This window comes from Rutilus rutilus, assembly GCF_951802725.1.
Source record: "Rutilus rutilus genome assembly, chromosome: 10".
Classification (NCBI taxonomy): Eukaryota; Metazoa; Chordata; class Actinopteri; order Cypriniformes; family Leuciscidae; genus Rutilus; species Rutilus rutilus.
This window is the reverse complement of record NC_140215.1, coordinates 6,746,841-6,807,788: the sequence shown is the minus strand read 5'-3', so window position 1 is coordinate 6,807,788 and position 60,948 is coordinate 6,746,841. Positions and strand designations below refer to the sequence as shown.

At 36.7% G+C, this 60,948-nt stretch overlaps 6 protein-coding genes across 8 annotated transcripts in view; 1 reads left to right on the top strand and 5 right to left on the bottom strand.

Annotated features, from left to right (window-relative positions):
* Window positions 1–285: 285 nt before the first annotated feature.
* On the bottom strand, window positions 286–15,492 carry dnajc10 (DnaJ (Hsp40) homolog, subfamily C, member 10). Its single transcript, XM_084420224.1, has 23 exons — window positions 15,362–15,492; window positions 14,337–14,627; window positions 14,087–14,252; window positions 13,903–13,953; window positions 13,179–13,261; window positions 12,938–13,069; window positions 12,764–12,857; window positions 10,404–10,481; window positions 10,267–10,310; window positions 10,039–10,170; window positions 9,384–9,473; window positions 9,003–9,113; window positions 8,374–8,488; window positions 7,154–7,281; window positions 6,794–6,910; window positions 5,878–5,979; window positions 5,619–5,774; window positions 3,886–4,019; window positions 3,749–3,802; window positions 2,751–2,898; window positions 1,943–2,065; window positions 1,732–1,842; window positions 286–979 (listed from the first exon to the last, which is right to left on the bottom strand). Exons 2-23 carry the CDS (start codon window positions 14,532–14,534, stop codon window positions 968–970), a joined length of 2,379 nt encoding a protein of 792 aa, XP_084276350.1. The 5' UTR covers window positions 14,535–14,627; window positions 15,362–15,492; the 3' UTR covers window positions 286–967.
* Window positions 15,493–16,908: 1,416 nt separating this feature from the next.
* LOC311299023 (spermine oxidase-like) lies at window positions 16,909–20,602 on the bottom strand. 2 transcript variants are annotated; one of them, XM_084422405.1, is made up of 4 exons: window positions 19,925–20,602; window positions 18,358–19,556; window positions 18,075–18,258; window positions 16,909–17,468 (listed from the first exon to the last, which is right to left on the bottom strand). In XM_084422405.1, the coding sequence occupies exons 2-4, from the start codon at window positions 19,536–19,538 to the stop codon at window positions 17,349–17,351; spliced, it is 1,485 nt and encodes a 494-aa protein (XP_084278531.1). In that variant the 5' UTR covers window positions 19,539–19,556; window positions 19,925–20,602; the 3' UTR covers window positions 16,909–17,348. The 2 variants fall into 2 exon arrangements, with proteins under 2 accessions (XP_084278531.1, XP_084278530.1); XM_084422404.1 differs by having other exon boundaries at window positions 18,358–20,602.
* A 3,814-nt stretch (window positions 20,603–24,416) lies between these two features.
* LOC311299022 (inactive all-trans-retinol 13,14-reductase-like) lies at window positions 24,417–28,237 on the top strand. Its single transcript, XM_084422403.1, has 11 exons — window positions 24,417–24,701; window positions 24,797–24,979; window positions 25,075–25,316; window positions 25,401–25,596; window positions 26,010–26,207; window positions 26,364–26,483; window positions 26,566–26,704; window positions 26,784–26,893; window positions 26,981–27,147; window positions 27,237–27,393; window positions 27,517–28,237. The coding sequence occupies exons 1-11, from the start codon at window positions 24,542–24,544 to the stop codon at window positions 27,660–27,662; spliced, it is 1,818 nt and encodes a 605-aa protein (XP_084278529.1). The 5' UTR covers window positions 24,417–24,541; the 3' UTR covers window positions 27,663–28,237.
* Window positions 28,238–28,561: 324 nt separating this feature from the next.
* On the bottom strand, window positions 28,562–32,333 carry LOC311299024 (spermine oxidase). Its single transcript, XM_084422406.1, has 4 exons — window positions 32,279–32,333; window positions 29,708–30,906; window positions 29,425–29,608; window positions 28,562–29,104 (listed from the first exon to the last, which is right to left on the bottom strand). The coding sequence occupies exons 2-4, from the start codon at window positions 30,886–30,888 to the stop codon at window positions 28,985–28,987; spliced, it is 1,485 nt and encodes a 494-aa protein (XP_084278532.1). The 5' UTR covers window positions 30,889–30,906; window positions 32,279–32,333; the 3' UTR covers window positions 28,562–28,984.
* Window positions 32,334–34,374: 2,041 nt separating this feature from the next.
* On the bottom strand, window positions 34,375–51,353 carry vil1 (villin 1). Of its 2 annotated transcripts, none has more exons than XM_084421388.1 (20): window positions 51,268–51,353; window positions 45,362–45,471; window positions 45,174–45,248; window positions 44,895–45,091; window positions 43,175–43,283; window positions 41,469–41,579; window positions 41,163–41,365; window positions 40,991–41,069; window positions 40,345–40,443; window positions 39,792–39,945; window positions 39,034–39,134; window positions 38,818–38,955; window positions 38,481–38,639; window positions 37,506–37,685; window positions 37,236–37,381; window positions 36,593–36,737; window positions 36,317–36,505; window positions 36,150–36,218; window positions 35,794–35,952; window positions 34,375–35,108 (listed from the first exon to the last, which is right to left on the bottom strand). In XM_084421388.1, the coding sequence occupies exons 2-20, from the start codon at window positions 45,440–45,442 to the stop codon at window positions 34,995–34,997; spliced, it is 2,508 nt and encodes an 835-aa protein (XP_084277514.1). In that variant the 5' UTR covers window positions 45,443–45,471; window positions 51,268–51,353; the 3' UTR covers window positions 34,375–34,994. The 2 variants fall into 2 exon arrangements, with proteins under 2 accessions (XP_084277514.1, XP_084277513.1); XM_084421387.1 differs by lacking the exon at window positions 51,268–51,353 and adding an exon at window positions 48,943–49,084.
* A 2,629-nt stretch (window positions 51,354–53,982) lies between these two features.
* Window positions 53,983–60,948, bottom strand: part of itgb2 (integrin, beta 2) — a 13,076-nt gene continuing 6,110 nt past the window's right edge. The window contains exons 7-16 of the mRNA XM_084422402.1: window positions 60,570–60,725; window positions 60,029–60,124; window positions 59,639–59,728; window positions 59,383–59,517; window positions 59,032–59,219; window positions 56,915–57,147; window positions 56,613–56,829; window positions 56,058–56,263; window positions 55,070–55,233; window positions 53,983–54,938 (exon numbers count right to left, since the gene is read on the bottom strand). Of these exons, the coding sequence (XP_084278528.1) occupies window positions 54,870–54,938; window positions 55,070–55,233; window positions 56,058–56,263; window positions 56,613–56,829; window positions 56,915–57,147; window positions 59,032–59,219; window positions 59,383–59,517; window positions 59,639–59,728; window positions 60,029–60,124; window positions 60,570–60,725 (1,554 nt within the window). The 3' untranslated portion in view covers window positions 53,983–54,869. The remainder of the gene's footprint in view (window positions 54,939–55,069; window positions 55,234–56,057; window positions 56,264–56,612; window positions 56,830–56,914; window positions 57,148–59,031; window positions 59,220–59,382; window positions 59,518–59,638; window positions 59,729–60,028; window positions 60,125–60,569; window positions 60,726–60,948) is intronic.

Sequence of the window (60,948 nt, the reverse complement as noted above, 5' to 3'; positions counted from 1 at the left end):
GGGACAATATTTAGCCATTTCTCAGCAAATATTAGAAATATAGTTAATATGTGCTATACAGAATTTGTTTAATTAAACCCCTATATTGAAAAACAACATTGTAACTCAGTCAAAACAGCCAGTAACAAAATATCAGAAAGAATTATTTAACATAAACAGGGCATTGTGTCATGTTTATATAAGCTGTTGTTTCTACAAAACAATAGTGAATATCCCTCAATTCAATTCAATTTAACAGGCCTTTGAGAACTTGATGTTAAATCACTGCCTCCTAGTGGCCACCTGGAGAACATTCACACACCTTTAATGGAGAAATATCAGTCAACAAAGTAAAAAAAGGGGAGGTGTATTCTACAAAGAATCTCTTCAAACAAATATAGCTGCTAGAAACTAAAATGGTTAAAAGAAGACAGAAAGAATAAAACAGAACATATCTATCGCCAGTGTAGTGTTATGCTTTCTACAACAATTTGGTTTAACAACAAACTCCATGATAGTTCTAGAAGCACATTAAAATAAAGGTCTTCAAAAAAACACATCAGAAATACCAAGTAAAATCCAACTCTCTTAAAATTCTTTACATTTTACAAGACCGTTTAATCACAGAAATCCAACTGAAAATGGAGAAACTGAGAAAATACATCTATTGATACAGACTCTGTAAGGAAATGAAGACACTTTTTGACAGTACATTCATAGATTACAGAGGATCATAAATAATTGCACTGTGGTGACCTGTCCTTGAATCAGTAACACATTTAGAGGTGCATTTTGAATTCTGATTCCCTCCTCAAACCCTTCTTCTGAAGCAGTCGAGGTGAGGCCGCTCCTTTCTACAGTCCATTTGGCAGTCAAAAACCTCAAACAAATCTCTCGCGCTCATCAAAGTGAGTTCATGAGTGTGCGTTTTCTTCCATCACTCTCACCACGCCACATTCAACAGCTTCTGTGGATCGCAAGATGTGTCCTATAGTTCATCCTGTAGGGAAGGAAATGAAAAAGATGCTATGAATAAAAACGTTGACTTTTTTTTTTTTTTTTTTTAAGGGCTGCGCGATTAATTGTACGTTCTTTTGAAATATGATTCTGGCTTTCAACGATTATGAAAACAGGATAATCGAGATAAAATTAGCTACATTTCTGTTGGGAAAAATCAGCTTATTCATTGGATATTGGGCTTTTAATCACTTTACTTCCTGCCTAGAGGCTTGCTTCTCTGAATGGCGATTGGTCGAGCTCTCAATTGGGCGGGATTTTGTAACAAATGGCCAGATTGAAGGTGTAATACATATATCATAGTCAGTCAGTAGAAATGTGTTGTGATTTGGCATTTTAGTTGAACTCAATCAATATATTAATTTATTTGATCTCACCTTTTAAATTTTTTTTTTAATTGTTTGTCAGTATAATCATATTTAAACTTTAAAAAATATTTAAAGGAAATTCACTGTTAAAGTTTCTTTAAAAATCTTTCTCAATGCTGACTAAAATAATCGTGATTATAATTTGCCATAATTCAGCAGCCTTATTTTTATTAATAATAATAATAATAATAATAAACTGGATTGTCACAGCACAATTTTTTAGATTCAACAAGAGATTCATTTTCATTTAAGTTTCATTTTAACCTTGCGTTTTTTGTTTTTCCATGTCAAATTATTCAGTTCGGATCATAGCAAAATTATTCCTAAACCAAAAGTAGTGAGAGCCAATAGGCAGCGAGTATCTTACTTTAAGTTTGGAGGACTTTCCCTGTAACGCTAGTTGCTTGAGTCTCTGTCGGAGAACGTCTGCGATGACGGTGGCATCTTTGCTGTTAATATGCTCTCCTCCATGATCTCGCTACAAGAGTTTGGGACACAAAGATAGAGAGGTTTGAGTAGGTACAGAAATAACCCAGAGAGCACCTGAAACAATACGATGGCCAGCGCTTGTGCCGTACCCGTGTGGTGCCCAGGTGGGGGTAGAATCGGACAGTGGGGTAAGCCTTGATCCCAGCGCTCTGGCAGGTCTGGTAGTGTGCCTGGCAGTCCACTTTACCAGCTCGCACAGTTCCCTTCATCATCTGCAGACGGGGGGAATAGATGACTGATGCTTTGAATTATTCACGATCAGAGCACCTGCACTGATTGAAGCTAGTCAAGAGCCAGTGAAAATGTTCCTGTGCTGCATTTTTTAATTTTCTATTTGAGTGAAAAGTCTAAACTGAATCGGCCTTTTGCTTTAATGACTGCAGCACTGGAGCTGACATGAACAAAACCTGATGATCACGTTCTCCAGCATGATTTGAGAACAACCCAAAGACAATCTTGAGATTACACAGATACACAAAACTACAAACTAAGCAATTGCAAACTTGGTTCAGGAAGTATCTTCCCCATAGGGATTTTAAAAAAAAGAGCCATAAACCCAGCCAGCCATGTGGTGAATTACAATATTACAAACTTTGTCCATTTTTCAAATACTTTTTGCTTCAAATCAAAGACAAAGGTACAAGACGTGTACTTCAATCACATGAAGCGCTGCAAATGACAGTTTCTATATATATATATATATATATATATATATATATATATATATCATAAACTTAGTCAAACTTTAATCTTTCTTTAAAAACACAAGTATGAAGTTTGTATGTTAAGTTTTTAGAGTTTAATTGTGAAAAGAAAAGCAATCTATTTTAAATATAATTCTCACTTTGAGAGGAGGGTAAATGTTCTATATCAGATGTCTTCACAAATTAGTCTTACCCTGGCAAGAACTTCAAACTCAGGGGCAAATTGCTGGCATGGGCCACACCATGGGGCATAGAAATCCAACACCCAGTGATCCTTCCCTCCCAAAACCTTTCTCTTAAAGTCCTCAGGTGACAGATCCACTGAGGCAATAGGCAGTGAGCTACGGACAGAAGACACCATGGGTTAGAGGTTATGTAACATAGCTCTGGCTACATAGACAGCTTTCTAATAGAAATGGAACCAAAAGTGACTGGTTTGTAACTCTGTAGTTAGGCAGCAACTTTAATTCAGTAGAGTTTTACGTTAGCATGTTGCTAAGGTAATGACACAATGCACTGCGTATAACAATAGCTGAGCTAATTAAAGGTGCTCTAAGCAATGTCACACGTTTTTAGGCAGATTTTTTTTTTGTCACATACAGCAAATATCTCCTCACTATCCGCTAGCTGCCTGTCCCCTGAACACACTGTATAAAAACACGGTCTCTGTAGACAGCCCAGGCTCCTCAAACGGCAACAAAAACAAACTGGCCCAGCCTGGACCACAAAACATAACAAACAGTGTTCCAGCCAATAACCGACAAGAATGATTTGGGGGTGGGGGGGGTTAGTGCACGTACACATGAGGGGGGGTGTGGGGAGTGGAGGAGAGAGAAGCATGAAGAGGGAAGTTAGTTAGAGGAGAGATGTCCTAGACAACGACTAACGTTAGAATTATATTCTCTTGAATTTTGATACGGCCGACACACGACCAAAGAGACGACAATACAATACTTGACAAAACTTTTGAACGTCAACAAGAAGTGACGTCACCCAACATCGCTTAGAGCACCTTTAAAAAAATTGATGTTGCAAAAAACATGCTGTTATAAAAGCTACAAGCTAAAGTTGTACTGAAATTAATTTAATCAAGTATCTCGCATGCTTACCGAAAACTATTAATCAAATAGTATAAGCTGATTAAAACGCTGGCGATTTTATGGATATTTTGTGAGAATTTATTCAGCTCACCTCAAGGCCCAAGACTTGAGTGAAAAGGCATCCCGGTGCCATCCATTGTAGCTCCTGTTAACAATGGGAGAGAAACGCAGAACCTGTTGAACTGAGGTGTAATTGTAAATGAGGTAGGGAATGTAAAGTACACTCACTGGTACTGGTCTCTGCGGTTGCTGTTCTGAGGGAACAGGCGGATCTCTGGGTAAGCTCGGACACTCTCGCTCTGGCAGAACGCGTGGTCTCTCTGGCAGTCGACTGTTCCCACGTTTACAATCCCACTCAGCATCTAGAACAGACACAGCAATAGGGTAGTTATGATCATGACATTTTTGCAAGCAATTACTTGTCAAATGACTGCAATAAATTGTCTTTTTTTATTCACGTGTAAGTGTAAGCTTAAAATGGATACACCTTAAGAAAAAGTCACACGGAACTTGGAAATATTAAAAATGACTACCTTTGAGGCTTTGCAAAAACAAATATTGCACAGGTTAAAATGATATGAGTAATATTTCAAATACTAAATATTATATACAATTAAATATAAATGCTTAAAGGATAATTCCGGTATTTAGCACTTTGAGTCTCTTTTCTGGTTTGTTTTGGATGAACTAGAGTGGTGGACGCAGAAATTTTGACGATGGGTCCTGTCTCGACTTTTTGACTCGTTTAGAATCGCCTTTGACCGCTTCAGAGTGGCTGGCTACGGGCATGCACGAACATGTCCTTAAAACAACCCTTAACGTTCATTTTCAAAACTGTGCAATTCACCTGTTCTTCTTTCAAACATCTGGTCCTTGGGTCCTAATCTGTTAACCCCTAACAAGTTAAAGGTATGGCGGAGGATTTTCTTTTTCCGGGTGGGTAGTGTAAACTATTGGTCCACCTAAGTGTCAATCATTCTGGTGATATGTTTACGTAAGGCCGTCGTACGTGCTCGTCCCTTAGTTTTCGCTTTCTGCGCATGCGCACTTTCAGGTGTTTATGTGTGGTGAGCTAGAGCTCAGCCATTCATTGAAGCTCGCCGTTTCACCGGGTCCTTTGAAAATGTCTGAGGGTCGCAAGAGAAAAAGTTTGTACGAACTGTATGAGAAGAAGAGAAAGGCCTCAGAAGAGAGAAACAAGATCAGAGTGTTTTTGGGAGATTGTTTCACACGATGGCGAGCGCTGAAAACACAGGTTGGGTTTCCCACTGATGCCTCAGTCGCGAAGTTTCTACTCGACAGGTAAAGTTTGGCATGCTATTTGGAGAAAAAGTGCAAATCTTCTTTTGGAAAGTAATCTTGTATGAGCGATGCCGACAGCAACTTGTAAACAGAGCGTGCACGAGGAGAACCTCGCACACGTTTAATAGGCGTTCCCTCTCGGGAGCAGGTAGAGTGTTGCGCATGTGCATTTTTTCAAAAAGTGGAGAGGGCGGTTCTTATCTAAAATTCGGAAAGATCCTCCGCTATACCTTTAATAATAGTAAACTAGATCTCATATGAACATTCAGGATCTTAAAACTGCTTTTAAACTTAAGATGAAGGAAGACCTTTTAGTTTTTGTTTGTATTTTGAAAAAAAAAATGTTATTACCTTTTGGACAAAATCTCTGCGTCCTTTACACAGATCGTTACACAAATGAGTGAAAGTGCACCCAAAATGCTTGATTACTTTCAATGCATTTCTAGTAGTTGCATGAAATTTTGTGAAAATGTCAAAAATAAATGGCAAGTGCACAATGATTGTGGTTATCACAAATCACGATTAAATCATGGACAGTTACATTTGTGGACAAGTGCTTTAAAAGGGCTTTCACATCGAGATCATATACAACTGCAAAAAACGGTAATAAAAAGTAAAAAAATTGTAACTGCCAGTGTTATATATATGAGGACAGATACCCGTGCCATTCTCCTCCACTCAGGCAGCAGGGCCTGGCAAGGGCCACACCACGGCGCGTAGAAATCCACCATCCATGTCTCTGAGGACTTGCGTCTCTTCACCAGCTCTTGGAATGACTCTGGGGTCAAAGTCACCACTACAGGGTTCACAAGGTCCTGCAATAGACACAATCTATTTCATCTAAACATATGCGTGTATGAATTATGAATGAGAGTATGAAGAAGTGTAACCGTAATCTGTGCCTCAGCTCTTTCTCACCTCTATGAACTCCAGGATGCCGTCTGCAGAGTGGTGGCCCTCGTACTCATGAATGCTGGACTTGTTGAAGATTACAGTTGTTGGATATGCATGAATGTTGTACTGAAGAAGGGAAAGACGCAAGAGATGAGAACCGGCTGTCACCTTCATACTCAGGTAAAATAAACTTAATTATATACAATGAAAAGGTCTAAAATAATCAAATGAAATATAAACAAAGTCAAAGGCAATGCGAGGCAGGAAATCTCAGGAAGTGCAGGAAGATAGGGAGTGTTTGAAACTGGTTAAAAAAATATAACAAGAACATCAATTATAATAAAATTTAAACAAGTTATTATTACTAATTATAATTGATTATAATATATATAATTACTATTACTAATATAATCAATAACAATAATGATAATAATATTAAATTATTATAAGTTAAATATTTATGCAATTTTGTAACTTTACCGTATTAGAAACATTATTAATTTTTATAAAATGTTTAGCGATTTAGCTGCTAGTGGCACAGAAATGACAACCTTCACTTTTAAGCAGTTTGAAGAGAAAGTAACTCATAAGTCAAATGCTGTGGTTTCCTGTGGCAACGATTCAGCGGGTTTTTACGATAATTCTATAAATAGATCTGTTAACTAAGACAGGAAGCCAATGAGAATCTCTAATAGGTGTTTGGTGTTTTTAGCCAACGGCGCCTTCCAGGCAGCGAGGGGATGGGTAGGGTTAAGGTTGAGGTTAGGGTTAGCTGCCTGGAAGGAGCCATTGGGGGCTAGAAACACCATTGAACTCTCTAATAAGTGCATGCTCTGCAGGAAACCACATTATTATGCTAGAAATACTGAGCACATAAGCCATCATGCCCAATCAACTGTCAAATTCTGCAATATTTGAGCGAAGGCGAGTATCTCAGTACCATGTTGCAGAGCCCCTCGTGCACGGTACAGTCTAGAGTCCCAAACTTCAGCTGTCCAAAGAGCTGGACGGAGGCTTTTCTCAACTCGGGGAGAAGAGCTCGACATGGCGGACACCACTGTAGGACAGAATAATTACGTATAATAAAGAAGCTACATTTCAAACACAGATCCAAATGATGCTTTTAATGTATGAATTTCACACTGTGTCAGTAATGTTCACTGTGCTCGCCTCCGCAAAACCATTTCTCACCCTACTGAGTTTGATGTATCAAGGAAGTTACCATGGCAATGCAAGTATGTGCTTAGCAGAAAATCATTAGTGTTCAAATGGAGGCTTCAGCAGAGATGTAATAACTCACAGGAGCGAAGAAATCAACCAGCCAGGGCTCCTTCTCATGGCTGGGGAAGTTCTCAGGCCTGAGGGTGGTGACGTGGGCATTCACGCTCTCTTTTGCAAAGGCCACAACGTTGTAAAGGGCATCCTTACCTGGAGATTTAACACAAAGTAGAAAATATTTTAGACCAATACCAAACTAAATTTTACCAGTTTGGATGAATGTTTACAGGTTTTAATGTCTTTTTAACCCTCGGATACAGGAAATCTTTAAAAGACAGTTTTAGCCATTCAGGGAGTGTAGTTACATCCAAACCACCTTTGACCTTTACTAATAACTACATTACCGTTCACGTTTGGGGGTTCGAATTTTTTTAAAGAAATTAATACATTTATTCGGCAAGGATCAAAACTGACAGTAAAGAAATGTATGTTACAAAAAAATATATTTCAAATAAATGCTGATCTTTTGAACTTCATCAAAGAATCCTAAAAAATGTATCACCGTTTCCACAAAAATATTAAGAATCACATCGGTTTTCAACACTAATGATTTGCTGCTTAAGAAACATTTATCATCATAGTCGAATGATTTCTGAAGGATCATTTGACACTGAAGACTGGAGTAATGATGCCGAAAATTCAGCTTTGCATGGAAAAAATTACATTTTAAAATGTATATTAATCTAGAAAAAAGTTATTTTAAATTGGAATAATATTTCACAATATTAGTGAACATATAGAGATGTCTTTCAAAAATATTCAAAAAAATCTTATCCCAAAATTTTGAAAGGAAGTGTCTATAATCGTCCTCTTCATGCGCCATTGTATATTTATGACAACAAATTCAACATGACTGCTCTCTTTCTCAATATGTGTGTGTGTGTGTGTAACTCTCAAAATACAAATAAAGAGATTTGGAGTGATTATATTTTTGTTTTAATGTATAAGCAAGCATTGAAATATTTGGTAACACTTTATTTTAAGGTGTTCTTGATGTACTTACTATAGTAAATTATGCATAATTACAAGTAACTAAACCAAACCCTAACCGTAACTCTATGGTAAGTGCATGTAGTTAAGTAATATTACTTAGTACTTATTTGAGTAAGTGCAATGTAACTACAGTATGTCACCTTAAAATAAAGCGTAACCCAATATTTACTTGAATTAATGGATCAGAGGGCTAAAACACACTTGTTTTTGTTATTTAGAACCAGAATATTAAGTCTTACTAAAACTCACCATGGTAAATCTCAAAATCATGAATTCCAACCCCTTTAAAAACAGCCACACAGGGCTTCTGTATATACAGAGAAGCACACAGCTCTAAATCTGAGACGCAGTCCACCTTCCCCACCTGTGCAAACAGATGAACGCAATGAATCCAACACAACAGCACCATATACCAGAACTCATGTGACCTATGTACTGCATAAAACAACAGTAAAAACAGCAAATGTTCCTGTCACCATTTACTCGCTCATGTTGTTCTAAACCTGTACGATTTTCTGCCTCAAAAAATGAGTGAAAGCACCATGAAAGTACTATATAGTAGTCCATACGACTTACCTAAAGTTGTTCAAAGCCATACAATAGCTTTATGTGAGAAACAGACTGAATCTTAGCTTCAAAACACTAGGATTATATTGCGCATAACTCATAGAAACGACTTTTATGGTGCTTTTGGGGTCCTTTTTGCAGCTTGATATGGTAACAAGCAGCATGACCACTCTTCAAAATTACTACTTTTGTGTTTCATGGACAAAGGTCAGTCATACGGGTTTGGAACAACATTCAAGAAATCATTTCATTTTTTAAGTTAACTCTAAATAAAATCAGGAAAGTCAAGAAGAAAAAAAGAAATCAAGAACCTGTATGTTAGAGTCCTTAAGAAGAGCTTTTAGTTTTTTGTACTCATGTGTTGCCAAATTGTTGTGTCCAAAGGAGAAACTGATGAGCCATCGATGATGAGCCAATTTATGCTGAAATTACAAAATCAGGAAAAAAAAAAAAAACCCTGATCATTAGTAGGGTATCTCCCTTCTTTCATGACATTTCCAAACAGATGCACATAATTATGCCACGCAATCATATTTCATCCAGCGCGTCAGTTACTGTGTAAACAGTGATGCTGCCTGCAGGTAGTTCAGGGTGCGGTACAGGACTACGTTCAGTTCAGTGCAAACAACTCTTCTTATACAGCTTTTTTTTGTTCTTATGATCTTCATTAAAAGTCACTTGCACTCTCTTACCTCGAAGCTGCTCTTTGTAAGAACCTCCAGGTCAGGCAGATGCTCCAACACTTGTGCATATATATCTCGAGTATCCAAACTCTGGATAAACTGCAAAGTTAATAAAATCAAAATGAAACCCAGCCCATCAGATTGGCTCAATTAAGAACTACTACAACTGGACAGGATGCAATATTTAGGGTATGTTTACACAACAACAATGCAGTAAAAACAGAAATATGTTTGAAAAGGTTAGCATAGACGACCACGTTGTCAAAATGATCTCCGTTCACACGGATCCACAAAAACGACCAAAACGCTGTATTGTGCATGCCAGGTCAGTAGTTGGCGATATACTACACACCTGCGCACAGATGCATTCTTCTACTGAATACAAACAGTAAAACTACACTTTGCTGGAGAAGCGTTAATAAACCTCACTGAACACGTAATACACATGCGCGCATGATGTGACCGTTTTCACAAATTTGCGTTTTTGTAGTTTTAAACGGAGACAATAATGGTATTGTTTTCAAAAACGTGCACTTTGGAACCCGTTTTCATTTTCAGATCCCCAAAACTGTTGTCGTGTTAATGAATGGCCAAAAAGCATTAGTTTTTTTGTTTTTAGTTGAAAAGTGTCATGTAAACACCCCCTTAGAAAGAAGTTCCCTACCAATACGCTGCCTTTCTTAGCAAGGGAACTGCCAGGGGGAAAGAGGGCCGTTGTGCTAGTGGTGATCTCAAAGCTCTCACACAAATCTGCCTGTTTGGAGCAATCCATCCATCCTACATTGACCAGACCGTCCTGCAGAGAGAAACATGTTCATTCATGCTCACGAGACAACTGTTGATTGATACTTGAATTTAATCTGGTTAAACTTGATCAACGCTCAACGCTTACCAACATTCCAGCTAGCTTCCGTCTTGTCTGAGGTTCCAAACAATCTATGAAAATTTGTTTGTTTTTTTCATTTTAGTGATATTTTAAGAAAACAAGGTTTTTGCATTTTTAACCTTAAGGTTTAGTAGCTGTCTCACCCCCAGTGTCTGCACAGAAACTTATCAACCAGCCGATTCTTTCAGCAAATGCCTGATCAATCTCATTGGAAATGTTCCCTGAAAATGAAGATGAAAATTTTCAGCATAAATCAGTACAGGCAGTACAACATAATACTTAATATAAATTAATACTTTATATAAATACTTTACAACAATATATTTCACATTACTTTAATGAATATAAGAGTTTTTTTTTACATTACTGTAACAGGAATTGGGAGGAAAATAAAAATAAATTGCACAATGGAAAAAAAAAACATTTTCTTTATACATAATATAATTTCTTATTTTTTTCGTTTGAATTTGCACAAATTGCACAAAAAGGAAAAGTATTAAAGGGGTCACGACATGGATTTTTAATAAATTATTTTAATGTGTTTCATGAGGTTCACTTATAATGTTACGTTTTTTTGCACAAAAAAAACAAATATTTAAAAGTGGGAAAACTATTATTTTCAACCCTCATGATCCGTTTTTTTAAAGGAATAGTTCACCCAAAAATGAAAATTATCCCATAATTTACTCACCCTCAAGCCATCCCATCTGACTTTCTTCTTTCAGCCGAATACAATCAGAATTATATTAAATAATATCCTGACTCTTCCCAGCTTTGTACTGGCATTTAATAGCGCACAAGTTTTTGAAGCTCCAAAAAGCTCATCCATCCATCATAAAAGTAATCCATACCACTCCAGTGGGGAGCAAATGCCTTCTGAAGCAAAGCGATGGGTTATTGTAAGAAAAATATACATATTTAAAACTTGGTTTTCACAGGAGGCATCTATTCTCACCTAAGCTTAAAGGAGAAGTTCACTTTCAAAAAAACTTTTGCTGATAATTTACTCACCCCCATGTCATCCAAGATGTCCATGTCTTTCTTTCTTCAGTCGCAAAGAAATTAAGGTTTTTGATGAAAACATTCCAGGATTTCCCCCCATGTAATGGATTCTATTGGGACCCAAACGGTAGAAGGTCCAAATGACAGTTTAAGTGCAGCTTCAAAGGGCTTTAAACGATACCAGACGATGAATAAGGGTCTTATCTAGCGAAACGATCGGTCATTTCCAAAATAAATAAAAAAGTTTAAGTTTTATAAGCACAAACGCTCGCCTTGCTCTGTTCTGTGATGCGCGTTCGTGACGTCACGTAATACGCAATTACGTTGAAAAGGTCACGCTTGACGTGTTTACAAATGTGCAGGAGGAGGACCATATACACATTTTCAAATGTATTTGTGTCAGTTTATCGTTTAAAATGCCCATTTCGTGTGCGTATCCTGGGTGTTTTAATATTAAAAAGCCAAAAAGAACATTTTCTTCAGGACAGAAATTTTTCAAGCGTGACCTTTTCAACGTAATTGCGTATTACGTGACGTCACGAACGCGCATCACAGAACAGAGCAAGGCGAACATTTGTGCTTATAAAACTTAAACTTTTTTATTTATTTTGGAAATGACCGATCGTTTCGCTAGATAAGACCCTTATTCATCATCTGGTATCGTTTAAAGCCCTTTGAAGCTGCACTTAAACTGTCATTTGGACCTTCTACCGTTTGGGTCCCAATAGAATCCATTACATGGGGGGAAATCCTGGAATGTTTTCATCAAAAACCTTAATTTCTTTGCGACTGAAGAAAGAAAGACATGGACATCTTGGATGACATGGGGGTGAGTAAATTATCAGCAAAAGTTTTTTTGAAAGTGAACTTCTCCTTTAAGCTATGCCTACGTCATACGTCGGGTCAAAGGTCACCCTTCCGTCGGGATTCGACTTTCTACTGAATGCGCGTACGGCCGTTGCCAGAAGCCAGTGATTATAGTTTATAAAGTTTCAAATATGGATATTTTTCTCACAAAAACACATCGCTTCACTTCAGGAGGCCTTTATTAACCCACTGAAGAATTACTTTTTTTGCATTACTGTAACAGGAATTGGAAGGAAACATGCTTACATTTTCGTAAAAATAATAATTTTCCACATAATTGGATTCAGTGTATCCAGTGTCATTGATTATAATGGGTTCTATTTACTTTTAACACATCCAGTGTAGGCAAATGTCAGTGGCTGAATGCTATGGTGCGATGATGTATAACTATTCGTCGATGTCTTGCTCTGGAGGCAGGCATATGCAAATGTCTTTCCACAATATCTAAATGAGTCATTTTTGGAGACTGATTAAATAAATGCTTTGTTTATAATGAGGAGGATGCTTTAAAATTGCAGGATGTTTTAATGGAACAAAGACCTCTTATTTGTCAAAAGATCAAGGCAAATTTGATTTCTCATGTCATGACCCCTTCAACATACATTTATAATAATAAAAAATAAAAATAAAAGACCTTGCCATAGTTCCGTCACTTTGCTCTCCACAAACTGCATTGCAAATTTGGTGAGGCTTGATTTTGTTCTGTCGCCATAGTATTTCTCTGGATTCTGTTGGCATGATTACATTTATATTTTAGATTATACACATCTTATGTATCACATACTGATAAGAGACAGAATGTCCTCACCATTCCCGTTCTGAACACATAGAGGCTGGGGTAGCTGCTGATGCCTTTGCTACGACACAACATGCCATTATCACCGCAGTTCACGGCAGCGATCCGAATCACACCGTCCATTTCCTTAGCAAACTCCCGCCACTGTGGGGTGCGTCCACTTGTCAGTCAAATAAACCACAGTACCTAGAACAATTCTGAATTGTGTGCTCTGAGGAGGAAGTGACTAAGAGGAGAAAATAAAGTTACGCACCGTGGGGGCAAGCTCGTGACAGTGCGAGCAGCGTGGGAAATAGAAATTCACAAACCAGACCTCTCCAGAATTTACAGCTGCATCTGTGGAAAAAGACAAAACCGGTGTCACAACCCTCTGCCGTTTGCAAAAACAGGTTAGGCCTCTATTTGAATATCACAAGATCAGCTGAAGAGTTAAAAGATAAAAAAAAAAAACCTAACAAGAAATTCCCAGGTCATATCTCTCCCCAAATTCAAAATAAAAAACAAGTTTTGTATAAAGAAAATTGTCTATTTTTAGCCTTTTATTTTTATTTTAAACCAAATACCTTTCCAATTCTTCAAGTAATAAAAAAAACTCATTAATACAATGTGAAATATAAATTTTAACAGCATTTAATCTGTGCTAAATTAAATACTTTTTCTGCAATACAGTAAAAGATTATTAGTGATCTCTAGAGACTAATGACAGTCACCATTCACAATAATGAAAACTGCACAAATGAAAATATAAAGTAAATGTCTGGATGCATAATTTGAAAAACTAGGAAATGTCATGGAAATATTGTCACACTGCAGAGATTCTTAATTTTCTTTAAAAGTATAATACATTTTTTATCTTTTGATTTTGGGGTGAAATATGGATAACCTGGACATTTTTTTCATGAGATTCAGTCCAGCACACAGACGCCTTTTAATACAATATAACCGCATAATCAGCGTGATTTAAGATGATCACTTACCAAAGTCCCCTCTGTCTAATGTAGTAATTTCTGGATCATCATCATAAATTCCTGAAAAACACAACTTTTGTGGTTTTTCTCCAATGTAGAGACAAGTACGGCATATCTTCCAACACATTTACTTTTGTATTATAACACTATGAAATAACATCCACACAGAACATAACGTAGAGAACTAAATTACCAAAATCATATCTGTAATAGTTCCAGCTTTCATATCTTCCTCCTTGCTGTTCATCTTGCAGGCCCTTCTCTCCATACTTGTCGTATTTCTTCCTCAGGTCCTCGTCCTTCAACACCTCATAGGCACGATTGATCTTCAAGAAATTGTCGTGGGCCGTTTCATCATTCTAAAAAGACAATAGCAGCGTTCTCAGAGTGTCACAAGAAAGGAGGACACAGTCTGGTTGGCATGCCATAATAAAGCTACTCACAGGGTTTTTATCTGGATGCATTGTGAGAGCGAGCTTTTTGAAAGCCTGCCGAATCTCACGCGTACTGGCCTCTCTCGAGATACCTAACAGCTTGTAGTAATCTTCATCGGAGGAAATGGAAACGAAAAGCCATACTGCGATGAAGGCAAACAGCAATGACTTCCTCGAAAGTCTCAAATGATTTTGGAACGACTCCATTGTTGAAAGTTGTTGTTGTTGATGCAGATCTTCAGTGTTTCAAGGTTGGAGAACTGCTTACAGGAGTGTGATGATCATCCTGAATTGATAAGCCTTGTAAGTGAGAGTGAAGAAGAAAGAGAAAGAGAAGAGATCTCAAATGAACACGTAGCCTAGGTGTTTACAGAGGGCGGAGCCACTTTCTCATGCCATCTGAAATAATTCACATCACTCTAACCATTCTTTTACACACACACACACACACACACACACACATATATATAAATACCATAACTACATTATTAAATAAAATAATCATCGTTACTGTAATAACAAAACATGATATAGTAACGTTATATACATAATAATTAATTAAAAGCAGTTCAATATATACTTCAATGATCAATGATATATACTTGTTTACAACTTATATACATATATACTTACAGTAGTCATGAAACATATATATAAATATATAAAACGTACATTACAAACATAATGTTTTAATCGCCGTTGCCTGAAACTCATTTACAATCAGTAAAGCTTTAACGTTAGGGGTGTGTAGTGATCAGCTCTGGTTAGGTGTGCAAAGCTAAAGCTGCAAACTAGCATGAGACTAGTCGGTATAGTATAACAGTTCACATTTAGATCCATACTTAAATGGTTTTAATTCATTTTTGTGTGTTAGTGAATGCTGATGTGAGATTGCAGAAGCTGTTAGATCATCATCAGCAGGCTAGTTACCGCATTCCGGTCCTAAACTTTTGATCAAATGCCACAAGTGACTCCTCGAGATAAATGTAAGTAACATTAGCACCTGTATTCCGATACGATGTGTATAGTCTCACCTGTTCTTAAATTCTCTTTATTACTCCACCAGTTCTGCCCTAATGCATGATCTTATTCGCCGAATCACCGGTGTGACTGCAGCAGTGTGAAGCAAGCGGCCGAAAGAGAACAACTAACCCCCGGAAGTACGTAATTTTTCAAAATAAAAGATGAGCTCAATGTCAGAATCAGAAAGAGCTTTATTGCCAAGTGTGCTTGCACACACAAGGAATTTTTATTGGGACTGAAGCTTCCAGTGCACACATACAAATACTACAACAAGAAACAAAATAAGATTACAATCTAAAAGTATAAAGACACAATCAGGTTTAGTCATAATAAGATTATGAACATTACAATTATGAATGATATGAATAAATATCAACTGAGTTTACAAAGATATTGCACTAAGCAGCAGGGTATGGCACTTACAGGCATTTTGCCTTGGGAGGCATTTAACTGTTTAAGAGGGAAATGGCCTGTGGGAAGAAGCTGTTCCTGTTGCACCAATAATCCTCTCAGCAGTCCGGACTGTCTGTTGTAGTCTCCGTATGACTGATTTTGGTAGCTGAACCAAACCAGACAGTTATAGAAGTGCATATAACAGACTCAGTGACGGTTGAGCTGAGAAGAACTGTGTCAGCAGCTCCCGTGGCAGGTTGAACTTCCTCAGCTGGCGAAGGAAGTACAACCTCTGCTGGGCCTTTTCACAATGGAGTCAATGGCTGAATCCGAAATGCCCCCCCTAAATCCTCAACGTTAGTCCACTAATACAGTTCACTTGAAGGAGTGGATAACAAAACGAGTGAGTGAATTCGGACAGCCGTTGAGTGTGCATCGGCTGTACACACACTCGTTATTGTAGTGCAATGTGGGATAGAATGATAGCATTCGATAAAGTCCACTATAGTTTCGGACACCACTACAATTGTCTGTCCCCTAAAATAATACCCTATTTGAGGGTAAAGGGGGTGATTTCGGATTTAGCCGATGTGATTGTCTCACTTCAGGTCCTGAGAGATAGTGGTGCCCAGGAACCCGAATGACTCCACTACTTCCACAGTGCTTGCTCATGATGGTGAGTGGGGTAATGCTGAGGTGTTTCTCACAATCATCTCCACAGTTTTGAGCATGTTCAGCTCTAGGTTATTATGACTGCACCAGACAGCCAGTTGTTGATCTAAAGGTTTTAAGCTAAAATACTTTTAAATTAGTTTTGAAGACAACTATAAACTGTGCCTACGTGTACATTTTACAATGACTAAAATCAGAATGGGTCATTTGGAGTGGATAGTTTAGGAAAAAATAAAAATATCCCAGGATGCACCTCATGAAATTGGTTGAGAGAATTAACACAATTTAAACACAGAGCTGGAATCTAGACAAAGAAGCTCAAATATAAAGCTATTTTTTTTTAAAGAAACTTTATTGATCACAGCATATTCCCTAATCATCATATTAATCACATTTCACAGTTTTGATGACTACTATTATTCTAAACAATAATAAATAAAAGGCATCTAAGGCACTGTGGCATTGCAAAAGTCCCTCATATTGTATATTGATCTTCTTTTCTTTTTTTTTTTTTTTAGGCAATTTTAAAACAATTCAAGTGTAAATTTCCAGGATCAGGCTGCATATCACTCGAGGGCACTGTATTTGTGCTGCGGTATGTGAAGTATTTTTTAAATATTACAGTATTTACTTTAATTAAATTTTAGAAAATATTATTTAACATTGTTTGGCATGTGGGAAATAATATTTCTCCATCAGAACTACACGTACAACACGTTGGAGTTTAACAATTAACCAGACAGAGATATGCTTGGTTCAGTGATCACTTGGATGAAGGATCCGCTGTTTATCAGGCAGCCTTTGGGTCGTTTGAACACAAGACTTGTGCAAGCCTATAGGGTGTGAGAGCAAGTCTATAAAATGTTAAGCACTGATAAAATGTAATCTTCATGAAATGCTAATGTATGTTGCCCTCTCTTTGGTACTGTATGTTCAATTGGTGTAATAGCTTATGAGTCTTTCTGCTTCTCTGATGCCTGTAATGTACGCTCCATGGGTCGTAGTGTAGAAGTTCACATGTGTAGCTTCACCAGCAAACAACACCTGAAGGTGCTTCAAAAACAGAGAAAAATTAAATCATTTTGTTGATAACTTCATCACTGCTTAATTTTGGAAAATGCAATCTGCTTGCTATCTTTTACACTTTTGCAATTGACAACAGAATATGTGTAAATGAGTATTGTTATTGTTAACTGAAACTAAAGCTATAAAATTAATTTCACTTATTTACTTATTTTATTAACAGAAATAAAGTTGAAATAAAATCAAATAAAATATATATGTTAGATAAAAAAAACTTTGCCTTGGCAACTAACTGATGTAAAATAAGTTGAAGTACTAAAATTGCTCAAACTTAAACTAAAAATAAATGTATTACAAAAACTAATAAAATTGCTAAAAATAAAATTTAAACGTTTAAAATGAAAACTGAAAATATAAATATAAAAGCTAATTCAAAATATTAATAAATACAATAGTGGTATATAAACAATAGTAAAATAACACTGGCAGATACATAAGTTTGTTTGTAATAATAATGGTTATGAAAAACTTATGAGATATCAAACTCTACTTAAGGTTTTGTTCTATATAGATAACAATTAAATATATGTATATAACCTAAATAATCGAACACTTATACAAGATATTAAGAGTTACCTTCCGGCCTCTGCATTTATTTTTAGGGGGAAGAGGTGACGCTAATGCCTTGTGTGCTTTCACTCCATTGACACCATCAGGAATAAATGTGTAGGAGCCACGGACGTGGGAATCAGAACCCCATCTGGTGATCAGTGTCTTTGAGACTTCTGGCACTGACCAGCCTGTGAAAGACCTGAGCAAACTTTAAAGACAAAACAGAGTTTGTTATATATGACAGAGAGATATTTGACCATGGTAAAATGATCATACATCATATATTCCATCATTTATTTCACCATACCTCACACAGATAGCTCCGATTTCACTGTCCTGAAGATTCTCCATATACAGAGCTTCTCTACCTGTGATCCAGCCACACAGAGCCGTGGGATGACGAGCCACTGTATCAAAACCAGTGATCTTCTTGAACCACGTCTTTTTCCAGGTTTCTCCTTTAGACAGAGACTCATAAACATCTTTATCTTCAGGCCCTTCTTTCCACACAAGCTGAACCCCAGAACAGTCGTCTGGCCAGAAACGTTCCTCAAAAAACAGGAACATTTTGTCCACTATCCCAAAGCCTAGATTCTCAATTGCAGACAGCTTTGTTTCCGGTAAGGACGGTTCGAACATGGTTGTCGCTTTGTCTTTGAGAACCCCCAGAGATACGGTGACAATCACATGATCTGCCTCAAAGCTCTGTCCATTTTCACAGACGACCTTAACAGGATACCTTTGATCTTCACCACTGACCAAGTCCCATTGGATGCTCTTGACCGGTGCACTACACTGGACAGTTCCCGAAGGCAGATCTTTCAGGAGAACATCCAAGATTGCTTGATAACCACCAGGTCCCAATGTATTAAAAAATCCTCCCTCTAAAGCTGTGTAATAGCTAATCTGAGATGCAGAAAACTCATAGAGGCTAGAGCAAGCCTCATCTGTGCATTCCATTCTCTTGCACCATTCAAAAACTTGCCGGCCGTCTTCTGTCGCCGCTAAAGGAACTTCACCAAAGGCATCATCCAGATAAGCACCTAGAGATAGTTTCCTGTGCCTGCTCTTGAGTTCATTATCAAAAGCTTTGTCGGTGAGCTTGCTGAAGCACGAAGTCACCTGATCTACAACTTTTGTGGAGACCTGCTTCCCATCTTCTTTGAAAAAGTAATCTTGAGGAGTTACAGAACGAGGCTGGCACATGTTTTTGCGTGCAGAAGGTCCCTCAGATAGCAGGTTCTCCTCTTTCGCAATCTTGAACAGGGGGTTTCCTTTCTGCCCATGGATCCAGTTAGCTCCAACTTCAATTATATTCTCGCTTAACAGTTTAGTGGTGTGCACTCGACCTCCAACTCTTTCCTTTGCCTCAAGAACCAGGACATTTTTAAATCCTGCCTCCACTAACTTGGCGGCAGCAGCCAAACCTGCAAAACCTGAACCCACCACTACAACTTTGGCATTCTTTGGTCCCGAACAAGTACTCATTATTGCTGCTTTGTTGCGCTGTTTAGAGAGAGAAAAGCAGGAAATGTAGTCATAAGACCTGAAAGCAACTCTTGCTTAGCAGTAAGTAGCAAATAACAGAGAGTACAGGTATATGAGTGTAGTGCACTATGCTCTAAAGGAGTTTCCTTTATGTACCGGTGCTTAAACACCTGTAAAACCTGACCTTTGTAGTTAACTGAATCTTGAGATAAGGGACCAAACGTGTCCTACACACAAATGCCCTCTTTATGTTAAAAATGAAGACGTTCATAAAATTTTAAATACTTTAAAGGTTACATCTAAAGGAAATATGTATGCTCAGGGCATTCGTTGTTATTTTTAAATAAATTCCCTTAATTATCTCTCAAGAATCAGCGAGTCCATACAAATCTTTGTAGAGATCAGGCGGTCATGGGATATCCAATCAGATAAAGATTGCTGATTACAGATTAAATTATTGATTAAAGATTACATGCTGCATGCATGACTTATCATCTCGTTTGCACTGAAACGACATGATACTTAAAAAAAGAAGAAAAAAAAAGAAAAAGATTTGTTTCCCAGTAAAACTACATGAACGAACATTCTTGTTTTCATTATGCTTCCTTGGTAATGACAGTGTGAAGACGGCGACATTAACGCAGATGTTTTTTCAAAACGAATTTCAAATTAAATGTCTTTGTAGAAAAATAAAACATAGAACTAAATATATTTTTAAAAGGACACTTAATTGGTCCAACCCCCAAACAAACAAACAAAAATAAATTAATAAAATATTCATGACACATTTCCCCCACCCCCGGATGAAATACAGATTCTACAACATCTCTGCTCATGCAGAAGATGGCGCTAGTCAACTATTCTTTTTGGCCACTTGTGCGTCCTGGGGTAAAGTGGCTTCGCCCAAACTTAAGATCAACTGTTTATGAAAATGACCTATATCAAAAACCTCCGAACCATATAGGCTACAACTCAAGCAGATTAGCTAACAAAAACGAGTAGCCTAATAATCGAAGAAAAATATCCTTCACCAAATAATAATAATAACACGACAGGGTATCGCTTATATCCACCTCATTCACATCGCCCTCTACAGTTTACTGCAGCTATTGCAATCATCTCAAGGTTTGTATTGTGTCTGTCTCTGCAGTCTGCACTGTCTGGTATGATTTGCTGGTTTTAGAGAGGTTTTGGAGACCAGCAAACTATAGCATAGGCCTTTTCTACCAGTTAGGATGACTAGCTTGAACATCTTTACAGAGTAACTATAGGCTGCCATTATTTGACTACCATTATCAAGCTTTTTTATCTCTATGAACTGTGATGGATGCATACAGGTATGTATATTTCAGTTTGGAATGGATGCTTCCATTGTGATTATACTGTCTGGGTTTACAAAAGTTTATCAAATTAACAGCATTTGGAAACAAAGTTTGACTGTGATAGCAAGGCAAGGCAAAGCAAGTTTATTTCTAGAGCATATTTCATACACAATGGTAATTTAAAGTGCTTTACATAGAAAAGGATTTAAAATAATGATAAAATGATCACAACAGATGCATTAGAAAAAAGATATATCTTATAATAGTATATAGCCTATTTTATAGCCTATATGATCCATACTATGGTCAATCCAAAGTGGTTTGGATAGTGGAACATCAAATGAGACTGAAAGAGGTGAAGAATATGAAAAATACAAAATGAGATTTGCTAATCACCTTTTTGATTGGGCTTATGTCCACTTCCCCAAGCTGAAAGAGAAGGCACATTTTGTCCTGTGTCATATTTGAGTCAGTCCCATCAACATGTACGGACCGAGTGCCACATATGGATCTATGTTGTCTGCAGAACACAATCTGGTGAGATACCAACCTCTGGACATTGCCAAGATCTTGATCACACCCATCAAGAACCTCTACCTGTCAGGTAATATTCCAAGTTTGAGTGTTAAGACATTAGATGAGCACAGCTATGTAGGAAATCAGCTGTCATTATTCAGAAATATTGGACTGCTTAATGCGGTGATAGACCAGTTATTCAGAGAGCCTTACAATAATATTGCATATTTAATAGTGCATCAAAGGATTTAGACAGTCCCATGGTCTGTGTAATGTATTTATACATGTCTTTTCTTGTGTTTCATCTCAGGGCAATGTTTTTTTCTGCTGGTTACCCTGGTGCTTTACATGATGGTCTTCTCTGTGCTTCAAGTGTTGTACATTGTCTGTACATTGACCTTCTGCTCCTCTAAAAGAATCTGAAGAAGGCGGTCAAGACATTAGAGTGAGAAACTGTGAAGTGAGTGGTTAGTGGTTACACAGACAGCATATGTTCACATTCATGGCAAAATTCAAACGGGACCAGAAAATAATTATTTTCTCACATTCACTTGCATTGACGATTTTTCAACCTAGAGGTCCACTTGGGGTTTTATGGATGGGCGGGACTTACCAGCTCTATACACAACGTGACAACATCAACATCAGTTGAGGGCTGCAACTTCACTTTTAAATGTCAATATCCTGGCTGGACTACTGTTGTCAGTGATATAAGTATTTGAAATGAACATGATTTCTTAATGTCTAGTGACATATCAGGGCCATTTTATGATTAATTAAAATACGTTTCTTACATACGGTTCCTTTAAGCCTTCCGAGACTAATTAATTATCTGCTATTTCATATCACCAGAACACAAAAGCAAGTCTACATATGCATAGGCCTGGGCGAAATAGGGTGCAACAGGGATAAAGGCACACCCAATGAAAAATTTGCTTTTCTGTACTTCCATAGTGTATGATAGCAGAACATTTTTTTTTTTTATTGAACACTGATGTAGCAACAGATTTTATGTGAAAATAAATGATAAAAGTGCTTTATTTTGTTTAAAAATCTTATAAGTGTATGAGGTGGCGAGGTGGGCCTTTTAGCCCGCACACGGGGTAAAACCAGCATGGGGCAAAGAGCAAAGTATTGATAAAAATACTTTGGCTAAAATATGTTTTTAATAATGTCTAAGCTAATACTTTCTTTAGCAAAGTTTGTACTATTTTTGGTTTATTTTGATAAATAAAATAATTAATTTTTGTTCAATAATTATACTGTCATTAAAATGTCTGAAAGCATTGAATGAAATCCAGTAATAATTTAATAAATATTTACAGTAGTTTCAAATATATCTTATTAAATAATGTTTTTATTTTGTTTAATTTTATTAAATGTGGTCTCATTATAAATATGGTGATTATTTTTAAGGTGGATACCCAATTTGATATATTTACCACCTGAATCTAATCATGTCATGTCAACAAATGGAAAAGTCAGCCAGCTATTTATTATCATGTTAATTATTGTGCCTTTCACCCCAACAGCAGGGGTGCATTTTACCCCAAATACCATAATTTTACATATTCTTCCGTTATTGAAAAACTGTTGCTTTAATTACCTTGAGCAAAACTGAACATCATTAACAAGACCTGTGTCTCAAAATATAGACAATGATTTTATCGATTCTTGTTTGCTACCTGAATCTACAAAAAACAAACAAACAAACAAAAAACATCAAATATTACATCAAATTAGTGAAGAATCAACTTTGCATTGCTGTCCGCGATCGCGTCAAGGATCAGCAAAATTTCCACGGGCATCATCAAAAACGTTTTTTTTTTTAAAACTGCTGAGTTGAATTTTTGTGCCTAGTTGTTTAAAAGAGAATAATGTCAAATGCTTATTTTACCCTGGTAAGCCTTAAGCCTTAACTTATATTTTTGAGTGCCTAGTCAGGTCATAATGTGTTTTGATACCACTGACCACACACACACACACACACACATAGACAACTGCCATTGACTGACTGGACTGCAAGGCAATTCCTTTGTTGTCAAATGCAGCCATTGTATGTAGTTGTGCAGCGGTCATATCCCGTAAGATCAACCATTGAATTTTAATGTCTGTATTTACGCATATTTGCATGATGAAATGTAATGCACAAAATAAACATATTTGCCCATCTCAGAGTTGATTATCAGTATGTGGAAGAGTCCGCTTTATAAGCATGATACTTGTCTAGCACAATCATCTCGGTCTCATTTTCCAAACAATTCAATGGTGCCAGTTTATCTCCACAAACAATCAGGTCTTCAAATATGTTGAGTAAGTCTAAGTAAATCAATGAACTGTTTGATCACCTATACAACTTACTGTTGTAATTACTTACTTACTTACTTACACCTATACAACTTAATGTATCTAAGTAAAGATGAAGTAACATTAAAGAGATTGCATTAGAGTAAGCTTATAAGGAGGAAAACATTTCTCCATATCAATCCTGGAAAAGTCTGCAAAAACAGTGCACTGAAGATAGCAATGTGCTGAAACTTTTGCTTGCTGGTGTCTATTTGCTTTTAACTCACATGCACTTTGCACTTTTTGCACGATGCAATTTATATAAAAAAAAAAAAAAAATTGTAGACTTTTCCAGTCTTGAGTGGATCAGTGTGCGGTCAGCCACCCTTTTCTACATATTTTTTCTAGTTCCATATCAATACAAAAGGTCAAGCTGATTTATTTACTTGACCAAAAATACTTACATTCCCACATTGGTTCACATTTTATGCAAAACAGCAGTTAATCGTCATAAGCAACTAACTCAAAGCAATCAGTCTGCAAGTCTGACTGAATCAACTGTCTTGTGGTGGCAAACAATTTTCTATTACTGGATAAGAGACAAACATGTAGCAATTGTCTTTAAAGATTATTTATTCCCTTGCAAGGAAAGGTCAGCAACTAACTCAAAGTAATCAATCTACAAGTCTGATTGAATCAAGTGTCTCCACCTACAATTTGGACTAATAAATAGGGCCTTAACTCAATCATCAGTACTAAACTGATGTTTGCAGTTTCTGGAAAGAGCTGCTGCTTCAGATTTCAATATTTTATAGAGGGTGAAATCTCCAGCAATCTCTCCAGAAACTGAAAACACCAGCTCTTTTTCAGGATTTGAAGATGTGGTGGTTTCTGCTTTTCTTAGAATGGCTTGTGGATTGGGGTCGTGGCACGTTCTGGTATCTGTTTGGCAGGAGAAGTGGACTATGCAAGGGGACTCTCAGTCCTCCTGGTCCACTAGCTGTAGAGCAGAAGAAAAAGGACAGAGTGCTCCGGAAAGGTATGTAAACTTTAGAGGTGTTGCATGCTAGTGAAACAAGCTGACTGCAAATGGCAGGTGTCCATTGGTAACTAACATCAGTTCTTGACATACAGAATTTGACGAATTTGAAGTGCCCAGAAACTTGGACGTCATTGTGATTGGCAGTGGTATCGGTGGTTTGACTGCAGCTGCAATTTTAGCCAAACTAGGAAAGAAAGTCCTGGTGTTGGAGCAAGACAAGCAGGCAGGAGGCCTGTGTAAGACCTTCACTGAGAAAGGCTTTGAGTTTGACTGTGGTAAGAACCTCAATGATGTTCCTGGAGTTGTATGAGTTATCAAATGGTGAATATCTCGACTTCTATCACTTACACAATGTGCATTTTTGTCAAAGGCTTCCATTATCTTGGACAACTTCATGAGAACGGCTTCTTGAAAGTTGCATTGGATCTGATCACTGATGGCCAGGTGCATTTTGCTGAGCAAAGTTCCCATGTGGACACGGTTGTTATTGGTAAAGGAACTCAATGTAAAGAATACACCATTTACAATGGCAAGAAGCAGATGGAGGCTCATCTTAAGAAGCAGTTTCCCAATGATACTAAAGCAGTAGAGGAGCTCTTCAAAATCATGAAGGTATTTTGTTGATGGCTTTTTTTTTTTTTTTTTATCTGGCATTATGGAGTGATTTTGGTGTCACAAGTTATCCTTTCCTTATAGATCTGTTCCAAGAAGATCCATCTGCTGTGTATGCTGAAGATGGTCCCACTCTGGTTTGCTCGCTTTATATTGTGGAGTGGGATCGCTGACTTGATCTCCCCAATTTTCAGATACTCCCGCACCAGTACAACAGACATGGTCAAGTCTTTTACAAGCAACCGTGACCTCCTCACTGTGTTTTCTCAAATATTTTATGGTAAGAGAAACTTCTGTTGTGTTACCAATATTTGGCTTTTTAATGCATTTTAGAATAATTCATCGGTCCCACTTTATATTAAGTGGCTTTAAGTACTATGTACCTCCATCGAAAAATAAGTACAATGTACTTATTGTGTTCAGGTTGTATTGTAAAACACTTATGCTGCTATTGAGGTGTGACACAGGTAAGGTTAGAGACAGGTGTGGAGGTATGGGTGGGTTAAGGTGTAAAGGGTCAACAGTGTAATTCCAAATGTAATATGTAGGTATTTTCAAAATAAGTACAATGTAAAAACACTTACGTACACAATACGTCCATTGTATCAAGTTAATTTCAATGTAAGTACATAGTTCTTAAAGCCACTTATTATAAAGTGGAACCAATTTGTCTTTCTCTCTTGCTATTTCAAGGTGTCCCACCCAAAAACTCCAGCTGCATGATTGATGCCCTTTTCCTGCACCACTCCAAGCGTGGTGTTTACTATCCTAAGGGTGGCGCTAGTGAGATCCCATACCACATCATTCAGCTTTTGGAGAAGCATGGAGGAAAAGTCCTGGTCAATGCTCCTGTGTCCAGCATTCTAGTTGAAGGAAAACAAAATGCATATGGTGAGTTTTGAACTAGGGCCATGTCACATTGCCTTGTTGTTATGGCAGTAGGCTTCGTACTGAAAAAGGTGTCACAGATGTGGTGGCATCCATTACATATTTGGCTCCAGTAACTTTCAGATGTGTGAAACAAACAAGGGCTGTCTCTTTGCCTAGGAGTGGCTGTGAAGACAGGAGGTAAAGATGTTGAAATTCATGCTCCTGTGATCATCTCAAATGCTGGTATGTTTACCACCTTCAAGAAGCTTCTGACTCCAGAGATCCAGGCAAATCCAAGTAAGTGTCTTACTACAAGCAGTCTAATGTACTCATATGAAATGCTTGATTATTTATTTTTTTACTTTTTTTATCTGCACAGAGCTCCAGGATTATCTTCATACTCTAAAGCCAGGCAAAGGCTTTTTCCAGGTGTTTGCAGGCTTTAATGCCACTAATGAAGAACTGGGCATCTCCTCAACCAACATGCGACTCTATAAGAGCAACAACATGGATGAAGCGTAGGTGTTCAAGTCAATCACTTTCTTCAATGTTAAAAGCATATCTATACTCTCTATAAACTCAGTTGACTTTCCTTAGCATGGAAGAGTACTTTAATTCAGACAAGGAGGACGCACCTGACAGCATCCCCATGATGTACATTTCCTTCCCCTCTGCTAAGGATCCCACCTCATGCACTCGTTTCCCAGGTTAACTTCCTTTCTGTATTTAGTACGCCCAGAACCATCAAAGTAAATTCACCAACTAAAGTGTCATTTGTGGGTGGTTTGTTTTAGGGCAGTCACGCATGGTGATCCATACAATGGTCAATCCAAAGTGGTTTGGACATAGGAACAATGTCAATGAGACTGAAAGAGGTGAAGAATACGAAAAATACAAGATGAGATTTGCTAATCATCTTTTTGACTGGGCTTGTGTACACTTCCCCAAGCTGAAAGAGAAGGTACATTTTCTTCCTGTTTCATATTTGTGCTGCTTGATAATAAAGTGACATGTAACTTAAGTAATTGTAACTTTTCCTGCCTTCCATAGGTGGCGCTGTTGCATGCAGTCAGTCCCATCAACATGCACGGGCTGGGTGCCACATCTGGATCTATGTTGTCTGCAGAACACAATCTGGAGAGATACCAACCCCTGAACATTGCCAAGATCAGGTGCAACACACCCATCAAGAACCTCTACCTGTCAGGTAATATTCTGTATAGCTTTGTTTAAAAGTTACTACTTTAGCAAGTTATTTTGGCACATTACAGGCATGTCAGTTGTGTTGGTCTTGACTAATTTCCCATATGAAAATCTGTCCTTTTTTCAGGACAAGATGTGTTTTCTGCTGGTTACTCCGGTGCTCTGCATGGTGGTCTTCTCTGTGCTTCAAGTGTTGTGGATCACTGTCTGTATGTTGACCTTCTACTCCAACAAAAGAAACTTAAGAGACAGGTGGTCAAGAAACTAGAGTGAATATTTCCTGTATCTATAGCCTACAGGACAAGTTTGCCTAATGGTAATATAAATTTCATACTGTTGTATCTTGTTTTGCTGCTCATTTGTCCCCTCTGCTGCAACTCTGAATAAAGCTGTGACCATTGTACAGTGTTCCTGGTAGTTTTGCAGAAAACCAATTTGTGTCCAAAAATAATACTGCTATCTTGTACACTTCTCTCAAACTTCTTAAAATTGACAGAGCGACTAATTGGGTGGTAACTGTTCATGGTCTGTCACTAGATGGCAGCATTTTAAACTTTAGTTTGTTGAAAGGAGTTTCAGCCAACCAGACACCACAGTTCCTGACTTTCATTTGTGAATGGGAGGGGTATTTTCATTAGCAAGTGTACACAACATAGATTGCAGCCTATTACACTGCAGAATGACAATGATTACACACTTTTGGGCTGTTCATCCCTTCATTTTTGATTAGGTGTGTTGTGAACTAATCTAGATTTAATCTTTGTATTTTCAAGGAACATCCTTTATCATATCTAAATGGAAATGGTGTTTTTTTTTGTTTTGTTTTTTTAAACATGAAAAAGCACTTTAATATTTAATGCCACTTACTATAGCTTAAAATACCCTATTTTTAAAAGCTGCAATATTCTGCAGAAAACACTTCTGGTGGACCTGGTGACTGAGTCTATAATTTGGAGCTCAAGTCTCATATTAAACAGTGCTAAAAAAATCCAGTCATTCAAGTCTGCCTTGCATAAGAGTATGGCTGTTCATAATTGAAATGCTAACTTAGCCTACTATTATGCAATTGCGTGTATCTGTGATTATAATATTGCCTGTGCTCACCATAGATATTCACAGTGTAACAATTTATTTTAAACAAGGCACAGTCTCATTGCAAAAGTCCTTTTTATATTGAGCAACTTTTCCACAAATTCAAGGCAATTTTTAGAACGATTTATAGTGTAAATTTCAGGATCATGCTGCATACCACCTAGGGTACTCAGTTTGAGAACCACTAATTTACTTCATTTAATATACTTAAAGAATTTTTTTAAATTATTTAACATTGCTTGGTGTGGGAAGTAATATTTCTCCATCACATAAAACGGTTTAACAAATGACCAGAATTAACAAATGTTGGAGTAATAACATTTAATCAGACAGAGATATGCATAGAATGTGATCAGTTGGATGTAAGCATTTGGATTTATGCTGTTTGTCAGGCAGTTATAAACTACCTATGGGTCATTTAAACACAAAATGTGTGAGAAGTCTATAAAATGTTATCTTCATGAAACCAAAGTGTATGTTCTTTTCTTTTTGGTACTGTATGTTCAATCGGCGTAATAGCTTATGAGTCTTTCTGCTTCTCTGATGCCTGTGAGGTACGCTCCATGGGTCGTGGTGTAGAATTGATCATGTGTAGCTTCACCAGCAAACAACACCTGAAGATGCTTCAAAAACAGAGAGAAATAAAATCATTTTGTTAATCATTTTTAAAAATTAAAAATGATTTATGTTAATTGAAATAAAGTTGTAATAAAATAAAGGGAAATTAAACTAATTGATGTTAGTGATTTTAGAACTTAAAGTTATTTTACATGTAAAATAAAAAATTACAAACAAAAAAAACACTGAAAACATTAATATAAAAGTTAATTACATTTTACAAATACAATGATAGTATATAAATAATACTAAAATAACACTGGCTCATACTATATATATGCATAACCTAAATAATCGAACACTTATACAAGATATTAAGAGTTACCTTCCTGCCTCTGCATTTATTTTTAGGGGGAAGAGGTGACGCTAATGCCTTGTGTGCTTTCACTCCATTGACACCATCAGGAATAAATGTGTAGGAGCCACGGACGTGGGAATCAGAACCCCATCTGGTGATCAGTGTCTTTGAGACTTCTGGCACTGACCAGCCTGTGAAAGACCTGAGCAAACTTTAAAGACAAAACAGAGTTTGTTATATATGACAGAGAGATATTTTACCATGGTAAAATGATCATACATCATATATTCCATCATTTATTTCACCATACCTCACACAGATAGCTCCGATTTCACTGTCCTGAAGATTCTCCATATACAGAGCTTCTCTACCTGTGATCCAGCCACACAGAGCCGTGGGATGACGAGCCACTGTATCAAAACCAGTGATCTTCTTGAACCACGTCTTTTTCCAGGTTTCTCCTTCAGACAGAGACTCATAAACATCTTTATCTTCAGGCCCTTCTTTCCACACAAGCTGAACCCCGGAACAGTCGTCTGGCCAGAAACGTTCCTCAAAAAACAGGAAAATCTTGTCCACTATCCCAAAGCCTAGATTCTCAATTGCAGACAGCTTTGTTTCCGGTAAGGACGGTTCGAACATGGTTGTTGCTTTGTCTTTGAGAACCCCCAGAGATACGGTGACAATCACATGATCTACCTCAAAGCTCTGTCCATTTTCACAGACGACCTTAACAGGAAACTTTTGATCTTCACCACTGACCAAGTCCCATTGGATGCTCTTGACCGGTGCACTACACTGGACAGTTCCCGAAGGCAGATCTTTCAGGAGAACATCCAAAACTGCTCGATAGCCACCAGGTCCCAATGTATTAAAAAACTCTCCCTCTAGAGCAGTGTAATTGCTAATCTGAGATGCAGAAACTTCATAGAGGCTAGAGCAAGCCTCATCTGTGCATTCATTCCTCTTGCACCATTCAAAAACTTGCCGGCCGTCTTCTGTCGCCACTAAAGGAGCTTCACCAAAGGCATCATCCAGATAAGCACCTAGAGTTAGTTTCCTGTGCCTGCTCTTGAGTTCATCATCAAAAGCTTTGTCGGTGAGCTTGCTGAAGCACGAAGTCACCTGATCTACAACTTTTGTGGAGACCTGCTTCCCATCTTCTTTGAAAAAGTAATTTTGAGGAGTTACAGAACGAGGCTGGCACATGTTTTTGCGTGCAGAAGGTCCCTCAGATAGCAGGTTCTCCTCTTTCGCAATCTTGAACAGGGGGTTTCCTTTCTGCCCGTGGATCCAGTTAGCTCCAACTTCAATGACATTCTCGCTGAACGGTTTAGTGGTGTGCGCTCGACCTCCAACTCTTTCCTTTGCCTCAAGAACCAGGACATTTTCAAATCCTGCCTCCACTAACTTGGCGGCAGCAGCCAAACCTGCAAAACCTGAACCTACCACTACAACTTTGGAATTTTCTGGTCCCGAACAAGTACTCATTATTGCTGCTTTGTTGCGCTGTTTAGAGAAAGAAAAGCAGAAAATGTAAAAGTAGTGGTAAGAACAAAAATCAAGTCTTGCTCAGCAATAATAGCAAATAACAGAGAGTAGGCTACAGATGATATGGGTGTAGTGCACGAGTTTCCTTTATATACCAGTGCACACCTGTAACACCTGTAAAACCTGACCTTTGTAATCCATACAATACATAGTATCATTGTTTACGTAGAGATCAGGCGGTCATGGGACATCCAATGGCAAATACAGATTTAAATCCTAAAGCATGCAGCATATGACCTCATCTCGTTTGCACTTTGGAGGCTATATGATACTTTAAAAATGTATTTGCTGCCCAGTAAAGCCTGTTTTATGCTTCTGCGTCGAACTGCCGCCGTAGCTACGTCGTAGGCTGTGTGTAGCGCGCGTACCCTACGGCGTACCCTGACGTGCACCTCTCCAAAAATGTAACAACGCGTCAACACAACACAACTCTACGCGGACACAAGCGCTGTGATTGGTCTGCCAGAACCCCTCCCTCGGGGTTTCACACGCTCCCTAGGTACGCGTCAACGCGGACAACGACACAGAAGTATAAATTAAAACCAACACGTTGCCTACGGCGTATAGGCTCCGGCGTATGTCCGACGCAGAAGTATAATGAGGCCTTAAAACTACATGAATTAACAAATTCTTGTTTTTATACAGCTGCCTTGATGGTAATGACAGTGTGAAAACAGCAACATTTACGTTTAGCAAAGAGAAAATTCTAAAGAAATGTCTGTGTACTGTAGAAAAAATTAGGCTAAATACATCTTTAAAAGGACATTTGGTCCAACATTTAATAACATATAAACAATTAAGAATGACACTTCACAATTGCAAAATAGTCATCCCAATAAACAGACAGATTGTTGTAATTATTTATTTAGTTCTAAAGCTTTTATGAATGGGGGAACAATTACTGAGTAGGCCTACACCTTTTAATATGTTTGCGATTTGTCACATGTAAACGTGCCGCGAATGGTAGACTTTTGGACTTAATGGAAAACTCCAAACGTAAGCCCTTAAGAGACATAATGCTAGACTTTTTAACAGCCATGAAATATCTCATTTTTAATGGGATTTTTTTTATTTATTTTTTTATAAAATCACAATCACAATAATTCTGCTCATGCAGAAGATGACGCAGTTAAACTTTTCTTTGGCCACTTGTGCGTCCTGAGGTAAAAGTGGTTTCGCCCAAACTTCACGATCAACTGTTTATGAAATTACCTATAAATACTTGAAAAAACCTCCAAACAACGAATTCATCACCGAACAGACAAACCAAAAAAAGAGAAATGATTGAACGAAAATATGCCAAACAACCCACCTTACAAGCCCTACCTACATTTTACTGCAGCTCTTGCAATCATCTCAAGGTTGGTCTCTGTTTGCACTGTCTCGCGAACATACTTGGCTGCCAACTTTTGAGTTTAGCTTGGAGTGAGAATTATGGAAGGTGGGGGGGTGTTATTGGTTGGATTGGGGGGGTTGTAAAAAAAAAAAAAAAAAACTTGCTGCACAATAAGTGTATTGTGATAGTCAAAACATTTGGTGTAACAGAATTAAGTTTAGTTTAGTGTTGACCCAACACATTATAAATTTTACATGGTGCAATGATTGGTTGGCCAATGATTTTATTAGTGCTTAACACAAATTTCAAGATTTCAATTCATAAGCTTGCGATTTGATTCTGATAGGGATGCACCGAAATTAAAAATCTTGGCCGATACCGATAACCGATAATTCTTTATATTTGAAAGCCGATAACCGATAATATTGGCAGATAAATCTAAATCCAAATTTTTATATACTTTGAGTGAGAGCCTGCATTACAAAAACAAAAGGCTCACCATTTAAAGCCATATATCCCAAACACAAATCAAACGTTTACAATACAGTAGCCTAGTTTGAACCAGTGTAAGATTCCTTAACTTGTTAAATTAATTTTACTCACCTATGGCCAACTTTCTTTATAAACAAAAGGTAACTCTTTGTTAGCATTAGTTAACATGAAACAACAATGAATGAACAATACTTCTACAGGATTTATTAATCTTAGTTAATGTTAATCTCAACATATCAATACATTTTTAAGATAAGTTATGTATGTATATCAATGTTTTTGGAAAAAGTATTACTGAAGCGCTTTGCTAGAAGGTTAATTAGCTCAATGAAACACATCCTATACAAGATAAATCATATATTTATACAAAATAAACATAATAAATCGACTTATATTTTAACCAAATCACGCACAGATGAACTTGAACTAAGTTACATATACGAAGTGAATGTAACAACTCCATTTGTGGATGCGCTCTTCCTGTAACAACACACTGAAACACAGCAACTAAACCCAAAGAATTCACAACGTTTTATTAAAATAGTGTTCTCATTATAATGCACAGTAGTCAACATTTGAAGTGAATCAAAAAAGTTACATCAAAGTTTTCCTAAGACAAGAATGGGTATTGTTCAAAATTCATGTATAACTTTGATGAAAGGTTTTGATCCACTTGTTGACTACTGTATATGACACTCCTAGTAGTTATTCATTTTGTGCATTGCTGTTTGAGCGTGCGTGCTAAAGCTAAAGATGATCACCGGTACAATGAAACGCTTTACTGCATCGTTAATTAACTTAACCAAAAGTATCCTATATGAGATTAATCATATACAACAAAACATTACAATTTACAATGGCACAAAAGGCTGCAAATGCACAAGCGAACTTGACTGTGTAACTCTGTGGACGTGCTCTTTCCACAACAACGCACTGAAACACAGGCACACAAAGAATTCACAACATTCTTTTACAGTCGTGTTCTTATTATAATTTTATGTAGCCTATATGACAGATTTGTGCTGCACATGTTGGACTTAATGGCTAAAGAAATGGATGTGTGACGTGAGAACAGAGTCAATTGCGTGAGAGTTGGCAGGCCTGATATACTTATTTATGAATCATATTTTAGTTTATATTAGAATGTTTATTTATATATTTAATCATTGTTCTGCTGTACTACGAGGTGTCTGAGGTAATTCTATCATTGACTGCCTATGCTTTTCAAGTTGCTTCCCTGATTAAACTCTTTGCGTTAACTACAATCCCATAACAACTTAAACCAGCCTTAAGTTCAGGTTTTCAGGAACCAGCAAACTAGCCTAGACTGAGCTTTTTCTCCTACCAGCTAGGATGACATACATCAGATAGCTTTCCTGAGTAACTAGTTGGCTGTCATAATTTGACTACCATTCTCAAGCTTTGATATCTATGCTATTTAAATAGGAACTGTACTTGTTACAAGTTTGCTGTTTTGTTAGATTAAGATGCAAATGCTTTGCTCAGGGCCACAAAAAGGGTTTTGCAGGACCCTATTGATATTGTGCATGAGTTAATGTGTAATATTTGCATTGTCAAAGAGGCAACAAAAGATTTTCCATTTCAGTGAGGTCTTTTTCTGTTTATTGACTTTTCCATTAGACAGGTGGTGTGCCTCTTGTATACAGTAAATGATTAATACCAATGGAAATTACACATTAGACAGTATACAGTCTCCTCCAATAATTAACACTATACATGATTAACCTCACATAAAAACCATTATCTTGGCTCAAATATATAACATTTTATTGTAGTGCCTAAGCCACTTGTGTAAAAAGCAGCTTTTAGTCAGTGCTTGAAGGTATCCCATTGAGATGCATTAACAAAAGATTAAAAATCGAAGTTCACAAAGCAGCTTCAATAATCGCAGTGTAAAAAAGACCTACGAGCTTCATTTTCCCATATCGCCTATATTTTCTGTTGTAAAATTATAGGTACTAATTAATTCTGCTTTATAACATTAACTTCAAATACAGCAATTTCAAATAAATCAATTTGCATGTGCAAAAATATATTTAAATAAAGTAATTATATGTAAACATGTAAATCTAAAAACTCTAAAAAGAAATGATCCTGACTGTAGTGTTTTTGCATGGCACCATACAGTCTAACAAGAGGAAGTCTGTTTTGTAGCACAGGATTGTATTTGTGTACAATCTGTACCATGTTTTCCATCCTAAAACAGGCCCTTTTGTTTCTTCACGTTCAGTTGCTTCCAGGACGGCATAGCATAGAAATCCATCCGAGAAATCCCCATGATCAGGGCGAAGTCTTCGTTTGAGAGATAGTCCTGCATAGATGATGGAGGTGTGTGTTAGTTTTATCAATAGATCATTCTTACCAAAACATGTCCAGGTCACATTAAAATGAGAATGGGGTTTTTCTTGCATTGTCATGAAAATATGTCCATGATCTAAAAACCATAAAAGTCTTAAAATAAGCTTTATTTTCTTTTTAGGTATGACCCATATATTCTTGACCGGTTTTGTCATTCTCCAAAAAGATAGTATTCACATTTATAGTGTTTATTTACTAATTTAGTTTTTAATAAAATGTTCTTATACCATAGGTATAATTTGCGGGTAGGACATGATGTCCCTACCACTTTTTGCCAGGGTCAATAGTGTCCCCACCACTTTTTAAAACATCTCACGGCACGGATGTACCAATACAAATAAGTTAACTAGCAGAGCATTCATTTCGTTCGTTTGTTAAATAAGAGCCGATCTAGCGCTGAAATGTGTTGTGTGATCAAGTGATCAAAGTGCCCGTTGCCGCTGCGATCAGTGGATCGATACAGTGTTCTCTTGTGGCTCGTGCACAGTCTTCACACGTCACACTCTATTCGTTCCGGTGAAATCACAAAACAACTAGACCATAAGAGTACACACGTAAAGTAGTCGGATCTATGTATTAATTCTCGGCACTCATCACATATATTAGATCTCAATAAATTAAATTAAACCCGAGTTTACCTCTTTTCTTGTGGGGTCGACTCCTTCAGGCAGGTCTTCTGTCTGAGTGTTCACCAGCTTCTCTGGAGGGAAGGTTTGCGTGACAGGACGGGGTATCATATTACCCCCTTGAGTTGAGTTACTTGTGTTGGTTTGGTTTGAGATTGGTTGGGTCAGATCCTGTGCACAAGACATCTTCACATGTCACATTTATGCATTTTGCAGGTGCTTTTCGCCCTAAGCAATTTAAAGAGCATTCAAGTTATACTGTAAATTTGTATCAGTTCCTGCATTCCCTAGGTAATTCAACCTAGGACACTGACGTTGCTAGCATCACGCTTTACCATTTAAGCCCTTAAAAACAATTAAGAACTTACCACAGTAATTTTGATAAGATCAGTTGCATCTCCAAGCTCTGATTTAAGCTGATCGTAGGATTTCCCTCCCTAAAATACAATAAAAAAAAAACATTCATCACCTGTACCTTACACTTGTGAAACAAGTTGTCATGCTGAAAGAAAGTAAACTCATGTCAGCTACTTACACTCCACTTTTGTGGGTCCCAGGCAAAGAACCAGCCTGTAAAGGTGGGCGGCTCAAACCCTTGCTTTACCACTAGGATAGGTGTCTCCAGGTCACGCCCTGCAGGATGGGACTTCAGATATTCCTGTGCCGTAGCCACTGCTTCCTGCTTCTCCTTGTCGTTGGCACCTTTGCCGATCCACAGGTACACCTAACAGAACATAATTGTGCTGTGATTTCTAGTGGTGTGAAAAAGATATGAACAATTGCACAGAGAGACAACCACCCTGACATTCACCTGATCCCAGATGTCCAGCAACATCACATCATCCTCATCCAGGTCATCTTGGTTGAAGTTTGTTATCTCTGTCGCTATAAAGCGACCCGTCTGGTTGGAGCACTCAAACAACCGGGGCGTAACACTACTGTTCTCATCCTGAAGTCTGAGAATGGGAAAAACTTATTGGCTGTGTCCCAAAACTGTCTACGTGGAATCACATATATCCTTTCCTTTGCAATGAAAGCAATGGCAAAATGCATGCCATAATGCTAAACCCCGTTGAAATCAATTGTCCAGTCTCCTTTGTTCTTGACGTGACTTGGACTGGAGTGCAACAGTGCCCGCCAACTTTTTCTGTGGCATTGGTTCCGGAAGTATTTTTTCCATTTCACTTTTCATTTTTTAAAAGTCTTTGTTTAAGTGTTTTAAGTCATGAACCAAGCCAACCATTACACAAAATTACAAACTTGTTTTTTATTGAAGCAAAAAAGGCAGAATACTTAACTGATTTAATAAGGGAAAGAACTACAATCCCGCATGAAGCATTGCGAATGATATAACCGAATTTAAAATGATGGAGAAATGTATAATTTTTTTCAATTAACAGCTCAACAGAGCCATAATAATTTAATAATAATAATGTGTGCAGTTTTTGCTGTACCTTTTGCTGCTGGCATACTGGGACTTTCCACCAAGGTTTACCCAGAAGTCAGCTGGTTCCTGACCCTCTGCAATAACATTTTTCTCCCTTTTGGAGATGATGTCAGCCAGTGATTTGGCCATCTCTCTCTCATCCCCACTGCAGCCCTGCATGGTAATATTAAAGTCAAGTATTTATGACAGACAGGTAAGACATTACTGGTGCTCCCCTATACTTTTTCAGAAATATCTTTTGAAATATATAATGTTTTTAGCATTAAACTCTACCGACCTTGCCATACCACAGGTAGCAGCACTTATCTGTGCTGAGCACAAAGACATCATTGGAGTTCAGAGAGGATGAGCGTGGAGGCACCTCAGTGGCACGCGTGTTGAACTCATTCGTTCCATGGACGTGAAACAATCTTACTGGCGGCTGAGAATGGGAGGAGCCTTCTCTGGAACTTCCTTCCTGGTATTCGATCACAACAACAAATGAGTTAGCATGCACTGTGAGAAATATATGATAAGTGGGTCATTTCTGCACCCCTATTAGCAACAATTGTTTCCAAAACACTCCTGCTTCCCCATATTTACCTTTGACAGTCCCACCTCAATTGTTTTCAAGGCACCACACATTTTATGCTTTTCAGAAAGTTAGGCTGTAATAAGTGCAATGTGCAAAAAAAAAGTAGCTTGTCTTTGAACCAATATCCTCAAAAGTACACCTTTGCATCATATCCATATCTATCCTTAAAGGGTGCATATTAGTATCTTAAGGCAATAATATTGAGTTGACCCCCTTAGGTCCTAATATACACCTTGATTTGATATGGGACAAAGCTGTATCTTTAAGGTACCGCCCCAGTGGCAAGCTGTTGCACTTCTTACTTTTTGCTATATACTGTGTGTGTGTGTGTGTGTGTGTGTGTGTGTGTGTGTGTGTGTGTGTATACATATACATACATATATATATATATATATATATATATATATATATATATATATATATATATATATATATATATATACATATATATATATATATTTATATATATATACATATACATACATATATATATATATATATATATATATATATATTTTTTTTTTTTTTTATGTATTTTCTGATAGTGTTTTTAGAAACAGAAACAGAAACATAATCATTCCTAAAACAGGAAGTGTGTTTGGGTTTTGGCTTTCCGTTGATACAACCGATGAAATGCCAAAGTGTTTTGTATAGAGAGGAACAGTTTGACAGACCTACCTCATAAACAATCATTTTGCCCTTGAAAATAGCCATTAGGTGCATGGGCTCCTTTCCCATGGGAACACGGACCTGCACCGGTTCTCCATTGTACTTCTGGTCCAGAATCACAGCCTGATATGCAGAGGCTGTCAGCTCTGCCGTGCTTGCATGGCGCCCCTAAACATATTCAAATAGAAAATAGTTACTTTAAATGATTCTAATAATATTTCACAATATTACTGTTATTTGGTTAAATAAATGTAGCCTTGGTTAACATTAATAAATCTTACCGACCCCAAACTTTTGAAAGGTAGTGTACAGGGAGTGAGAAAATGAGGGAGGAAGATACACTTACTTGCCACATATACAGAATGTAGTATATTTTTCTGCTGACTTCATATTTGTAGAGAATAAGGTAACAGTCTCCCCCGTAGAAGTGGCCGAGCCACTTTCTTTCCACAGGGACAAGCTCATTGTCCTCAAGCCTCCATACCTGAGGGATGAACACACTTATGTAATGACTTCTGTTTACTAAGATGCATGAAAGGCAATGAAAGGTCATTTCACTGACCTCGGCTTCACCTGACCCATCATCCACCATTTTCTGCTGTGCAGCCAAGTCAGGTCTTGCATGCATAGAGGTGGCGTCAAATTTGACTTGCTCAACCTTGGCTACAGAAAGCAATCATAAAATGAGTAAAGTCAGAGTCATGTAGAATAAGATGGGTCTCTAAGGGGGTGTTTATACAGGATGCATTCTTGTGTTTTGTCTGTGCTATTTTTTAATGATTAGCCTATGTACACAGGGTAGAGGAATGTTTTTTTTTAATCAGCGTCTCACCACATGTTTTTTTTTTAAACATGAGATCGCATCCTGTATGAATGCTGCCTTATTCTTAAATAGAAGTTCTTCTGCATAGTATTTGTCATTTCAGCAGTGTTGAAAAGATGACAACTAAAAGTAGCGATGCAGTAGTGGACAATTTTAAGCAATTTTAACACATGTTTAGCTACTTTTCGTTTGCAAATTGTAGTATAGCTAACTACTATTTCAAAGGATGAGCTTGACTGTATTTAAACTTAAACTCTACCTGGACAAGCTAAGAGCTTTAAAATAACTTCCCAAACACTGCATTGCAGAACTGTTTATTTTTTTGTCATTTTTAACTATTATAAAGATAACACATTTATATTTCACTATTTTTACAAGCTCCTGAACCTTTGTCTTTTTTTTTTTTTTTATCTCCTGGACATCTGTTTTTACCAGTGCTTCTGCTTCTTTAGTAGTCGTCTTTAGAGTCGGTCTTTACACTAGTACACCATGCTCACCTATTTTCCCTGGACTGTGTGTGCTTCCCATTCCAGCTGTCTGTCCCTTGTCTGTCCACTTCTGGAAGAGTTGCTTGAACACTGATGATTCTGCTCCTTCGCTCACAGTCTCTACATTGGTGGATGCAGGATATGATTTTGCCTTTATGTAGGCCTAGAACAATAGAATATTAAGTGAGATGATGAAGTGTGTCTTTCAAAATAATTTGCTATGTGATTACATTACTATTTGGTGCAATATACTATGCTAAGATTAGAAATATTGGGCATTATTCACTAATAACTGTACAATTGTTCTAATGTGCGCATAAATGGTTCCCCAGCTAAATATATATATTTTTTTTTTATCCTATCTCAAAATAGGATAACTTTGTGACTTTGTGACTTGTACGTTATATTAGTTGGTGATAAATCATAATTTCTGCTTGACGTTATTCACACATAAGTTTTTACGCACAAATACGTGTGTATACACAGTTGGTGAATGAGGCCCATTGTAAAAATCTTTTTATTTGATTAGTGCTTCAAGTGTATTTGAATGGTCTTTTCTCACCTCTGCTTTCTTCAGAGACTCCGCCCTTTCAGTTTTTGATGCCTTTTTGCCCTTCCAGACAAAGATCTTTATTCCACCTTGATCCAGCAGATAGCAGTCCTGCCACAGGAATCAGATTTCACTTGGTATACATTTATACTGTGTGCAACTTAGCAGTGTCTTTATGCTGTGTAACAACAGTCATGCCTCTTGTGTACCAAAATAACAATTATACACTCAATTTGCATTTGGATAGTCATCTTGCAGACAGTACAAGTTTTTTTTTGTCTTTCTTCTCCATTTCAAGTCATGAAATCAGATTTGATTCTATTTACTTATTGTGCACAATTCATTGGTGCATGCTATTTAAAAAAATAAAAAAATCATAATCTTGTATCAAAATGCAATAATGTAATAACTTCTGAAACAAACAAAAAATCCAGTTGACGTCATAAATTCCTCTTTCTTTTCAAACCATTTCCTCCAACTGCTTCTTCCTTGGCTCACTATTTCATGACCCTAACTATTTCATCACATGTGTCCCTCCCAGCTGTGATCAGTGAAATGCAACTGTACACTATGACAAAGGTGTATCAACTTGGCCTTTGTACAGAATTGTTTTATGCTGTGGTGTGTAGGTTGGTTGAAAGGTCAGGGTTAGTCATACCTCAGTTTTTAGTAGGTCCTGTGTGAGAGGTTTCACTGCCACTTCCTGCACTACAAGGTTCCCCTCAGCATCTGAAATACTTTTCACACAAGATTATTTTAGTTGCAGCGCATATTTTTCAACAAAATAATGCAGCAGGAGTATACTTAAAACAGGTTCAAATTGAACTCACTGAAAGAGTTTAATGGCAGTCTTCAGTTTCTCATCAACGATCTGATCTGGGATGGCATCTTTGATCTCTCTTCTCTCCCCCAACACCTGCTTCATCATTTTCATGGCTTCCTCAGAAGATTTCTCATCATCTCCTTCCACTACAGTCACTTGTGCTCGTCCACCTCTCTCTCGGTCACGGATGTCCTTCGCTAGGTTCATTCCCTATAAAAAAAGACTTTGATTCAGCATCAAGAATGTGATTCTTTACACTGCCAAATTGGGCTTTTTTTTTTTTTTGCATAGCAAATGAGTTCTAATGGTTTACCCTTAACCTCTCCATTCGGTTACTCTTGGGCCCATTCCACTGAATGATCAGGCTCCCCAGGTCCAGCAGGAACACATCACCTTTATTAAAACTGTTCCAGTTCATTTCCACCTGAACACAGAGGGATTGAGCCTCATTATTTACACTTTTCGGGGGATTACAAGTAACGCAATTATGTAATCAGATTACTTTTTTCAAGTAACGAGAAATTGACAAAAAAAAATCTTCCTTTTTCAAATAAGTACTTTGTTTTCCCATTTATTGACTGACACCTCTCATGTCCATATGTTGAGAGAAATCAAGAGTAAAGTGAAGATGTGTTTTGTGCGCTGTTGCTTATTGTAGTTCTAGACTAAATGTGAGCATGCATTTACACAACTCACTTGCTCAAAAACAGATTTAGTATAAAAATTAATATAAACAGTGAAATGCAGACATGGAATAATTAAGTGTATTATAATACAAATATACTTTCTGTATTTAATCTCACTTTATTAATCAATGTCTTTGCTGCTGACCTTCGCTGATCCACTGTAACCATACTAATAAGCAATAATGACTTGAGTTAAACATCACATTTGTTTAATTTTTCTTCGTTTTTATTGCCGAAATAAGAGCGCTGAACTTTCTTCTCCTGCGTCCTATTCTTCTGCAATCCAGAACTAGTTCAAAAACAAACAAGCAAGCCCAGCCCAGGAGAGAAAATGTAACACAAAAGTAACATAACACATTTCTTACCATAAAAAGTAACTAAGGCAATTAGTTACTATTTATGCCTGAAGTCATTTAGATATTATGTAAATGACGAAAGTTTGCCTATGTTATTCCTTTCCTCTTCATCTTGAAATTAGTAAATAAAACAATGCATGGCATGCGGAGGCACTTAAATGTGTTTAAAATCAACATGGACTGGATGATTTTAAACCTTTCTTAAGTGGGTGGTAATATTTTAGGCATGATGTTGGTGGTTGGTTTTTGTGTGGGTGACGCATGGAAAAAAGAAGTAGTTAAAAGTCACACAATCTAGATGGAGATTTTTTACACCACTGGCCAGCATGTATTAATGTAGTGCAGGGGTTTTCAAAGTGTGGGGCGCGCCTCCCCAGGGGGGCGCCAGAGCATGCCAGTGGAGGCGTGGAGAGTGGTAAAAATGATAGCCTAATAATTAGTTTAAATTAATAAATTCAAAAAAGTTAAATTGTTATTATTCTGAAAACATAACTGCACTTTTCAACACTGTTAACACAAACGATGATAAAAGTGAGGAGTTAAGAGTCTGACATTGCTGTGTGTGTGTGTGTGTGTACTTGAACTATCTTTGTGTGGACCAGTTTGAGTTTTAGACCATCGGAGTGTGGACAAAGAGAGTAAAGTGAGGACATTTTGGCCGGTCCTGGTCCCCAGACCCCTTTAAAGGCCTGTTTGAGGGTCAAGACTTGGTTTTAGGGATAAGGTTATAATTAGGTTAAGGGTAGGTTTAGGGTAAGGGTTCGGGTTAGGCACTTGTGATGGGTAAGGTTAGGGTAAGCGGCTAGAGATTGCAATGTGTCAATGAATGTCCTCATAAAGATAGATGTACAAGAACGCGCGTGTGTGTGTGTGTGTGTGTGTCCGTGTCATTGGGTAAGTTGTGTCTTAGATTTTGAAAACCCCTGATGTAGTGGGTCTGAGTTCCTCTATTGTGATCTGACTGGGGCTATTCTTACCTCTCCTGCAACCACATGCTTATTTCCCTTCACATGCAGCAGTCTGCGAATGTTGTACGTGTTCGTCTCCACTTGTTTCATCCCAGATGCGACTCCACCTTTTTTGTATCTAGAATAATGAGATTAACAGCGTGATCAATTGTAACTCATTTTTTACTCACTCAAAGTTCATCACTTCTTGGAAACTATTCTATTTTTGTAATCTTCCCCATTTTTAATTCTTTGTGACTAAGAGAAGAGAAGCGTTCTAACGCATTCTTATCACGCTGAATCTTAAAATAAAGAGGCTCATTTTGCGGAAATTACTATTGAAGGAACATAAATGCACTGTGTATGAAGTCACAGGATGAATTAGAACTCCCCTTGAAAATGTCATTTATACACCATAAACTACAGTAAGGGATGACTGACAAGAACATGTTAGGGTCAGATTTCTCCACAAAAATAAGTATAAAATAAATTAGAAATAAATGAAGGGTATTTTTAGGAATGTTAATTTTCAGGACAATGACTGTAATGTAACATATTTAAATGGTATAACCTTTAAAATAGGCTGATTTAAACATAAATCAATCTATAATCAGAAGAACATTTGGGAATAATGGGGGAATTACAACTCAAAAGTAATACATCTGGAAACATAACAGTAATGAGAATTTTAAATTGTGTTTTTCTTCTTTTTTTTTAAATGTCTTTTCAAACAACATTTCAAAGACTTTCGTTTGTCTTCGGAACACAAATGAAGAACCTTTTTGATGAAATCTGAGAGCTTTCTGTCCCTTTAACCTAAATTTGATGAAGCGACGCATGTGCTTTATTTGCAAAAAAAAAAACAACAACAACATAATTTACCACTTTCTTTACAAAATATTAATCTCCAACAAGTCTGCTCTTGCGTCAACACAACATGCATGTATCGTGGAGATTAATATTTTGTAAAGAAAGTGGTCAATTATGTTTTTTTTGCACAAACAATATACTCACTTCCCTTCAGAAAATGTAGGATAAATCACTGGTGTCACATGGATTACTTTTATGATATCTTTTGTTACAGGTCCCGTGCAGTCGGGAAAATGTAATCAGTTAAAAAACTTAGCAGTAAATGAGAGAGAGAGAGAGAATAGTTAGTGGTTGCTTAAAAGGTCCTCTTTGTTGTCTTTTAATGAACATTGTACTTCAGAGTCATTAAGACACTTTGAATCACAGGATTCATAAATAAGTTGAAATACATACAACATATAGATACTTAGACCAAATCACAATAAATAAGTAAATCAATAAATCAAGATAGGAACCTTAACCATATGTACGGTGGTCACACTTTACTACCTTTCTGGGGCTTGAAAGTGGTAGTTACATAGACTGTCAATGGAGGGACAGAAAGCTCTCAGATTTCATCAAAAAGATCTTAGCTTGTGTTCCAAAGATAAACGCAAGTCTTACTGGTTGGGTGAGTAATAATGACATCATTTTCATGTTTGGGTGAAATGTCAAAATACAAAATCTTTCTAAAAAATTGGCATTTGTTCTCTTCATTTGTTTTTGCACAATGTAATTTGATTTATTTGCCATGAATTAATGGTCTTAAACTTATTTGATCAAAATAAAAGGTCTTCTTATTATTTCTATCCTTATTATTTTATTTATTTAGTTTTTTTTTTTTTTTTGGGGTGAATCATGTTTTGATTAGATTCATCCAAGGTAATCCAAGATGGCTTACACGATGCCCTGTTTGAAGTATCCTTGGAAGGTGGCGCTTTCGTGGCCCTGCGCCTCACGATGTTGCACAGCAGCACCCCCCAGGTGGTCATCCATCTGCGTGGTGTATATCGCTGCTGCTCCCTGCTCATCCTGGGAGGCGGACTTGCCCAGCCAATAATGAATGTCATAGGTGTAGTTGTTGCTGGTCTTGTGAGTCTGAAAATTAGATCATTCATTGACCTGTAAGGTTGTCAGCTCAAAAGCACTTGAGTTAAGGACACTTAGCACTGATACTTACGTAGAGTAGTATATAGCTGTCTCCCTCAAAAAATTGTCCATACGTTTTAGATGGACAGGGCACGAGCTCCATGTTCTGACCATTGATTAAACAGAAGACTGATTAGTAATTTGCTAAAGATGTCACTATCTGAGATATGAATGCACTGATTTGACAAAGTAGCGGTGCTGTCTATCATTCCTGCTTACCTCCACTCTCCATATCTGAAGTCCTGGTGTGGTTTTATTGAGGACTTTGGGAACATTGGTCTTGGCTTGGTCCTGTGTCATGGTGCCAGCTTAAAGTCTCAGCGAAATACCTGGAAGAGAGAAAAAGGGAGGGTTGGATAGGAATTACTTGAATTCAGTGAGACAAAATGTTTCCTAGAATTATATAGCATACATATACTGTGAATGATTTCCTGATAAATGTGTGTGTGAATATTACATTGAGTAGGATTCTCTAATACAAAGCTACAAGCTGTTTACACACATCTACCCCTTTTCCTTGATCTGACCTCCCCGTATAGCAAAGTATATAATTGTAAAAGTTACAGTTCCCGATAAAAAGGAAATTGTCATTATTTACTCTATATGCAGTTTTTTCAAAAACATGCTGTATTTGATATTACAGACTTGCAAAGATTTCCAATGAATTACTTTTTTAAACTAATAATGAAATATGTTAATCCCACAAAGCTATAATATGGCTTTGTTGTTTATGGCCATGGTCTCTATAAATGCTTGCTTAATGATTTATTTTCTGTTAGGCTTCTTCAGTGTCATTCAAAGGCAAAAGAGGGTGCGGCCTAAAGTTTCATGCATTAGTTTGCTCTTCAGTTTATAATGCATTATAAACCCAGACCCTAAAGCTATTTGAAACCTTGCTTGTGGAAGAAAGATAGTCAGCTGGCCCTTGGAAAGGAAATTAAAGCCTCATGTCATATATCATGCAAATGTGTAGTAAAATACGCCCCCACATCTAGAGCAGTTATCTTTAAGTGTAGCTGAGATGTCAGAGTGTGATCAAGACCTACAATACTTCACTTTAAGTGAGCACATACTTCAAACCCTGTTGACTTCAATTTTTTTTTTCCTTAACATGTCTGTTTTGTTTTCCATATAAACATCCTTATAACAAGATACATTTACTTGAGAAGGATTTTTGTTTAAATGCCATATCTTTTTAGTTTATTTTGAGGATATGCTGTATTCTCTTTTAGTCTCTTTAGCCGTTTTATTTTTTAAAGTATAAACCTCACTAAATATATTTAGATTTGTTTTGCGACATTTATGCATTAAATGTGGTATAAACAACTTAATTCAAGATATATTCTTGGTGAATAAAAGGTGCTTAATTGTAATGAAAATAATGTCAAAATGCAAAAATCTTCCTAAAATAGGCTTGATTTTTATACAAAATATTTATTTAATTTTAATTCATTTATTTATTTTTAACTTTAATTATAGATTATCTGAAAACAAATCTAAATGTATATTTTGGGTTTATATCTATATATATATTTGAATATTTTACTGAAAAACATACAAAATACCTATTATGTAACTGGATATTGATTTAATCAGCACAGATTTTAATAATTTAACGATAAAGATTCTAATTTTTTTGTGTGTGTGTGTGTGTTATCCAGTCCACTTTTATTAATTATTATATGAATATGTTTTACATTGGCCCTGGTAACACATTTTTTGCAATATAAATTTGATTATATTGCGTTTGCTTTGTCTTTGTTGTGTGCATACTACCCCTCTGTTTAAATATATTGCAAACTATGTGGTTAGTGAGGGATAGTGTCTGTTTCAAAGCCATTGCTTTTCATGTTAAAGTATCAACCAAATCCTCTCCATCCTATCCTCCTTTCCACTATCTCTGTCCTCCTTTCCACATCCTGGTTCCGTAATGATAAAATAAAAAATAAAAAACTTGCCAATGCTTGATCGCTATCATCTTTTTTCGGACAACTGCATTTCTGTGGTGTTGTGTTTAACAAATGAGGCAGGAAGCTACTATCAGATCAGGTGGGGTCATCGCACCTGATGACAGCTCTTACATGAAACGCTGTTGTAATTTAATGCCGTCTTTAAGCCAATGTAATGTGTATTCATCAATCATACAGTATATAGTTCAGTCATCTGTAAGCAATCACATTATTACCAAATGGCACAAGCTGATTGGCCTCTGCTGATCCTACAGCCAATAAGATTGCTTGCTCAACATTTAAATCTGGTTTAGTGTTTGCTGTAGGCTAGTCCTCAACACGCTATCAGAGTTAGAGTTAGGGTTGCTATCAGAAACCCTCCACCTCCCCCAGCTCCACCTGCCTAAATTTGCTACATGATTTATATATCTCTATTTATGCTGCAGCAGCATATCTTACATATATATTAGCAGTAGCAATTCCAAAATTGCTCTGCAGCAGCAACAATAATCAACAGCAGCAGCTTAGCAGATCTAGTCCTCCAGGACCAAAGTGATGTAAAAAAAGTCTGATTGTGTACAGCGAGCCAGTCATTATTGACAAATACATACATGCATACAGTATACACCCTTTATGTATCTACACACACACCCTATAGAGGATCATTTTCTGTTTGCATATCCCAAATTTATGAGCTTTCTTATCTACATCTTTTTATGTTTCCCTGATACCTTGCAGATGTTGATATGGTGTGATAATACAGATGACTCAATCTCCCTTGTTTGATTGGATGGTTGGGTTTTATTAGGGACTGTATCGCTGTCAGCGTAAACAGATTGCACTGACCCTTAAGTCACCGATCACAAACCCTCTGCTCAGTGCAAAGGTTCATATTTCCTAACTAAATCTTAAAGTTATGTCGTTAGCGCAATAATAGCTCCTCTCTGCTGTTGCAAATACAACACCATATCATGAATTATCTGCCCTCCATTATTAGATGCGGTGTGTCAGAACAAACAGGAAAGTGTGCAGAGTTTTTATGTAACAGTCCGGTGTTTGATCAGGCCTGACAGTGCTGTGTACATGTCTCATCTCCACCTCCTTCCCTATAAGCTTGATTAATATTCTTCCTGTAAACTGCCCACCATGGCCAATCCAACCTTCAGTCCAAAGCACATCCGATTATGCAATACAAACTTATAATGAACAATGTAACATAGGCAAAAATAGCATGTTGTCAAGTTATTCAAGCATAAAGCCAGAATATACAATGGAAGCTTTTGGTCACTTCATTTGCTCTGAACTTTTTGATAATATTTTACATATAAATGTATATGTATGTATTGTCCCTATATGTCAAATGCTTCAAATGAATCAGTTAATTGATTCAATAGATGGTAGCACTTTATTTGGCAGTCCTGTTCCGCATGTACATACTACGTACTTAGCAACTACAGTAACTGGGTAATAACTAGGTAACCCCTAAACCTAACCTTAACCCATGTAGTTGCTGTATATTACCAGTACTTTTTGGGGTAAGTACACTGTAAGTACACATACTGTAAAATAAAGTGTAACCCAATAGATATTATGAAATATATTTAATGTTATAAGACAGGAATATATTTGCAGCTAATATTAGAAGGGTAATTAAATTAAAGTTGAATAAACTTAAATTTCGAATAAGAAGCACTGTTGCATTATTCACCCAATTTACAGCTGGTTTTCCCTTTTTCTTCTTTTGCAGGGTCAACTTTTACAGTCTGCTTGGCTAATGAATCACTTTAATGAGCATCGTCAAAGCTAAAGGTCTTTTCTGCAATGGAAAGAGTGAGAAAAAGAGGAACTCACCTGCCACCGGAGCAATCGAGAAGGACGCAGCCAGGTAAAGGTGCTGCTGGTTTACAGACAGTGGTGGAGACTGCGCAACTCCCTCTCTCTCTACTTTACAACCCTTGCACTTTTATCTCTCTCTATGTTCATTCACTCAGGGCCATATATGGCAAGAGCAGGTGATATGCATACAGGTGTGTCATATCTGTAGTTACATGAATGATGTGTTTATCTCACCCCCCTCCCCAGTAGATGTCTCTGAGCAATAAAACGAAACAAATGTATTGTTTACCTCTCCACCCCCAGCCCATCTGCTGCTGCACATACTTGTCCTCTGCATTTTACTCTGATGTGTTGACATGACTGTCGACTGTATACTGACCAATTCTTCCTTTCAATAACAAAAAATGTTTTTTTTAATGAACGTAACAAGAAAAAATTATAAGCACTATATAATATTTTCCAGGCATGATGTTTAAGGGCTTTATATTAAAACTTTAAAATCAACTTTACAATTCTCTGAAATTCAAGGGATTTCCATATTCTTTTACTATTTTTTTTTTTTTTCAGGGGTTATATATAAAAATCACTATACATTTATTTATTTAAAACAATTCTGGTCTGTCTTTAAGTTTCATTTAGGTTTAAAATGCGCTTATTTCTATATATTCCAGGGAATTCCATGTCTGTTGCCTGATTTTTTTTCCTGCTAAGTTTACCAAGCGAAGTCTGTATCTCTTCGCTAGAGCAGATAGAATTGTTATCCGGAAAGAACAAGACTTTTTTTTTAGAAATTCATCAGTTACACATTCCCTTTAGCTCTACATATTACATATCATATCTGCTCAGAATATATATGTCTATTTAAAGAGAAGGAGAGGCTCCAAAGCCTGAGGTCATATCTACCTATGAGATATTGGCAATTAGTAAGATGAGTCAACTTGTATGATTGTGAAATTTTAAAGGATATTTCACCTGGACCTGAAAACCCTGTCATCATGTAATTTTGATGAAGATATTTTGATGATGTTTTTTGGTCCAGGTTTGTAATATGAGGGTGAGTAAATGATGACAGGATTTTAAACTAGAGACCTGTCATGGAGTTTTTATGCTAATACAAGCCGCTTCTCTTCTAACATGAATTCCAGACAACAAAAAAAAAAAAAATCTCCAACCAAAATAACCCTGATTTGAAGCTTAAATTCAAAGGGCTAGAAAACATGCACTAATCTGGACTGGAATGTATTACTGGTTAACTCTTTCGCTTTTGTGGTATTACATGCAACTAATAACCAGTCAAAGTCTGGAAACAATTGATGGAATTTTTATATTTCTCAAGATGTTATAACCCTTAATGCTGAAATACTTGCATTTACTTTAGTAGGCAAGTTGCCTATACATCATTTCTGTACAAAACTAATAGTTAATTTTTAAATGGATGTATGGGAGCAGATAGAGAACGAAAAGCATGTCAACATGGTTTAAAAAGCATCCCAGCATGGTTCAAAAGAAGATGCAATAAAATATAGCTTTGATTTGTGAAACATTTTTTTGCATCATAATTCCATATTTCCAGTTGTGTTATTTTATAGGTTTGATATTTTAACTTCAATAATAAAATGAGGAAAAGAGAAATAATAATAAAAAGAGTAGGTGTGTCCAAACTTTTGACTGTTAGTTTATCTTACTACAATTCCAAAGTCCATGCATAATTACCGAATGAATCAAGTATGCCATGACAATTGCGCAAAAGGTTTAAAAATAAATGTGCAGCAATTATGTTAAATGTTTCCTGTGCTATGATCTAGTTAAAGCCTCTTTGGTCATGGGACCTCCTTGGTGAATCTCAGCAATCTCAGAATCTCTGAAGTTCCTTCAGTGCATCGGTGTTGTCTATAGCATCAATACAGACCGTCTTTTCTTGGTTTATTTGGCAAGTGAAGTATAGGTTACAAAATGCCCTGGCAGCAAAGAGCTGGCTGGATCTTTCGAGAGTTAAATAGACCATCAAAAGTGGGAGGGGGTTGGGGAGGGGGTGATTATTACTGAGATGTACAGTGGCTCACTGTTAGTCTACTACAGTCGACCCAACAGTACAGCCTTTGTGAATGAAATAATGAAGGATGCATGGGAAACAGGGCAAATTGAGAATGAAATGCCGCGGATTTACTAATTTGACTTCCCTTAACCCGAAATGCACATTCCACCAAAAAATGGCACCACAAAGGAGTTGCACAAGCTCTTGCATAGATAAAGCATGACGTTTATGCATAAAAAAAATAGAAAATAGTTGTTCTGTTTTTATAGTTCAAAGTACTTTAATTGCCAGAGAATGTTGCCTACCTTCTTTAGGCAGTATTTCTGTCCTTGATAGCCAAGAGTTGGGCTTCGCTCCTATCTTTTCACCTCCAGATAGTCTCTAGGTGAACTTCAGCCTCCAGAATGCGGCCGCTCCCCTCTCCTTCCTCAAACTCATTAACAGAGAGAGCAGCCAGCCACCAGTGCATCAGTTCGAACTCACCCCCTTCTCTTACATAATCCAGGACACACGTTAACATGGCGTTAGTTCAGCTCCATGAACCTGCTTTTGTGATTGTGCTGCAGAGTGTGTTAGGCCTCAGTGGAGGTTGGGCTTCAACCATGCGCTCTCAAATCTAAAACAAATGCTGCCTTTATAGGTAAACGGAGGTAGGACGGCATCAAGGCAGGTCCAAATGTTTGCATAATGTCTACATAAATGCCTTGATCTAGTTTGTTCCTAAGGGCAGCGGAGATATACAGTAGTTACAGTTGCTACCCAACCGGAGCCCTGCTGGACTCTGTAGGGTTTCTGGTCGGGGTCAGGTCATTTTTGGGGGTCGGTAACATTTTTAAAAGAAGTCTCTTATGCTCACGAGGCTGCATTTACACAAATTTACACAAATGCAGTTTTAGATATTGTGAAATATTAGTACAATATAAAAAAACGGTTACACTTTATTTTAAGCTGACGTAGTTACACTCTACTTACTCAAATAAGTACTTTGTAATATTACTTTAACATTTACTTGCTATGGAGTTAGGGTTTAGTTTAAGGTTAGTTACTTGTAATTACTGTTATAACTACGTCACCTTAAAATAAAGGGTTACCAAAATAACTGTTTTATATTTGAATATATTTCCTTATATAGTTACATAATGTGTTTTTTCTGTTGCAAAGCTGAATTTTCAACTGTCATTACTTTTATTACAATCTTCAGTGTCACATGATCCTTCAGAAATCATTCTAAAATGCTGATTTGCTGCTCAAGAACCATTTCCTATTATTATCAATGTTGAAAACAGTTTATTTCAAGATTCTTTGATGAATAAAAAGCATTTATTTGAAATAGAAATCATTTGTAACATTATACATTTCATCAGTGTAATCAATGTTTTTTTTTTCGGTCTTTACTAATTTTGCAACAATTCTGCATAGATGCTCACGACTGCCTATAATATCCCACTATTCTGTGCAAGAAAGAATAAAAATGGCATCGGAGGGACTGTATGCACTTATGATGACTATGTACTGACTGTACTTGTAATTTTGTTTCTACTGAGAATAAAGCATTGCAGCCATTAAATATTTAGTTGTTTGTGTCTAAAGCTTTTTTTTTTTTTTTTTTTTTAGATCATGAAACATGACATTATGGGACCTAGCCAGTCTAAAGCCATAGGATGTAACTTTTAAAGAAAAACGCTGCCTGTTGACTGACTGGGAAGCGCTGTAGTTGCCTTTAGGTTTGGACATAATCATTTCTGAGTGTTGATTGTCAGTGCTTCTTAAACAGGCAAAGAAAAAACCAAGGAGTATTCGTCCCTTTGGATTGCGGATTAAACCCCACCTGGAAAATATCAAAGTTGATTTAAATGTACTTAGCCAGACACACTTTTGCAGTATTCCCCCATGGAATACCCCCCCAAAAAAAAGAAAAAAAAAGAAGAAAATTCATAATCATGGATCTAAGAAGAGCAAATCTCAAACTCATCCAAATGATTACACAGACAACTTTTAAGTATCCGAGTAAGCTTTCCATCATAATATATACAGATGAGTCGAAGTCTGGAGATCATGATTCAGCTGGCTTTGTGGTCAACCATCAGAAAAATGGAGTACAGATTCCTTATTATAGTTCAGTTTAGTATCATTTTGGCATATTAAAACTTCTCAGCAGTGAAATTTCCTATTAATGACAGACTCAAAATCCAGTCATCAGACTCTGGCATCTTCCAAAAATGAACACCCAGCATTTGTGTCATTTTTTGCTAGGTACCACTGCCAGGGCAAGAAATTCAAGAAAATGAACAAGCTGATGCTGTGGCTAAGGAAGCTTCATCTTCAGAGCTCAAAAAGTGCCCAATTCCACCCTCAGAGCTCAAACTTATTATAACAAACAAACTTTACTAAATCAATCCTGTGGTTGGAGTAAAGCGCTGTGTCCATTTTGAAAATCGCTGAGATCATAGTACCTATACACGCTATCGAATAGGGCACTCCAGACTAACTCACATGTTTCTGTTAACGGGTGAAGATCCTCCTTTATGCCCCTCGTTCCAAAATCCATTATTACTGAAGCATATTTTGATGGACTATGATAGTACGAGCTCGTTATTTTTCAGTTGACTCTTATGAAAAGATTTTAAATGAAGTAAGACCAGGTCTAGTTTTAGAATTTTTATAAAATTTAAAAACCTATTTTAATCATTCCTTTTTAATCTCTTTCTCGCCATGAATATAGCCGATGTAGCCGGCATGGTGTTAAACTAAAAACAAACAAATCAGCAAAAATTTAATTAAGGTCATGGAGCCCACATCACAACTACTGCTCTGTTATGGACCAGATGGTACTCAAACCGACTATAATAAAAATATATCGATTTATTTAGTAATCTTCATTTATTTTTCTAGCTTTTATTTCAACTTTCTAAAGTATAGAAATCAAAATTCATTTTGATTTAATATTTTCAGTGTTAAAATGGCGTTGTCCCATCAGAGATGCAAATGCATAGCCCAAATTGATAAAGGAACAAGGCAAATCCTGCAAATTACAGTTGTAATTTATTTATATTTAAGACATTTACAGAGCTCTTATATACAAACATCATTCTATATAACCTAAATTGAATGTAATGAACATTGAAGAACCATTAGACATGTTACAATGCAAAGCTAAGCAAATTTTCAGCTCACAAGTCTGTTATCTTAACAATGTGGCAAGCCAGCATTTGTTCACTTGTTCACTCATGTTTCATAACAGAGAATCTATGAAATGCAGTATTACATAGTGATCTCATTCATTTTCATAGCGATTTGCATCTGGACAGACATTGTAACATACAATATAAAGGCACTTCTAAAGCATAAATGCTTTTACAAATGCACAACATTAGAGACAGAAATGTTTGCGATGCCTTTGTGAACTGAAATGACCAAAATCTTTCCAAAGGTCTTTCCCACACTCAGAAAACAGTGCCATCGAATGTTCTTGTTTATCATTAAGCGATACAGAAATATAATGACACATTTATTTATAATTGAATTCCAGATGGGACTTGTAGTAAAAGTAATGTTTGGACTTTTTAAATTACTGAATTTCATTGTAATCAAAGCTCAAAAAATATCAATTTGATTTCGCTGTATATATTTCTCTGTACAAAAATGTAGAGAAAAAGAAAAGAAAAAACAAAAGACACAAAAGAAAAAAGAAAACAGTTTGTAAAATATATATTTTTTATATATGTATTTTATGCAGTTGAACATATTTAATCAAAATTATTGCAAATAGAATAAAAACAATGTAGAAACTTTATGAATTGCGGACATTTTAAGCTGTTTTATTTTATTGCATGATCATGCATCAGACCTGTAGATTAATTAATACACATACACTCTCTGCTTCATGTGTGTCAGCTCCAACAAGTTTTCAAGAATCTCCAGAAAACGTTGGGTTTTGAACTGTGGTCGTAGCATTCTGGAATAATGGGTTGGTACCCTGTGGGAGGAGAGGAAAACAATCTGCTTAATTAAAAAAAGCAGAAGCGTGAATAATGACCAGCTTTTGGCAGTTTGACTGAATATGAAGGGAAGGGGTTTTATTTTATGTATAAAGAAAACAGAACTTACAGATGTTTTTTCATGTTTTCTGTCTTTTTCAAATCTCCTCCATTCTCTAAGGTCGCTTGCATAGATAATCGCCTTGATGATGAGGAGGATTAGGAGACCAATCAACGCCACAGCTGCCAGAGATCCTCCTACGATGGCTGCTATGTTCGGCCCCTCAGGACATTCTAACACAAGAAACATAAAGGTAGAACACTTTTCTTTTTGCAGTTTCAAACAAGATGTTTCCTGTAGCTCAAACAGTAGAGCGCTGGCCAACGCAACACCAAGGTCATGGGTTCGATTCCCAGGGAAAGCAAGAACTGATAAGAATGTAAATGTGAACCTTGAAATACAATGTAAGTCGTCTGCCAAATGCATAAATGTAAGTCTTTGTTTAAAATGGAATATTTTTTTTGTCCAAATATGAAAAATCTGCCATTTACACACCCTCATATTGTTGCGAACCTACTGTTACTTATGCTCCAAAAAGGACAAAAAGCATTATAAAAAGTCCATATGACTACTTTTACAGCTTTTACTTTTTTCATTATAAACTATTGTTGAATATTAGTATAAAGATTCTTCAGAAGTTCTTCACACACACACTCACACCCCATGTGTTCCTCATGGGGACCAAGTGGAGAAATCGCAGCTCATAAATAAACTTAAGACGCTGCTGAAAAATTGCATCGATGTCACGTGTCTTTACGGGATTTTTACGGGTTGTGTGTGAACGCACTCTCTGATTCCGGAAAATCACTGGCAGTGTGAATGAACCAAAATCAAACGAACCCGGGTCAAATCCCGGGTCACTTTATCCGTGTGTTTTCTGGAATCTCTGTGTGAAAAAAAGTGTGAGGGGCTAAAGATAGTTGTACACCTACACACACACACACACACACACACACACAGATCTACAGGGTTTGAAATGACATGAGGGTCAATAATGAAAGAACCCAATTAACTAGTACATGTTTCAATATTTCAGGAATGGTGTCAGGGACTATACCTCTGTCTTTGAGGATATTCATATTGTACTTGTCAAATCCAAGCTGTTCTTTCATTGTGAATGACATCCAGCAGCCCGCGCTATCTTTGACTCGACAGTCGCTCTTGAGTAATTTTTCAGCCATCGCAAAACTCAGATGTTTACAGGCTGAAGAGCAGTTCTTTTCAAACGGACCGGTCCCAAATGCCAAACATTCAACACAACTCCTGCAATAGGTCAGGAATATTTTAATAATTAAATGCATATTAAAATATAAAACATAACATTTAATAAATAGAGTTGTATTTATATTTTATATGTATATTATTGATATATTGCAATTAAATACAACTAATTAAAATACAACTAGAAAATACCATCATTTATATAACTGAGAAAACGTGAAATGGATCATTTAAATAAATCGTCCATATTAACTGATTTACTAAATGAATCAGAATTCTGTAGCTAAATTAGTAGTTTTAGTGTGAAATTAAGGAAGAACGTGTATTTAAAGTAATCATTTGTATTTATAGGGCGGCTTTGTAAAGGTCAAGGTCACACAAGTTTTCTTACCCTGACTGTTGACATGGACGTTGACAAGTAGAACACGTTTCGCAGTAGGGCCCCTTGTATCCTCTCTCACATTCACACTGGTTACATACACATTTACCACGTTTAAAACAAACATTCCCGTCCCTCTTGCAAGCCTCATCGGATTTTTCACAGTGACACGCTGTTCCCTCGTAGCCATCTTTACACTCACATTTACCACATTTGCATGCGCCATTACCTGTAAAAAGTAAAAACATTACACGTAAATTATTACAAAATTTTACTGTGAATCACTTAAATATGAGCCTTTCCACACAAATCACCTGCACACAGTATATTGTTAAATTTTTCACAGTGCTCATCGTCACATTGACAGTGTTCGCCATAGAAATTGCCACCGGCCTCTGTGATATGGCACTGACACCGTCCACAAACACAATCTCCTTTTCCTTCGCATTCCGTCCCGTTGTCTTTCCGGCACTGTGCTTTCAGTGAAGCCTCGTCCTTTTCGCCTAGTTTGCACTCACAGAGCTGTCCTAAGAAACCAGGATTACACCTGCGGACATGGGGAGGTTGCTTATGTTAGTCATATGGAATAGACCATCTGTCAGTTTGTGCGTACTGGAAAAAGTTTTTTTGGATGTCAATGTATGCATCTGCATCTTTGCATCTTCACTTTGTAAAACACACACACACACACACACACACACACACACACACACACACACACACACACACGTTGGGTTTCCATGTTTTATGGAGACTTTCCAAAGACACAATGATTTTAATAATGTACAAACTCCTAACCCTAAAACTAACCATCACAGAAAACTTTCAGCATTTTCATTTTTACATTTTCAAGCCATTTTCCTCATGGGGACCAAAAAAATTTCTGGTATTACTATATCCTTGTGGGGAAACTTGTTCCCCATAACGCAGGGAGTACCAGGTGTAAACACACACACACACACACACACGTGTATATAAAGATTTTTAATGTTTTTAAAATAAGTCTCTTATGCTTGCCAAGGCTGCATTTATTTGATTAAAAATACTACAACAAAAAAAATATTTTGACAATTTAAAAGAACTATTTTCTATGTTAAAATGTAATTTATTCCTGTGATCAAAGCTGAATTTTCAGCATCATTACTCCAGTCTTCAGTGTCACATGATCCTTCAGAAATCATTCTGATATGCGAATTTAATGTTCAAAAAACATTAATTATTATTATCAATCTTGAAAACAGTTGTGTAAAAAAAAAAAAAAAAGGATTCTTTGATGAATACATAAAGTTATATTTCATTTAGTCAAAATAGAATCTTTTGTAACATTATAAATGTCTTTACTGTAACTTTTGATCAATTTAATGCATCCTTTCTGAATAAAAGTATTTATTTATTTTATTTCTCCCCCTCCCCTCCCAAAATGAAATTTGTACTGACCCCAAAATTTTGAACGGAATAGTGTATCATGTTACAAAAGCAATGCTTTTCTTTTGAATTTTCTAGTCATCAAAGAATCCAGGAAAAAAAAATTACACAACTCTTTTCAACATTAATAATAATAATAAATGTTTCTTGAGCAGCAAATCAGCATATTAGAATGATTTCTGAAGGATCATGTGACATTTGCATCACAGGATTAAATTATATTTAAAAATACATTCAAATTGAAAAGTTATTTTAAATTTTAATAATATGCTCTAAGAAAAAAATTAGGAAGTCTTTGCTGGGACCATTAGAATTTGTTTTAATGCAACTAAAGCATAAATAAATACTGTATAAAGACTAATTAGACTAAATACTTAATGGTAATTTGTTTTATTATCTTTACTTTTGTTGTATTATTATAACTACAGTACTTTGCAATGAGAATCTAACGAGATTCACCATTAAAGGGATAGTTCACCCAAAAATGAAAATTCTATCATTGTTTACTCACCCTCAAGTTGTTCCAAACCTGTATGAGTTTCTTTGTTCTGCTGAACACAAAGGAAGATATTTGGAAGAACGTTTGTAACCAAACAGATCTCGGTCCCCATTGACTACCATAGTATATTTTTTTCCTACTATGGAAGTCAATGGGGACCGAGATCTGTTTGATTACAAACATTCTTCCAAATATCTTCCTTTGTGTTCAGCAGAACAAAGAAACTCATACAGGTTTGGAACAACTTGAGGGTGAGTAAATGATGACAGAATTTTCATTTTTGGATGAACTATCCCTTTAAGACTATTTGGATTTAAGAATTCGTGGGAGAAAATATTATTATTTGTCATGAAAATTATCAAAACACTTTGTATGCAAAATATAATTTCTTATTTTTAGGTATTTATTTGTATTGATATATGACCTAGACTTGTTGTTGGCATGTTTAATATCAGTAAAACGTGATGAAAAAGAAGACATTTAGATTAAATTATAATTTTCTGTTACCTGCAGCTGCCACAGACGACTTTACCGTTTCCCCCACAGTGAACATGATTTTCATTCTTATCATCACATTCACATTCGCATCGAGTCTGAACGGTCACTTTCAGTTTTTCATTAAAGCCTAATGGCCCAATGAGGAAGCTCTGACTGTCAATGCATTTGTCTACTGTTACTGTCACGTTAAAAGTCACCTGAAAGGATTAAAGTAAGAGTAAGGTCATTTACAAAGTTTAAAGTCATGTATTATTGCATTTGCTAAATCTGCAGAAAGGATCAATCAAGATTTGCATCTGCACTAGCATTAATGATCTGTCTATCTTTAGGTTGTGCGTGCTAGTGTCTAATCTTACTCACATCCTGTCCGATGTTCACATTATCACACTTCCCCCTGTCACTGGGTTTTCCTCCACCTGCACAGTTTGATGTGTATTTCACAGATACGAAATTTGGGAGGGCATCATGAGCCATGATCACTTCAGAGGTTAAGTTCTGTTCAAACCCCATAGGACATTGATAAGGGTGTTAAACACAGACAAGCTCTCTTATTATAATGTTTTATTTCTTTAGCCTTTAAAAAGACAAGGATTGTGCAGACTGGAAATGAACTCACATTGTATGCATCCACAATTAGATTGACAACGTTGCTGGAGTCGTCAGAAAGCACTCCTACTGCAGATTTAGGGATCAGTTTGCTCAGCTCCTATTAAAGAACATACAACTGTGGTCAGGTACACCAATGTACTTCTTCTACTTCTATTAGGAATATTAATGTGGATTGTGCTTAAATGACACAAAGTAAAAAGAGAAGGTGTTATAATTTATTCACCAAATGTAACTACAAAAATAATCACTCTTGGACACTCCCAATCTGCCAATAATGGCAGGCCAATGTGTTTAATGTGCCGCTGAGTCACTTGTTTACACTTCTGATAACTTATTATAGCCTTTTCCCCCCAGAAAAGATATTTTCTTATTTTAGATATAAGCATGTTTTACTTACTGTGTACACAGGTTCCATTTTTTTAGTGACAGCAAAAATTGGTTGTATGTTTTGCTCCTCCAGCTTGCGAGCTATCTGTCCTACAGATGGGTAGTCCTGAAAACATAGATCAAATAATAGTTGTTATATTTTCACATATATCAAGGTGATACTGTAGCATCTAAAACATACATACCTTTTTACATATGTAGAGATGCACACAAATTCGGTGAGGTATTTACTGTAGATACTGAATTAGTGCAATTCAAAGATTGATTGTCTAGTATATACATAATTTGTCAGTGTCTATCCAAAATTGACATTTAAACTTGCCTTGGAGCAGTGTTATTTTAGTATCATTGATAAACTTCTTGATAATTTTTTTTTTTTTTATGTCTATATACTATATACTGTATATTTCAGTTAATGTTTATTTTATTTCAAGTTATGAAATTATTCAATATTTTTGCTTTAATTTTAGATTATAACCCTGCTGTGGAACTTTCTGGTGTAGTTCAAATGTTTTTCAGAATTAAAGTTATTCAGAAGTATTAAATCATACCCAGATGTTGCTCATGCTGTACTTGTTATCGACCAGCTGACAGGTTTCTTTGTTTGGTTCCAGAATGGCAGCGAGTTTTCCATCTCCTGCCATGTGGAAGCCGTCATCAGTAGCCAGCACCAGCAGCCGAGTGCTGTTTCCCCAACCAATCTCATTCTGTGCACAGGTACAAACACATTTACTTTATTTACTCACATGATATAGAACGTCATGCATGAATCAGGCTTCATATAACGTTGTGCTCATTTGCATTATATATAATGAACACTCTCAGAAAAAAAGGTACAAAAGCTGTCACTGGGACAGTACCCTTCAAAAGGGTTCTAATATGTACCATTTAGGTACTAATATGTACACGTTTGGTACCAATATGTACCTT

Excerpts from the sequence above, each read along its gene's own strand:
- vil1 (XM_084421388.1), bottom strand. The coding sequence starts at position 45,442 with ATGACACAGGACCAAGCCAAGACCAATGTTCCCAAAGTCCTCAATAAA. Across the intron at positions 43,284-44,894 it reads TACTTCAAACAGGGCATCGT|ATACAAAAAAGGTGGAGTCG; the intron begins GTAAGCCATCTT and ends TCATTATTCTAG. Across the intron at positions 39,946-40,344 it reads AGTCTCTGAAGAAAGCAGAG|GCCTACATAAAGGCAAAATC; the intron begins GTGAGAAAAGAC and ends CTATTGTTCTAG.
- LOC311299024 (XM_084422406.1), bottom strand. The coding sequence starts at position 30,888 with ATGAGTACTTGTTCGGGACCAGAAAATTCCAAAGTTGTAGTGGTAGGT. Across the intron at positions 29,609-29,707 it reads ATCGGAGCTATCTGTGTGAG|TTTGCTCAGGTCTTTCACAG; the intron begins GTATGGTGAAAT and ends TTGTCTTTAAAG. Across the intron at positions 29,105-29,424 it reads ATAAATGCAGAGGCAGGAAG|CATCTTCAGGTGTTGTTTGC; the intron begins GTAACTCTTAAT and ends CTGTTTTTGAAG.
- LOC311299023 (XM_084422404.1), bottom strand. The coding sequence starts at position 19,538 with ATGAGTACTTGTTCGGGACCAAAGAATGCCAAAGTTGTAGTGGTGGGT. Across the intron at positions 18,259-18,357 it reads ATCGGAGCTATCTGTGTGAG|TTTGCTCAGGTCTTTCACAG; the intron begins GTATGGTGAAAT and ends TTGTCTTTAAAG. Across the intron at positions 17,469-18,074 it reads ATAAATGCAGAGGCCGGAAG|CACCTTCAGGTGTTGTTTGC; the intron begins GTAACTCTTAAT and ends CTGTTTTTGAAG.
- dnajc10 (XM_084420224.1), bottom strand. The coding sequence starts at position 14,534 with ATGGAGTCGTTCCAAAATCATTTGAGACTTTCGAGGAAGTCATTGCTG. Across the intron at positions 13,070-13,178 it reads GTCACGAGCTTGCCCCCACG|TGGCGGGAGTTTGCTAAGGA; the intron begins GTGCGTAACTTT and ends CGCACCCCACAG. Across the intron at positions 7,282-8,373 it reads TGATTTTGAGATTTACCATG|GTAAGGATGCCCTTTACAAC; the intron begins GTGAGTTTTAGT and ends TTAAATCTCCAG.
- LOC311299022 (XM_084422403.1), top strand. The coding sequence starts at position 24,542 with ATGTGGTGGTTTCTGCTTTTCTTAGAATGGCTTGTGGATTGGGGTCGT. Across the intron at positions 26,894-26,980 it reads CTCATGCACTCGTTTCCCAG|GGCAGTCACGCATGGTGATC; the intron begins GTTAACTTCCTT and ends GGTTTGTTTTAG. Across the intron at positions 27,148-27,236 it reads TCCCCAAGCTGAAAGAGAAG|GTGGCGCTGTTGCATGCAGT; the intron begins GTACATTTTCTT and ends TGCCTTCCATAG.